At 32.3% G+C, this 72089-nt stretch overlaps 7 protein-coding genes across 8 annotated transcripts; 2 read left to right on the top strand and 5 right to left on the bottom strand.

Annotated features, from left to right (window-relative positions):
- Positions 1 to 3810: 3810 nt before the first annotated feature.
- On the bottom strand, positions 3811 to 6065 carry LOC139490518 (uncharacterized). Its single transcript, XM_071277305.1, has 2 exons — positions 5849 to 6065; positions 3811 to 5214 (listed from the first exon to the last, which is right to left on the bottom strand). The coding sequence occupies exon 2, from the start codon at positions 5199 to 5201 to the stop codon at positions 3960 to 3962; it is 1242 nt and encodes a 413-aa protein (XP_071133406.1). The 5' UTR covers positions 5202 to 5214; positions 5849 to 6065; the 3' UTR covers positions 3811 to 3959.
- A 10044-nt stretch (positions 6066 to 16109) lies between these two features.
- Positions 16110 to 19529, bottom strand: LOC139490516 (uncharacterized). Of its 2 annotated transcripts, none has more exons than XM_071277302.1 (2): positions 18469 to 19529; positions 16110 to 17573 (listed from the first exon to the last, which is right to left on the bottom strand). In XM_071277302.1, the coding sequence occupies exon 2, from the start codon at positions 17261 to 17263 to the stop codon at positions 16178 to 16180; it is 1086 nt and encodes a 361-aa protein (XP_071133403.1). In that variant the 5' UTR covers positions 17264 to 17573; positions 18469 to 19529; the 3' UTR covers positions 16110 to 16177. The 2 variants fall into 2 exon arrangements, with proteins under 2 accessions (XP_071133403.1, XP_071133402.1); XM_071277301.1 differs by having other exon boundaries at positions 16110 to 17414; positions 19135 to 19223.
- Positions 19530 to 19863: 334 nt separating this feature from the next.
- On the bottom strand, positions 19864 to 24433 carry LOC139490515 (uncharacterized). The gene is made up of 2 exons (XM_071277300.1): positions 24258 to 24433; positions 19864 to 21398 (listed from the first exon to the last, which is right to left on the bottom strand). The coding sequence occupies exon 2, from the start codon at positions 21389 to 21391 to the stop codon at positions 20063 to 20065; it is 1329 nt and encodes a 442-aa protein (XP_071133401.1). The 5' UTR covers positions 21392 to 21398; positions 24258 to 24433; the 3' UTR covers positions 19864 to 20062.
- Positions 24434 to 25408: 975 nt separating this feature from the next.
- Positions 25409 to 33195, bottom strand: LOC139490514 (uncharacterized). The gene is made up of 5 exons (XM_071277299.1): positions 33066 to 33195; positions 30042 to 30323; positions 28795 to 28875; positions 28417 to 28536; positions 25409 to 25800 (listed from the first exon to the last, which is right to left on the bottom strand). Exons 1-5 carry the CDS (start codon positions 33115 to 33117, stop codon positions 25625 to 25627), a joined length of 711 nt encoding a protein of 236 aa, XP_071133400.1. The 5' UTR covers positions 33118 to 33195; the 3' UTR covers positions 25409 to 25624.
- Positions 33196 to 33905: 710 nt separating this feature from the next.
- On the bottom strand, positions 33906 to 44076 carry LOC139492621 (uncharacterized). The gene is made up of 5 exons (XM_071280770.1): positions 44031 to 44076; positions 36736 to 37041; positions 36223 to 36297; positions 35786 to 35860; positions 33906 to 35100 (listed from the first exon to the last, which is right to left on the bottom strand). Exons 1-5 carry the CDS (start codon positions 44074 to 44076, stop codon positions 34967 to 34969), a joined length of 636 nt encoding a protein of 211 aa, XP_071136871.1. The 3' UTR covers positions 33906 to 34966.
- Positions 44077 to 45869: 1793 nt separating this feature from the next.
- Positions 45870 to 54128, top strand: LOC139490513 (uncharacterized). Its single transcript, XM_071277297.1, has 5 exons — positions 45870 to 46464; positions 48659 to 48787; positions 50505 to 50646; positions 51129 to 51347; positions 53458 to 54128. Exons 1-5 carry the CDS (start codon positions 45971 to 45973, stop codon positions 53635 to 53637), a joined length of 1164 nt encoding a protein of 387 aa, XP_071133398.1. The 5' UTR covers positions 45870 to 45970; the 3' UTR covers positions 53638 to 54128.
- A 9340-nt stretch (positions 54129 to 63468) lies between these two features.
- LOC139493539 (protein toll-like) lies at positions 63469 to 67550 on the top strand. The gene is made up of 2 exons (XM_071282031.1): positions 63469 to 63587; positions 65061 to 67550. The coding sequence occupies exons 1-2, from the start codon at positions 63570 to 63572 to the stop codon at positions 67350 to 67352; spliced, it is 2310 nt and encodes a 769-aa protein (XP_071138132.1). The 5' UTR covers positions 63469 to 63569; the 3' UTR covers positions 67353 to 67550.
- Positions 67551 to 72089: the final 4539 nt, after the last annotated feature.

The following is a 72089-nucleotide window of genomic DNA, read 5'->3' as shown; positions in this document are numbered from 1 at the left end:
TGTATCTCTTGTCCTATATTGTTTCCCTGGTAAATGTTACATGTTGTTACATACTCTTATTTATGGACACTGCTTTATGAATGTATAATTTGTTTTTTATAACATCTGATACAAATGAAATGAATAATAATGTTGTTCTGAATGTCATACGTATATGGTTTGAGTTGGAAATAAGAGTAGTGTTTTTTTCTTAGCTTTTGGGGGCATCGGTGGCTAGTAGTCTTAGGTAGACAAACAGCTGTATAACAAGCCTATCAAAACGACGGTTGTGAGATCGAATTCCACAAGTGGCAGGTTACTCGACTCCAATCTGAATTGACTAGGACTATCAGTATTCCTACCGAAGATCGGTGGTTCTTCCAGACACTCAGGGTCCCTCCAGCAATAAAAAAAAAGACCGCCATAAAAAGGCTTTTCATCACTAAAAGTGCTGATGAACAACAATAAATCAATTCACTAATATTATCTTTAATAACATTGCAATATCTTTCTCTATCACCTTATATTGGATTACAAGAAAATATTATGCCGTGAATTCTCGGTATTCATTTTTTAACAATCTAAAATTGTTCCCTTTGAATTTTCACAACTTTATTTAAAAAGATAATAACAAATGTTTTTTTACGGTTTTATCAACGCAGGAAAACATATGAAATTATATTACATTGTACTTCCTATATAACCATGTTTCTTCCCGTCCTTAAGCTATCCAGGATATTCACCCTTTCCTGTGCGAAATGTAATGTTAATTTCTTCAAGTTAATTACACGTCATGTCAAATCACAAGGTTGTTTTATATGTTAGACATATGTCACACAATAGAGCGTTTTCGTATGCTAGTATACAAAAAGTAAGAAGCAATCAACAAACACAATTTTGTTTTGAATTTTAACAAACATTTTACTTTGAAAAGAACTAAAATTATTCGTCCAAAATTTGTTGTAATCAACACCATTAAATCACTGTCAAAAGTTATATAACGGACATATTTAAAAATAGTGGCCACATCGGAGGGTAACTTGAAACGTTGACAACCGATTTCACAACCATTTTCGTCTATTGTAACGATAAAGATTTAATCTTCGGTTTTGAAATTATTTATAAAAAATAAGTATTTTTATCTATTGTGTTTGTCTGTTTCGTTACCATGATAATATTGTCTTTCAAGAAATCTGCACTTGATAATGGACGAAAAATATGCGTCGATGATATTCTATCGTATGAAAACCGGAAATTAAATTCTGCTTCCAACACGATTATTAGGTAGACACCAGTCAAAACTTTGTCCTGCAATACACATGTCACCATTGCTACAAACTACCATACAATATGGGTTATTGGTAAAGTCTCTGTATTTACTGTAAACACGACTTTCTTGTCGACAATCATTTTGTCACCATTATGCTTTATGAAAATTTGCATTTTGCGATTTCCAAAAAAGTCCATTTTGTGAGACAAACATGAAATTCTACATTCTGAATTGTGAAAAAAAATTCAGTGCCCAGCATATTTCACCATCTTTACAATATCCCCTATTAATTTTGGTTTGTTCTTTTTTATATGATTTTATTTTACATCAACCATTGTTTTGAATTGATTTTTTCGATCCATTTCGATTAGGTTATTAACAATAATATCTTTATACGAGAAGACAAAAGATGTCATGTCTTATTTGGGAGAATATCTAAATCATTATTTTTCTTAATTCGGTACGGTTGAAAAGGCTCATTGGCATTTCGTTGATATCTATGTATATTGTTTGAAATCGTTATTTGGCGTCTAAACATTTATTTATGGTTTTGTGTTGTGTCCTTCAAAAATTAAAAAAACAAAAATACCGAACTCCGAGGAAAAATTTAAAACGGAAAGTCCGTAGTTAAATGACCAAATCTAAAGCTCAAACACCTCAGACGAAAGAATGTAAGTGAAAACTTAAGAAATAAGAAAATGAAATTCGAACAAGGAAATAAGATATTATAAAGGCAACCGTTAGCGCTATCATATTACTTTATGAACAGCTTACTTTTTAAGTGAAGGAAATTATAGATACCAGGATTGAAATTATTTACGCCATTTGTGCGTTTTGTCTACAAAAGACTCATCGATGACGCTCGAATATAAAAATGTTAAAAAGGTCAAATAAAGTACGAAGTAGAAGAGCATTTAGGACAACAAATTCCTAAACGGTTGGCCAAATATAGTTAAGATAATCTATTCCTGAGGTAGAAAAGCCTTAGTAGCTCAAAATTCAAAAGTTTTGTTGATTTATAATTATGAACAAATCAATGATAACTCAAGTCAACACAGAAGTACTGACTACTGAGCTGGTGATACCCTCTGGGAATTAAAACTCCACCAGAAGTGGCATCGACTTAGTGGTTGTAAATAAACTCACAAGGTCAATGTTGTCGAGCGATAACAAATATAAATTGATATCTAGCATGTGAAGTATCTGTCTTTTCCACTGACCTTCCTTAAAACAAGACTAAGTGGTTAGATTCTTAATACACTTATTAATTTAATATATAAGTGACAGACAAGTTTAACCTTGGTATTATTAAACTTATATGTACAAAAGTATCCACTCCTGGTACATTTCTTTCCTGAGAACTTGTTAAACATGATCTTCACAACATCTTTTTCTTTGCATATTAATAAACTATGATCATATTTAGAATAATGGTAATTTTAATGAGTTAAGATAATAATTATAATTTTGGATCTCAGTTTTAAAAATAATAAGTATACAGTGCAGAAGTAGAAAAAGTAACAGGAAATAACAAATTATCCACAAATCACCTCATAAAACGCATTAGGTAGGCGAAAATGTTTGTTGTGTTTTAGTCTGCATGCCATTTCTCCAGATGATACGATAAGTGACACTTGATTTTGATGAGTTGTATGTAGACAAAACGCCCGTCTGATGTACGAGTTGCTTACGGTGTCTGTTTTTCTTGGATTAATAGTTGTTAATTGTCCCCTTGATATTGATCTTATCTAAATCTTCTTTGAAGTTTTATTCGACTTTCAGTTAATTTGCTTTTCATATTGAAATAAGTAGTTTGTGTTTTTCGTGTATTGTGTATTTCTCGTTTGATGACATATATGGTCGAGTTTGAAAGTCGGTATCATTCGTGTTTAATGTAAATACGTAATACACAAAGCTTAAGACAAAATCCCCGTTGGTCGTTACTAAATTTTATTTTTTATTTGAATGAACTCATATTTGCATATCCCAATCGGTACCCACTATAAGTATGGAAGGGATCATTTGCGTGATACAAATAATAAGATTGTGGAGTTTCACTCCGGAAACTCTTGCCTGCAATAATTATGGTGTAGTTAAGTATCAATGACCTTGACCTTTTAGGTACGGAATTTAAAATCAATTTAGATCTGTAATGCATTATATATGGCCTTAGATCAAGTATGGTTGCATGTTATCCCATTTAAGGTTCAGGGGCTCTTTGCACAAAAAAATCGAACGACATAAATTGATTATAAGTTATACTTAAATAACCATGACTTACGAGAACTTTTTCATAGGATTGTTTCGAACATGAGTCGCTGGAATTGTCATTTTGAAACATCTTATCTGCACACTCCTACCGTTTTTACTAACTGATCTTTAACTTATATATAATGATCACACAACATGGAGTATAATCATGACAGCCTCTGAATGTCTTATATCTCACAAATAACCAGGTATATTACTTAAAACAGTGAATTTCTACTGTTTACAAGCTGTAGCAATTTTTTTATATTGAAAGGCAGACAACCTAACAATGAAAATAAATTAAAAACCAATAATATTGAGGAGGCCTTGAGAAATCAAGATACTATTTTATTACAAAAGATACAGGAAAAACAAGCACATTTTTCAAATTTTAGTTACTAGTAAATAGAATGCCCTGTTACTGATTGTGATGTCGAAAACGATGGTTAGTATTCAAATTTCATTTTTCATCGTGACTTGGTTCAACCCTTTTCGATAAATCCTTAAAAGTGGCAACAATTATTTGTCCTGCATCCGTTATCATCCAAGCCTTACTCTTATTATCAATTGTGATGAATCTTACTGGTCCATCCGAATGAAATGCATCAGTTGGTAAATGAAGTCGGAATATACCATTCTCATCAATGATCGCGACATATGTCAGTTCTTTCTTCTTTTTAGCCATTTCAACTGTTACCTTTCTCTTTGTCCTATCTCTAAAGGTGTTCACAATCAGAACATTATTTTTCAAATCTGTAGCTAGCGATGATGGATTATGTATCTGAGAAGTTGTATTTCTGTCGTAAAAATACCGAAAGTGGAAATTTGAATCAAGAACAACAACCCAGTATTCCCCTTTTTGCTGGGCTTTCTCTCCTGCAATACAAATGTTACCATTGCTATTTACTATTAAAGAGTAGGCATCACAAATTAATTTCTTTCCCTTATTTTGAATTTTGCCTGATTGAACTAGTTTTGCCTCATTGTCATATCTTTCAATAAGGGAAGCTATTGAAGAAAAGCAGGCACATGTCCATTTCTGGGTAATGCAAACGATCAAATCCCCGGATGGTGAAAGTGTAAATACATCTAATCTGCGCTGTACTGATTTCTTGCCACCAGCGGAAAAGTCAAGGAATGTTTCTAGTTTGCTTGTATTGTCGTTAGCAATGCTTAGTTTAGAAATTTCATTGCCTGATGAAAAAAGAAAACTAGTTTCATTCAAAGCATTCAGGAAACAGACAGGAACGTCTGATTTATATGACCTTAGTACTTGACCATTTTCAATATCGACCAGCCTTATTTTACTGCTACTACTAATCCAAGCTTTTGTCGGACTAACGCAGGAAATTCTTGAAACGTCACTAAAGTCTAATCTGAAGGACGCAACACATTCGATTTCGGAATCATTATCGGTTTTCAGATCCTTTCTCATTTCTATAAAGTCCGTATCATCCGATTTCAAGGACAGTCCTAAACTGGAGGTTAATTGTAATGCGTCCGCTTCAGCAGTTGGAGTTTGAAGAATAGAAGAGGTTTCTGTAGATACCGTGATTATTTCATCATTTTGCATGTCTTCGGTAAATACTTCATCCTTTAAATCTTCTTTGTCTTCAATTTTTGTTGTCTTGTCTTGTTCATTAAGATCTTTTGATTGTTTTGCAGTGAAATCTGCCTCGCAAAGATTCTCTTTAGATGACATAGTTTTTTTATATCTGTAATACAATAACAAACATTTAAAAGTCATGTAATTATTTACAATACAAGAATATAAGCTGTAAAACTGATAAAAGGAATAAAAAGATGTGGAAAACAAACAATTCCAGGTCATGGTATGGCCTTCAGCAGTGAACACACCCATACGAAGAAAGCTATGAGATCCATCCGCTTGACAAAAATGAAACAATTTAGTTCGGATATCGAACTCACTTATCAAAACTTAAAACAATAAAAGAAAGCAATTATGAAAGACATCCCCCAACAAAAAGTATCAAAATAACAACTGAAAATGCTCACACATCATTAAGAATATTTTAAACAATATCATATTTTTAATATATGGACTTGTTACATTCATTCGAAGGAATACATGCTGTAAATAAAGGCAACAGTAGTATACCGATGTTCAAACTCATAAATCCATGGACAAAAAACAAAATCGGGGTAACAAACTAAAAATGAAAGCTGTAAACCTTCTCCTTTCTGAAATTCTTTAAATATAAAATATGTCTTCCAAAACTATTTTGTACAAATGAGAAATATCAGCAGAACTAGAAACGGATGTATATACGACTCATGCATTCATTTTGCAAATTTTGCATACCTTACTCAAAATAGCAGAAAAATTACCTTCTAAATGTACTCAAAGTTCCAATAAAAATAACCGTAATGCTTTTAACACTCCTCACAAGATAAATATATACAAATTTTGATATTTTAATTAAGACGTAAAAACAAGATGTGCTTAAAAAAAGAAAGGAAACGGAAGTTGTTAAGGAGCGATCATTTTACAACTTGTGATAAGGATCACGAGTTACATATACTTTCTTCTATTCACCACATTATAAAAGAAAACACGTAAAACTATTCAATTATAATTACATATACGTAGCAATGCAATTTAATCAGCAAAATGTTTTTACTTTGTTTGCATTGTGTTTAAATGCAATATCAGTATTTAATTCTATTTTAATCTTTAATCAATCCTAATTCTATCTTACTTTTGAGATATAGTTTTTCATATGTGACGTAATTTTTCTGCTGTTTCAGAAATTTCATATATTCAAATTGACGTAATTTGTAATGCCTTTCACCATCGTATGTGACGTAATTTTTAATGCCTTTTCACCATCGTATGTGACGTCATTTTCATAATTTACTGCGTTGAGGCCTGGACTGAGTCGGGTGTGTCTATTCTGTGTTGGTCATTCATAATGTATTCGTGTTTGTTTTATGTAATGAGTTAATACTTCAGTTTCATTATGTATATCTGTTATATTCATTTGATAAAATTTACTGTTTGCAATAGAATTAATTGTTCTAAATGATAAGGATGTTCTTATTCCAAGCATAAAAACTTAGCCGTATTTGACACAACCTTTTTCAACTTTTGATCTTCAGTGCTGTACAACTTTGTACTTTATTTTCGCTTTCGATATTTTATATCTGGGCGTCACTGGTGAGTCTTGTGTGGACGAGGCGCGTTTTTGGCGTATTAAATTTTAAACCTGATGCTTTTTGTTATTCATTAATCATGTGTTTCTTTGTCTAATACGTTTTCCTATTTATTTGTATTGTAGTCCTGTAATATTAATGTTTCTGTGTGTGTTACAATTCAACGTTACGTCGTTTGTTTTCTCTTATTTTTTAGTGTAAATTGACATTGCGATAAGACGTGTCATAGTACTTGTCTATCCCAAATTCATGTATTCGGTTTTGATGTTATATTTGTTATTCTCGTGGGATTTTGTCTGATGCTTGGTCTGTTTCTGTGTGTGTTTTTTACAGTGTTGTGTCGTTGTTCTCCTCTTATATTTATGCGTTTCCGTCAGTTTTAGTTTGTTACCCCGATTTTGTTTTTTGTCCATGGATTTATGAGTTTGAAAAGCGGTATACTACTGTTGCCTTTATTTAGCAGATATTGATTAAATGTTTTTACTTTTGTCCATCCAGTGGCAAATATTTCATACTGTAATCAGGAAGTGAAATTTATAATAAGTAGATCCAATAGGAAAAATATTATTTAAAAAGAAGGAAAGGGAAGTTGTGCAGATAGATCAACTTACAACTTATGATAACGATCACGACTAAAAATAATATCTATATAAGGTTATGTAGTAAAGTAAATACAATAATAAGGGAAAAAAAACATATAGCTTTGTAGGACAGAGTCAAAGTATTAAGATCTAATTTTACAAGGTACCAGTGTCATTCCCGCTAATTTTACTGTCTATTATTGGTAGTATTTATTCTTTAACATTTGAATACAATGTATATGTAATTTTTAACATTTAGTTTCGACTACCACTGACGAGATAGGCAATCAAAATGACTTTGGTTTTTCATATAAATAAACTCATCATAGATACCAGGACTAAATTTTGTATATACGCCAGACGCGCGTTTCGTCTACAAAAGACTCATCAGTGACGCTCGAATCCAAAAAAGTTAAAAGGGCCAAATAAAGTACGAAGTTGAAGAGCATTAAGGACCAAAATTCCTAAAAGTTATGCCAAATACAGCTAAGGTAATCTATGCCTGAGGTAGAAAAGCCTTAGTTTTTCAAAAATTCAAAATTTTGTAAACAGTATATTGACATCTTTCTACTTTCGTCTTTGAAATGTGACATTCATACAGTATTTCACTATTTTTATATAAGATATGTTTTACTATCCCATGTCTGTTATCATTAAGAATGAGAGGGGGTGTAATTTTAGGATTTTTTAATGTAGGAAAGTCTATATAATTATCTCTATTTATAAAAAGTGATCTTTTTGTGTCATTATTTGCCGTTTTCTAAGTTTTAACAGTAAATATACTTATAGTTTTGAGACGGCAAATTTGTTTATGTGTATGTTTGATATTCTTGTTTTGTAGAGAAAACCTTTAAAAGTAAGGAAATATCGTCCATTCTAATATGACGTGCTTCTTTCGCTTTGTAAACAACACCGTGCTAAAATTCTCGATATATCTATACTTAGCGCAGACTCCAAGATGTACACAAATCGCTGTTTAAATATGCCTCCCACGTAAATTCATATGTATCGTAACCTATGTGTAAACGGTTGTGGATTTCGCTGTGTTAACAATTACAATTGAATAAAACCCTAGAGAACATTTATTCTGATTCTGATGCATAACAAAAAGAATTTACACATTAGAGAACGGAAAAATGGACAAAAACCAAAATAAATTAAAATTCCGCGAAATTCCAGTAATGATTTTTGCGCATTAACGTCGTTTCAAAACATGACGTCATACGAATGAAAACGTCAAAGCTGAAAGTTTTTCTATTGCGTTTACCTTCTAAACTCGGATACAATTGTTTTAAAATAAAGTATTGAGGTAGGTGTTGCTTGTTTTCTGTTCTATTGCAATATTCGCACATTTACTGATTTCAGCAAGTCAACATGGCGGCTCCTTGGTTACAACATGTCAACAGTGAATTTGACGGTAGCTTACGATAAAAAAATCTAAAATTGCAAATGTTGGGTTTACTGAGAAGTAAAAAAAGTAATCACATTTTATTTCTAGCGGTTAGTTAAGAAATCATTCATGCAGGTTTATTAGATTTGTTTTACAATTATCGAACAGTGGGTAAAATAGAACAGCCACACACACGGTATACCCATCATCGCTTCATGATCGTATTTGTCCTATTAGAATCGAAATAATTCATGGAAGCCATAGATTTGTTGTAAATTTACACATGGCCTGGGCCGTGATATTCGTTAATTTTATCCCTCGCTAACGCTCAGGATAAAATTCGAATATCACGGCCCAGGCCATGTGTAAATTTCCAACAAATCTATGGCTTCCATGAATTATTTCTTAAATATACATTTTGTTATGTATGTAAATAACATGACACCCATTGCTGTGTTTTGGCAAAATATTATATTTATTGGAATTTTTAGATAATAAATAAATAAAATAAATAATTATTTTATTATAGTGTCACATATTTGATCAGACAATATATATATACAACAATTCATAATACAAACAGAAATCAAATATCCAGCCTTAGAATAGACTTATGAGACACTTTAAAACACATCAGACAACTGTACATTTATATAAAAAAATAAAATGAGCATTTCTTTATACAATTCAAAAATAATTACTGGTTTATCACATTAAGTAAACTGCTTTTAAAATATTTACTAGTAAAAGTATCAATTAATATTAGATAGACTATATTAATAAAGAAATTACAGATTAAAAACATAAGCAATGTTTAAAAGGTTTTGCCAAAAACCGGATACACTTCTTGAATAAAAACTAACAAAAAGAAAAAGAACAAAAAAAAAAATATTTTTAGGGAGACAAAAATAATTTAAATGTGATGATATAAAATAAATGATCTAGCTAAAAATATCCGTACTTAAAAGTAACAATAATAACAACGATAGTAAAAAGACTTTAAAAATATAACTATGAAAAACATATGTTAACATTCAAATAAATTTCTTTCTTCTCTGATAAAAATTGAAAAGTGCGTATGATAATGAGGATTGTATTTCTTTACATTTCATAAGACTGATAAATTGACTGTCAATATCAAGAGTATCAAAGTTTTCTATAAAGTTTTTGGCTCGAGAAATAAATTATATCTTAAGTCATCATACATAGTGCAGTTCATTAAAAAATGTTTCTCGTTTTCTAAGACGTCATCCGGACAGAATTTACAACTTCTTTCATTAACTGGTATTTGCGGTCGTGCGTATCGGCCTGTCTCGATTGCCAACGGAAGCGATCCACTTCGGAACAGGGCAACAACTCGTTGGACCGATCTCGGCAACTGAAGTTTCAAATATTTTTCTGTTTCTACTTTTTCTTTGTATTGTCTATATGTACGTAGTTTATTGCCGTTTGGATTATTCTTGTCATTAAAAAGTTCGCTAACAAATTCGTCGTTGTCTACAATAATTACGCGCTCATAAATTGTTCTCATCGCAGTTTTTGTCGTAATGTTATTATCGTTCACTATGTCCGTAGCATTACACTTTTGTATCATTTTGCTAACTTGGTAGTACCATCCCTTACGCCTATTTGCAATCCATGCTGATATCTTACGGGTAATACGGACATCATCAGATCTAGTAATTCGACACATCAGACGAATACAAGCAATACGCTGTTTGGTAAAACACGAGGACCATCCAATGTCACCTCTGACGGCGGTATTTGATGTATATTTACCAGCTGACAAGAATAACTTTGATGCTTTATTTTGAATCGAATTAATCACTGAAAATGTTTTAGTTCCCCAAATGCCTGCTCCGTAGAATAAAACAGGTTCTACCATAGTGGAATATAATTTTGTGTACACACTGTGAGTCATTCCACCAGCACTAATGAACTTTCCATATAGCGCGCCTAGTGCCCTGCTAGCTGACTTCGAAAGTTCCTTAACTGCTTTGTCCATAGTCAAATGCTCGTCGAACCATATGCCCAAGTATTTGTATGAAGAAGTGTACTCAATATCCAAGTCGGAACATTTGAATGGGGAGTCCGATCGACTGACAGGTTTATTCCTGAAATGGATAACGTTGCTTTTGATTGGATTTATATCAATTTTCCATTCACGGCACCACTCCGAAACAGTATCTAACATCTTCTGAAGACTTTCCTCGTCCGGAGCAATCAGTGCAATGTCATCTGCATATAAAAGTATACTCAGCATAGTATCATCGATGTGAACACCACAATTTAGATTATTGATACGTTCAGCAAGGTCGTTGATGTAGGCGGCAAATAACGTGGGAGACAATAAACAGCCTTGCTTAACTCCGCAGTTCACATTAAACCATGGTGTATGTCTGTCATTGACACGAACTGTACATCTAACATTCTCATATAAGGACTGTAGAGCAGACAGAAATTTGCCACTTATTCCAACTTTTCGAAGTTTAAACCACAACAAATTTCTTGGTACAGAGTCAAAAGCTTTCCGCATATCAATAAAACTAACAAAAGTTGAATGTTTTGAAATTTTCCTATTTGAAATAACGCTAAATAAACTCCAAATATGCTCTTCACAACTACGTTTGCTGCGGAATCCATTCTGCTCCTCACAAAGAATATTGTTTTCTTCAAAAAAAGCGTTCAGGCGGTTGTTTAGTACACTGCAATATATCTTACTGGGTACGGACACAAGCGTTATTCCCCGGTAATTTGATGGTAGTCGGTTGTCTTGTGTTCCTGGTTTGAGTATTTAATTAACTATCCCTTGGGTCCATTGCTCAGGTACTTTACCCAGTTCAAAGCAGCCGTTACATATAACATATAACAGTTCTATTGCGATTTCATTTTAAATGTGTACTGGATTTCTGTTTCAAAGATGTGCTCTCATTTACTGTTATGTAAAAACACAAACATAACATTTTATTAATTAGCTGCGTCCGAATCGCTTGTTAAGAGTTGCCACCATCTTGAAGACAGGCTTATGACTTGTTCGAATAATTCTATCATTGCGTTTTGTAATTGTCTGATCTCTAATGAAAACCAGATCTTTATTTTTCGTAAATTTAGCGATTAATCTTAAGAGATCAAATTTAGATTAGTATAACAAATGAAATAAATAAAACAAAATCACCATCGAACATGCCGAAATTCCTTGATATAGATAAATTTTTTGTAATTTGTAATACAGATTACGAAAAATTAATGCGACAATCATACAAGTGAGAGGTTTAGGTAGCTATGAAACCAGGTTCAATCCATTATTCTCTACATCAGAAAATGCCTGTACAAAGTCAGGAATATGACAGATGGTGTCCATTCGTATGATGTGTTTAAGCTTTTTTTTATAATGCATTTCTTTTTTATTTGCACATGAACATAATACACACTTTAATGCACAAATGTGTTTGAGCGTTTGATTTTGCCATTGGATGAGGGACTTTCCCAGAAAATCCTAGCAGTATTGGGCACAACCTTTTGAAACTTTTGGTTCTCAGAGCTCTTCAACTTTGTACTTGTTTTGGCTTTCGAATGTTTTTCATCTGAGCGTCACTGCTTAGTCATGTGTGAACGATAGGCACGTCTGGCTTATTAAATTTTGAACCTGGTACCTTTTGTTAGGTAGTATTCGTGTGTTTCTTAGTCCTATATGTTCTCCCATTTATTTGTATTGTAGTCCTGTCATGTAATGTTGTCATTTTAATGTCATATTTAACATTGTCATAAAAGCGAAAGGTTTGGCATGCCACAAAACCAGATTCAACCCACCATTTTATTTCTTAAAATGTCCTGTACCAAGTCAAGAAAATGGCCATTGTGATATTATAGTTCGTTTCTGTGTGTGTTACATTTTAATGTTGAGTTTCTGTTGTGTCGTTGTTCTCCTGTTATATTTGATGCGTTTCCCTCAGTTTTAGTTTGTAACCCGGATTTGTTTTTTCTTAATCGATTTATGAGTTTCGAACAGCGGCATACTACTGTTGCCGTTATTTTTCTTTTTGAATTTTCCTCAGAGCTTAGTATTTTTGTGATTTTTCCTCTTACAAAGTTTTCAAATAAAAACCAATCCATAAGGAATAAAACGGTCCTATAAACATGATAAAGTAATGGTTCTACTTAAACATCAGAAAACAATTTAGTCTTAGATGCATGATTTTTTTTATAAGTTGTTAGTGGCTTTGAACTAGCTGTCAGTTAACTGCGAGTATTGTCAGATCTGTTCCTAGTGTCGTTTTGTTGTTGTGATGTACAAGTACCCGGCCACGTCCATTTGTATTTTGTCCATCTGATGAGTTAAGCCTTCTTCAACTGATTTTTATAGTTTGTTCTTATGTTGTACTGTTATACCACTGTCCCAGGTTAGGGGGAGGGTTGGAATCCCGCTAACATGTTAACCCCGCCACATTAGGTATGTATGTGTCTGTCTCAAGTCAGGAGTCTGTAATTCAGTGGTTGCCGTTTGTTTATGTTTTACATAATTGTTTTTCGTTCATTTTTAATATAAATAAGGCCGTTTGTTTTCTAGTTTGAATAGTTTTACATTGTCATTTCGGGTTTTTATAGCTGACTATGCGGTATAGGCTTTGCTCATTGTTTCTGGCCGTATGGTGACCTATAGTTGTTAATTTCTGTGTCATTTTGGTCTTGTGGAGAGTTGTCTCATTGACAATCATACCACATATTCTTTTTTATTTAACAACATGTACAAGTATCTCGTTTAATGAATAGAATAACAAATATTGATACTTTGAGATGCACGTCTCAGAATTTGGATTATATTTCGATTGAGCTTTTATCATCAAGACGATTTATTATTTTATTCATATCATAATTGTTATGTTAGAATTGCGATTGTTTAAAAAAAAAATGAAAAAATATTCAGCAATAGTATGAGAACAGCTCTTATCACCGCTTTGTTTCTTTATTCGTATGTGGCAGGATTAATACAGGAGCCTCTTAAGAAGTCTAAAAATTAGCTAAGATAATGTTCCTCTGTTTAGAGAAAACGAATCGATATACGGTAAAGATTTTAGATTTATAGTGTTTCAAAGCATCGTTGAAAATTCAAAAAACAGGTATATATTGTGTGCAATGTGTCTTTTAAGCCAAAATAATATTACTTGGTATTGATTGTTTTGTGTTTTTTTTAATGCTACTGTATTATATGTATGTCAATCAATATGTGACACAATAATAAAATGAATTATTATTATCATTATTTTGGTAAAAGTTTAACCCTGGAGTCTCGATTAAGGTTCTATGTTGGGTTTGTATTGTGAGAATTTTTCACGCATCATATTAACATCTTCCAGTCTACGATATTGAAATGAATAATCACTTCAAAATCTATGTGTGAAGTGGTATTCAGGATTTTACTTCAACGGGAACGACCAAATACAGGCAGCAGTAGTATACCGCTGTTCGAAACTCATAAATCGATAGAAAAATGAAGAAAAAAAATCCGGGTTACAAGCTAAAACTGAGGGAAACGCATTAAATATAAGAGGAGAACAACGACACAACATTAAAATGTAACACAAAAAAACGAACTATGCATTAGACATAAACCGATGAGAATAACAAATATAACATCAAAACTAAATACATAAATTTGGGATAGAAAAGTATCGTGACACGACTTATAGTAATCTGAATTCTCACTCAAATATAAGAGGAAACAACCGACACAACATAAACAGCGTTAAAATGTAACACACACAGAAACGAACTATAGTATAACAATGGCCATATTCCTGACTTGGAACAGGACATTTTTTTTTTAAAGAGAACCTGGTTTTGCCACAAAACATCCCGCTTTTATAGCAAAGTTAAACATAACATTAAAATGACGACATAACATTACTGGACTACAATACAAATAAATAGGAGAACATATTGGACAAAGAAACACACAAATAACAGCTAACAAAAGGCATCAGGTTTAAAATTTAATACGCCAGAAGTGCGTTTCGTCCACACAAGACTAACGAGTGACGCCCAGATAAAAAAGTTCGAAAGCCAAAACATGTACAAAGTTGAACAGCACTGAGGACTGAAAGGTCAAAAATAATGTGCCCAATACGGCTAGGGGTTTCTGCTTGGGATAAGAACATCCTTATTATTTAGAATAATTTATACTTTTGTAAACAGTAAATTTTATAAAATTACTACTAGTATATAATAGATATACATGATAAAACTGAAGTATTAACTAATTAAATAAAAGAAAAAAACCCGGATACATTACATACACCAATATATTCCAACACAAAAAAATACACACCCGAGTTAGTCAAAGCCTCATCGCAAAAAGTGACATCACATTTGAAATTGTAAAAAAAAGCACAAAAATACGTCACATTTGAAACCCGTGATTGAAAACGTAGAAATGTATGAATCTATATAATCAAACAGGATTCTAAAAATTCCACATTTAAATAAGGTCAACTTCGCCTTAGAGAATTTGAGCCATCGTTTCTAAGAAGCAACATTCCAGCAGCACCTGCATACGGGGTATCTATCTCCTAATTGATGCGATATTCCCGTGCTTTCATGATTTTCTTGATATAGGGCTGCTGCTCACAAGGAAGCTATTAAACCAAGAGTAAATTTTACGGACGCCATCACGAGTTGGTTGACCGTTATGGGATAACCGTTTCACAGATGATATAGGATGTTTCTTACGTCGTAGCTACAATCCCCTTCCCTTTCATGAATGCCACATGTTCAGCAGGATCTACTTACCCTTCCGTAGTACCTGAGATCACCCCTAGTTTTTGGTGGGGTTCATGTTGCTTATTCTTTAGTTGTCTATGTTGTGTCATGTGTACTATTGTTTGTCTGTTTGTCTTTTTCATTTTTAGCCATGGCGCTGTCAGTTTATTTTCGATTTATGAGTTTGACTGTCCCTCTGGTATATTTCGTCCCTCTTTTATGGTGGCAATGTATTGTGAGTTGTCTTGACTGGATTGTACAACGCCGGTTTTCTAGGTTGAAGTCCATATATGAGACCTATATTGTTAAATTTGTAATTCTACATTACTAACATTCTTGTTATCAGTTACATGTATTTGAAAGGTGGTCTATCCTTAACTGGTTTTTTTCAAACTGTTAACATTGGAGCTTTTTTATAATTGTTTACAAATATGTATTTCTTATTGTCTAGACGACAACCTCGTCATATGAACAATCTTCTATAACATAAGTTACGTGAGGATAAATTAAAATGGTTAAAATTGAATACAACCATTCTTTTAAGTATATTGTATTTTAATGAACTATTCTTGAATTAGTATTTACGAGGTTCCGTACTTCAAAAAAAGGACATGGTTATAGAATGCAAAGGATAAAATTGTGCCAGGTAAGTACATAGTTTATGAAAAAGCAGATAGGACATTTAGGAAAACATTAACAAAACTCAAACTAGAAAACATATATTCTTCAATGATATAAACTTATAATCCATGTCCTCCATAAGACGGCAAACTTTTGTTATTCTTCTTCTTCAACTCTTTTTGCCAAGCGCTCAAACACAGAAATAATGATTTCACCTGTGTCACTTATCATCCATGTTTTACCACTTGTGTCTAACGTACAAATCTTTACGATACCGTTCATTGGAACCTCTTCTATCGGTGGGTGAAATAAGAATTGACCATTTTCATCAATTACGGACACAAAAGTTATATCTTGTCTTTTCTTAGCTCTCCAGTGGGGGTCATCCCATGGTCTAACCCTGTCCTTAAATGTGTGTACAACTAGGAAATTATCATTCATATCTGTGGCAAGTGTTGACGGAATATGTTCTTGAATAAAAGTATTGATATCGTAAAAAGAGTGGAAACGAAATTGCGAATCAAGAATTACCACGCAAACTTCACCATCTCTTTCAAATTTTTCTCCGGCAATACAAATATAGCCGTGACTGTTCACTACTATAGCATACGCATTACATATTACATTGTTTCTTTTATTTCTAATTTTACCTTTTTGGAGAAGCTTTGCGTCCATGCTAAATCGTTCAATGCTAGAAAATTCTCCGGAAAAACATGCGCATGCCCACTGGTTAGTAAGGCAAACATATAATTCGCCTGATGGTGAGACCGTGAAAACATTTAGTTTTTTCTGAGTTCTTTCATTATCACCTTCGGAAACATCCAATAGCGTTCGAAAATTACATGTTTGGTCATCATTTATGTTTAACCTCAAAATTTCATTGCTCGACAAAAACAGTATGGCAGTATCACTCAAGGCATTTACATAGCGAAGTATAATGTCTGTTTTAAAAGATCGAATGATTCGACCAGTCTCAATGTCAATTAGTCTCAATCTTTGAGGATTATGAATCCATGCTTTTGTTGGACTTACAATTGAAATTCCAGAAATATCGTGAAAATCTAATTTGCATGAAATAGTTGTTTTGATTTCTACATCATTATCCAGAGAGGACTCTTGTCTTATCCGAACAGACCCAGTGTCATCAGTTTTAAGAATAACTCCTGATCTGGAAGAGAATTCAAGAGATGTTTTGTGTTGATCATCTATTGACGGAGATGAGGTGACGAATGGCTTATCCATGTTGGGTTAATGTGTTGTTTTTTTCGTGATATATTAGCACTTTCCGTCACTTGACTGTTTATTCTTCAAATTTGCCTGTTTGGAATAATATCACTGTAACCTTTTGTGAGAAGTGATCTGAACCAAGCCATTTGAATTAAAAGTCATGAGCCTACAAGGTAATGATATGGAATATGTTAGTACAATTCAATTTGTTTTAAATTATTTGGCCTCCCCATTGTTTAATTAATGACAATATCACTGAAGATATGATCCCAAAACTCCCAAAATTGAGTGTTGAGTGCAGTGACATAGTATAATAAATATACATGTATATAAGGAAATAATTCGTAAATATAACTCAACATGCAGACATCTTATACGTTCAGGTATTTCACATCCAAAATTTTATGGAAATATTCTTTATAAAGCACAAAAATGTCAGTATTCTCCTCAGAAACTAACAAAACCTTTAAATAGACTTATTAAAAGGGGATATAGTTACGATACTGTTGTCAGGTCATTAAAGATTGCATATTTTGGCTTTAACATTGATTCACTGATAGGGTCTTTGCATCGGAACTAAACACATTTATTTCTAAAAATACAGTTGATGGCATGACACGGGTTATGTTCTTCTCATATATTTTATGATAGTATGATACTAAACCCCTAACGGGAGGGATTGTACCTGATATTCATATGATGAAGACATAATCTTTCAGTCAGTTTAATTGAGGTCTGGAGCTGGCATGTCAGTTAACTGCTAGTAGTCTGTTGTTATTTATGTATTATTGTCATTTTATTTATTTTCTTTTGTTACATCTTTTGACATCGGACTCGGACTTCTCTTGAACTGAATTTTAATGTGCGTATTGTTATTCTTTTACTTTTCTACATTGGCTAGAGGTATAGGGGGAGGGTTGAGATCTCATAAACATGTTTAACCCCGCCGCAATTTTGCGCCTGTCCCAAGTCAGGAGCCTCTGGCCTTTGTTAGTCTTGTATGATTTTAAATTTTAGTTTCTTGTGTATAATTCGGAGTTTAGTATGACGTCCATTATCACTGTACTATTATGCATATTTTAGGGGCCAGCTGAAGGACACCTACGGGTGCGGGAATTCTCGCTACATTGAAGACCCATTGGTTGTCTTCGGCTGTTGTTTGCTCTATGGTCGGGTGGTTGTCGCTTTGACATATTCACCATTTCCTTTCTCAATTTTATGTATATACTACTAAAGGATTTGTGCTTTTGTTGACGGATTGGCTCCAGTATTCGAAAGTACCATCTGCAAGATGTCTAAACTTCGATTCTAATATCATAGTTTAAATGACTCTTTTGTATTGTTTTGTAGTTTACAAATGAGTGTACTAGAAATGTATTTGTACTCTAGATTTTGGCGATGGCTCAGATCTTTTTTTAATATCAGTGGAATTAATTTGTTGTCATGTCGAGTGATTAATTTAACAGTTACGTGTCAACTGTTGGGAATACAGCTTAATGTCTTTGTTTTTTTGGCTTCTTTTGTTTTAAGTTTTTGAATTTGTTGCTCTGAAATTTTGTCTTTCATTTCATGGCTCCAATATATATATTATGGTTATTTAAAAACATGCATCCGAGCGAACTATAATATGTGCCAAACATTGTTGCCGTGTTGATCTTTTGTTTTTGTTTTTGTTGGTCTGATTTACTCTTAACTTTAATAAGGATGTTAAATTTTTCCAACAATCTAAAATTCTATCAATTAAAGCGTTTCCTCTATGTCAATAACCAAAAATTAAACGAAGAAGTGAAACAATATAAAGCACAAATATACGTCATGTTTATATGTGAAGATACATAGCCATTGTGTTACATGTAAATTATCACAATATTTCGGTATCTATTTACCTGTTCAACGTAGGCCCTGTTCATCTATACAAATACATTTATCAAAATGTAAAAAATGAAAATGAGGCAGATTTGTTTTTGCAATTTACAAGTTTTTCAAACGACAAATTAATAGGAAGGACATATTTCCGACAATGTGTCATAATCTGTAAGTAAATGTAGCTTGTTTTTATTGTTTAAAAAAAATAACATTGTAATTTTGAAGAGCCTGTATTGATTCCAGATTTACATGTTGTTCAAATTATTAAACAAATTTAATACAAACTTAATCGTGCCACTTTGCACCACAACAAACAAAAATTTATATGATGAATTAGTAATAAATAATACATCGATATGAATATGTGCATAAAAATCAGATAAGTGAAAAAAAATATAACTACAAGTTGAAAAAAGAATACTACATGTTTTTTTTTCTTTCAGCTAAATAGAAAATATTCTAAGTGTGTTATTGAAAGATTGGCATCATCGTGTTTTATTACTACAACTCGTTGAAAAGAAAAACAAAAACATGTGCGCTTTAACATAAGAAAATACCTGTACCAAGTCAGGAACTTGACAGCTGTTATCCATTCGTTTGATGTATTTGATGTATTTGAGCTTTTGATTTTGCCATTTTATTAGGGAATTTCCTTTTTGAACTTTCATCAGAGTTCAGTATTTTTGTGATTTACTTGTTACAGTACAAAAAATAAAGAATATCCATATTGTGAAAAACACAATAACATATGCATGGTTAAACTATTTTAATAAATATAGGATAAACTCTCTTCTGTTGTCTTGATCGGTGAATTGACGACGGGTATATAAGGACACTTCATATACATTCGCGAATCATTATATTATTGCTAAGACAAACAAACAAAAAAATCCAGTAACAAGGTAATTATACTTTAACGAAGAAATTGTTAAAATAACGTTAAATCGCTTATTTTTTCATTTCAGTAATTTCCCATGTAGCATATTCTATAACAACTACCCGGCCAGTCTCAGTGCATATCCATGCCTTGCCTTCGTGGTCTACTGAAAGTAGCCGCGATTCTCCATCAATTCCAAAACTTGCTTTCAGAGAACAAAGAAAAACACCGTTACAATCTATTATGTCAATTTCACTGCAGTATCCAAGAAGAATGTTGCAATTAGGATCTGTTGCAATATCATACAATCCAGTTTTAGCGCTAGTACGCAATCCTTTCGGATAAAAAAATCGGAACTTTATTTGTTCAGTAAAAACTGCTAGAAAATTATATCCCTTTGTTGAATCTTCACTGCTGTTTGATCCAGCTACGCAGACATCCCCGTTCCCATTTATCTTCATGGAGTCAACCGAATATTCAAATATGTTTTTACCGTCTTTTTGTAGCTTTCTTTGCATTATTAATTGCCCGTTTGCATCATGACGCTTTATCATCAAAACTCGTTTGGGAAAACAACAAAAACAACAAAAACAACAACAAGTTCGCTTTTGCATGATACAGGTTAAAGAATATCCCGATTTAGAGATAGAATGTTTAAGTATTTCTTCCGTATTGCTATCTGCATTGCCTCGTTTTGAAACTGAGGTTTTAATTAAAGGTTCCACATCCATGCTTCCGTCTTCTTTGATATGTATTTTCATTAAACTTTTTCCCATCAGCTCCTCAACAATAACATTATTTTCATCGACAGAAAATAGATCAGAAAATATTACAGAAGGAGTATAACTATTTATTATTTCACCCTTTTCTATGTCTACTAAATTAAACTTTTTACAGCCATATATCCAAGCTTTTGTTCCGTTTATTGGAGAGACACCGACATGCAACACGTTAAAACCAGGGTATACAATTGTTCCTATTACCTTGACGCCTTCTACAAATTTCGGATTCTTCACTCGTTTAAACACAACATCTTTCGGTGACTCAGGTGGATTGCTCTGACTATCCGATGAAGGTAACGTTAAGTTTGCAATCGGAGCATTATCAACAGAAGCGGACTGGGGTAACGACATTCCTAGAGTTGGACCTGTCTCAATAGTTGAAGAATAGGATTTCGTCAGTCCCAAAGCCGGACTGGGCTCTATAGTGACAGTCTTCGTCAGACCCACAGATGGACCCAGTTCAATTGTTGCTGCATGCGGTAACTGAACGGTTACTTGTTGTTTGATTGGCATTTCCATGGTAATCACATCCTGTACTTTTATCGTTCTAGATACATTATCTGCAGTGGTAATTGCGTCTTCCGGGTCACCAAGCTGTTCTGATTCATCCCAATTCATTTTTAACCTGTTAAGACATTATAGAAACACATATCTCATCAATTTGAAAGCAAAAGGTATCTTTTGAAAGATAAAAACAAATAAAATACAAACATTTGAATTTAAATTTTTCAACTGTCCTTTCTTACAGGATAGATGTCTTTGGAGAAGGTCTTTGAATGTTTTGGCAATGATCAAATTAAGGTAGATTCATGGTATACCTCCATCTTGGATTGTACAATCACAGTACGAAATCCGTCTAGTTATTTGCCCAAATCTTCAAATTTGGAGACAGATTTGAGATTTAATGGTTAGACTGTTTATTTGTATAAAGAAAACTTGGAGATTTATTGTATAATGCAAACATATTTAAACAAATATCTTTTCTTTTCTTTTTTTAGAATCATTTTTCCCCAAATGAGTCATTTAAGGGGAGATAACTCTTTTAGTAAAAAAATTATACAGGACTAATAGGGAATTGTTTTAATATTTTTACAAGAAAACAAGTACGGTGACACCCTTTTTTTATTTTTGTAAACGTTTAATAAAACCTTGCTTCTCAATTTATTTCAAAATTCTATCTCATAGAATTTTTTTTTTGCACACAAACGTGTTTCTTTTTCATGAACGAACTAACCAAATTCAGGCAATTTTCAACGACTCATAGCTTGAAAAATAACACGGTGACCCATACTTTAAAACATATTTTTGAAAAAAGCATAGTAAAATCTTCTTTTCTTGCAAATAATAAGAAAATTCTGTCTCAAAAAGTCTATACTTATGATCTACATTAAACACATTAATAAAATGTTTATTTATCAAAAGGCGCGGCCAATCTGATTTTCTGGGTGGGTGGGGTCCTATTTGGTTAAAAAAAATGGACTATGCAGTATATTCCTCATCTTGTCAAGTGTGACATGTATGACGTTGTCAACAAATACTCTTGCTTGGTTTGCGTGGTAAAAAATCTGGCTTGAAATAAAAACCAAGCAATCCTCTCCCAAATACAAATTAAGAAAATTAAATGGTCCAGGCTTAACGGTCACTGTTACAATGAAAATCCTATCGAACAGTCTCTTCAATTGCAAATAAGAACTTATTCACTTGCACATAAAGTGTTAGTTTTTTCATTTGCAAGCATATTACAGATTTTTAAGATATAGCAAGGATACTCTGTTATGGCAATCAACGTTAAAGCAAAAATAATACTGAACTCCGAGGAAAATTCAAACTGGAAAGTCCTTTATCAAATGGCAAAATCAAAAGCTCAAACACATGGAACGAATAGATAACAACTGTCATTTTCCTGATTTAGAACAGGCATTTTCTTTTGTAGAAAATGGTGGATTAAACGTGGTATTATAGCTATCTAAACCTCTCACTTGTATGACAGTCGTTTCAAATTTCAGAACATTGACAACTATGTGTGAACCAATCAAACAAAGATAATAGGTAAAAATGTAAAAAATAGTGGTACAGTAGTCAACATAGTGTTATAATCTTAATCAATATAAAAACAAATTAAAATGCTACAAATAAGAACACAGTCACGTCTAATGGATATCACAAAAAAACACACTAAACAGTAAAAGTAATATTATAAAAACAAATAAAAGAATAATATAACACGTTGTTCAGACGATAAACAACGTCAAAACCCGGAGTCTATACATCAAGACCATCGTGTATTATTTGTGAAATTGATAGGTCTTGGTAATTTCCGATGAATTGTTTTTAGAAAAAGGACGAGCCGCTCATTGACATATCCCCGGACCGTGGTTCGTCAATTTTCTGCTCAGACACTGTTGAAGTTTTACTATGTCTAAGTACGAGCTACAAGCTCTTGTATGCCGAACCAATTTGGAAATGTATATCCAATGTTCCAATGAAGTTAGTATATTGCTACAAAGGTGGGGGAACTTGATAATTTCATAATCAAAATCGTCTCGTTTGTCATAGACTCTGGTACTGAGTTGATGGTGTATGTCAAAGACTTGTCTGCTGTTTCTTTAATTTCTAGTTCTTGGGGATGTATTAATGGAACCCAATCAGAAAAAACTGGTTGTGTTGGATGTACGCGGTCACGTTTAGTAAAGTTGAGGAGGTGAAATCCAAGACATATGTTTGAAATTATTTCCCCTTTTAATACACAATTAAAATAAACAACACAGTTGCCAATCTTTTTTTTTTGTCTTTTGTTTTGTTTTTTGGGGGCGGATAAGGGGGGATTCGTATGTTATGTGTTTTAAAATGTGTTTTAAAGTTTGTATGAATAAAATATTTGGCCTTCAACATATGTTTAACACCAGAAGATACAATTTTAATTTTACAGTATTTCGGTATAGAAATTATGGTGTGAGGGTCATGGTAGGGGGTCCTTTATTTCTGTATTCTTAAATGTTTAAGGCCATTCATCTCAAACATTTTAACTTTTATTCATTATTTCCTTTTTATATTTCATCTCCTCACTATTCTCTACTCTTCAATTTGTTGGTTTATTTTTCCTTATTTTTTATATTTTTAACCCTATATTTTCTATCATTTCAACCTGAATTTACACCCTCAGGTATGGGTCATGTGATCAGATGTTTCTTTCAAATACATCAGTCAAGTAATAAAATATGCATATTCTTGAATTGTTATCGACACGATTCCTCGCCGGTCCAGTTACCATTGCTTTAGCGGGAACGTTATTGATGAAGGTGTCTAGAAAAGCTTTTTTCTTACGTCAGCATCAAAGGTTTATTATCAACTAACTTGTTGTTTTAATTGTGTTCAAGCTTGCTTTAAATAACAAAACGTGACTACAATGTATGTAAAGCTGAGCAAGTGAGCCACATGAAATGCAAAAACGCATTAAACAAGTTTCTCAACTTAAAACACTTACCTCTAGCAACGATTAAAGGAAGCTGTTTGTGACTAGTTTTCTTATCAAAAACTAAATTTCGATACAAATTTTCTTAAACGGAAATTACAAACTTACTGAGGTCATGTTTTATGTATATACATGTTTGTACATTACATGTATAAAGTAAATGACATTTCTTAAGAGCTCATTTGTTTTCCTATTTTTAAAAGTAGAATCGAGATAAACGTCAATGAAAAAGCAACAACGTGTAGATTTTGTAGAATTCCATTGACATTTCTGCATTTACTCTTGTCTACATTTGAATATTTACAAATACATTGGTTTTAAAAAAGAAATGGGGAATCATTTTCAATGTATTATATGGTCATTTTATAAATTTCCTGTTTACAAAGTATGAATTTGACAAAATACTAAGGAATTTCTTATCCCAGGCATTGCTTACCTTAGCCGTATTTGGCACATTTTTATGTTCTTCGACTTTGTACTTGTTTGATCTGAGCGTCACAGATGAGTCTTAAGAAGACGAAACGCGCGTCTAGCTTATTAGATTAGAAGCTTTGTAACTTTGATAACTATTAAACATGATATTAATTGGGAGACAGCAGCCAAAATTATACAACAAACATGACACGAATTTCAATTAAAAAAAAACGTATTCAGAAAGAAAATGTCTATTTAAGGAAAGACAACTTGAGTTTTCATATTATCTTTTTCAATGTAAAGCCACTATGAATATGTAAAGTAATAACGTAAAACATTAAAAAGCTTACAAGAAATATTCAATTATTGGAAGAGAAAAAAAATCAAATTGATATGTAATTTAACCAAAAGCTACAAAAGACATGTAGTCTTTAAACCATGTGGTCCATCTCATATTAATGTTTTGTCATGGCCAAATGCTTTGTTTTGGTTTTTATCTTTATGGAATGTCACGCATTGTTACTATCGACTCAAATGTAAAAAAAAATTGTTACACATAACAAAATTAAAGCATTTTAAAATTTATATTCATCCGTTAACAAAAATCCGTAAACAATCTTCTTCGAGCTTGTCTAAGGGATCATATAATATATGAACCATTATACTTTGATGTGTTTAAAAGAGATATCAACATTTAAGCAGGTGTTGTCTTTCCTTAGACATTGCACATATATCAGGTAGAGAACAACTAGTGGTACAGTATTTATTCAAGCATAGGTGTTATAAATATAATATACATGTTATTCATATTCGGTTAAAAGCTCTCAAGACCTTATGTATGTATTGTTATGTATGTAAACCGAATCAAAACAATTTTCGTATTTGTATGAGTAAATTGAACTCTTATACTCATGTCGTCTAAAGTACATGGAATATAAGGTTTTCTAAGAAATTGTTCAGTTGTTTCATATCCATAAATCTTTTTCTGCCATCTTCGATTCTTTCTTTTTTGCTTGTTTCCTTTTACGACATGGTGCAAAGAGGAAGACGGCAATTGCAATCAGAATTATGAAAACAGCTCCACAACTCACCATGGATATTTTGAAATATATGGATATACTATTTGTTTCCGATGTTTCACCTGCGAAAATAAATTGAAATAAAAAATTGTTCAACGAACCAAGATAAATTACCAAAAAAAGGTTAAACATTAATGCAAGTAATTAATGTTATCGAACCGGGTACACAAACTTGATTTAGATGCATGATTTTATTTTCTTAGTTTATATTGGCTTTGAACACGCTTTCAGTTACTGCGAGTACTCCCAGATGTGCAATTGTTGTCTTTTTGTTGTTGGGATGTACCCGGCTACGTCCATTCTGTGTTTTTATTAGATGTATTCCTATGTGTATACATCTGATGAGTTAAGCCTTTTTCAACTAATTTTTATAGTGTGCTCTTACTGCTACACCACTGTCCTGGCTTATTAGAGGATTGAGCGCCCGCTAACATGTTTAACCCGCCACATTCTGTATCTGCCTGTCCCAAGTCAGGATCTTGTTATTGAGTGGTTGTTGTTCGTTGCTGTTGACCATATGCGTTGTTTGTTCATTGTTTTGTACAGTTCTTGCATTGGTCTGTTACCCAATTGTCCCAGGATTAAGGAAGGATTTGGCGCCCACTTATATGTTTTACCCTTCCACATTCGGTATGTATGTGCATGTCCCATGTCAGGAGCCTATAAATTCAGTGATTGTTGTTTGTGGCTGTGTTACATATTTGTTTTTGTTCATTATTTTGTACGGAAATTAGTCCGTTAGTTTTCTCGTTTTAACTGTTTTACATTGATCAAAACTGACTTTGCGGTCGGGGCTTTGTTCGTTGTTGAAAGCCGTTCAGTGGCTTTAAGTTATTGATTTCTGTGTATTATGGTCTCTTGTGAAGTCGTATCATTGATAATTAAATGATTCTTCTGTTTTAAATCTGATCTTAGATTTACCCAATGTAAATTGTTCCCAAAGTAAGATAAGTAATATACATTTTGTATTTCATTCTTATTTGTCCAATTGTGCAAGCGAAAACATATCATAGTACCCAATAGTAGAATAAGAGCAAATTCAAAATTACGAATGGAAATGGGGAATATCTCAACGGAACAACAACCCGACCAAAGATCAGATAAACAGCTGAAGCCCACCAAAACGTAATCAACGAGGAGAGAAATTCCCGCACCGGAGTTGGGCCTCAGCTGGCCCCTATATCATAATGTGTACAGGTTCAGTGTAAACGGACGTCATACAAAAATCCGAAACATATAAATGCACTCAAATTAAAAAGCATACAGGACTAACGAAGGCCACGGACAGGAGCCAAAATGCGGCGGGATTAAACAGGATTTGTGAGATCTTAACCCTTCCCCTATACCTTTTATCAATGTAGAATAACAAATCACACAGAAATATGCACAGTAAAACACAGTTAAAAAGGTCCGAGTCTGATGTCAGAATAGGTAACAAAAGAAACTAAACAAATGACAATGATAAATGAATAATCAAAGGACTACGAGCAGTTACTGACATGCCAGCTCCAGACCTCAATTAAACTAACTGAAAGATTATGTCTTTATCAAACGAAAAACAAGCACCGTCCCTCCCGTTAGGAGTTTTGTAGCATATTTGAGAGAAAATAAAGTGTAGCATGTCAACAACTGGTTTTAGGACAAAAGTGTTTATTTTCGATGCAGAGACCCAATGAGTGAATTTGTATTGATACCAAAATATGCCATTCTTAATGACCTGACATCGAAACTATATCGCTTTTGAATAAGTCTGTATAAAGGTTTGGTTAGCTTTTGAAATGAATGCCAACATATTTGTGTTTTGTAAAGAATATTACCATAAAAATTGGATGTGAAATACCTGAAAGTATAAGATGTCTGCTTGTTGATTTATATTTACGAATGACGTTCCCATACCGATGATTAAATTCAGTAAATGTTTTGTCTAGTTTATTTTTAATTGTTTATCATATCACATAATTTTTCTTATTTTCATGATGAATGGCTTTATGCACGAGAAAAATTAAACTACGTCACGTTGAAGATCAAAAGTTTTGTACCATCTATTAGTTTGTCCATTTTATTTCCATGGGTTATCCATTTAAACGTAAAAAGTGAACAAATACAAAATGAGAAATCCTTGTTTTTTTGTTAATTCTATTTGAATACTAACTTAAGGATTTTCTCATCCTATTCATAGATTATTCACCCGTATTTTGCACAACTTTTTGGAATTCGGTGTCCGCAATGCTCTTCAACTTTGTTTTTGTTCGACTTTATCACTATTTTGATCCGAGCGTCACTGATGAGTCTTATGTAGACATAACGATCGTCTGGTGTATCAAATTATAAGACTGGTACCTTTAATAACTATTATTGTACATATGTTACATCGATAGTATTGCTGGAACAAACAACTGCAATGTTTTATCTTGATGTACACAACCGGTCTTTAATATATTATGTGACGGCTGGGTTAACTGAAAGTCTGGACAGGCAGTAAAACAACGTCTGGTTCGTTTGATCGTATAATCTCAACTCAATATAGTAACATGATACATTACAATAGAAAAACGTTAACAGAAGATATGATGACGTTACCAATGTGAATGGAAACGGCGTTAAAAGTAGTGTTAACGTTTGACGCGTAAGTTAAACTGTCTCTAAATTACCGACATAGTAAGCTTCAATCTACTGACCTTTTATACCTTGCATAGTCATCCCATCTACCATCCCATCTACCATCCCATCTACCACCCCATCTACTATTCCATCTACCATCCCATCTACCATCCCATCTCCTGTTGTGTTTATGTGACCTATTGGTTTAAGAAGAAAGCAAGCTAAAGGTAGTGTTCAGACTTTTCAAAATGTTCTGTATGAAACATTCATGATGAATAAAACAATTCATCAATATAAAAGCATGAACTAAATCTAAAATTTCATTATAAAAATAATACAAAAACCATCAACTTATATATAAGCCAAACTAAGTTTAACTCACAATTCAAAAACAGTATGTCAAATGTATATGTAATAGAATGTAAATATGTACATGTATATGCATAATTATGTACCTGTGACTGCAACATTAATTGAGGTGGCATCTGTTTTACTCGTGTTACCATCTGAAGCAGATGAAGTAGTAACAAAAACCTCTACAAAGAAACATAGGATGTTTAGTCTATAAAAAATTGAAAAACTTGCGAAAGTGTTATATTCTATCTTTATCTCATTTAAATGTTCTTATTCGGACGCATAGAATTATTAAACGTGTTGTTTTAAATTTTTAACGTCACTTCCACTTCTCTAACAACTTTTCAGTAAAACATACTGTTGTGATATAAAAGTATACCTTATCATATTAGATTCTGCCAATGATACATTGCAGGGGTCTTAAAAGTTGTAATGTTTTGCGTAGCTTTTTAAATAAGATACATCGCATTTTTAGATAACGAGCAATGGATGATAACATTTATAATGGTTAAGGCTTCATCCCCGAGAATATCACCTGCATCCCAGTAGTCAGCAGGTCTATGATGATACAAATTATTAATGACATGACCATTATTATACATTAACTGTTTACCAAACTAAGAATTTTTCAAACGATAAAGAACATTCTACCCCCGGAACAGATATCTTAGCAGTATTTGACAAAAACGTTTTAGAATTTTGGGTCCTGGATACTCATTTTGTTCTTTGTTTCTTCTTTAACTTTTTTTTATTAGAACGTCACTGATGATATTTTTGTAGACAAAACGCGCGTCAGAAATATAAAATTGTAATCCTGGTCTATATGCTGAGTTCTTAACAGCCAATGGTGTTAGAGTTGTCCTCCTGGATGGTGTCATGAACCAAGTAGTCTGCACTTTTGTTTGTTTCTGTTGTTATTTCTATTGTTTTGTTTTGTTTCTTTTTTTGTTTTGGTTTAAGGCATGATAATTTAATTTTGGATGTAACGCATCTTCTGATTGGTTGACGTTATTTTGTTATGAGCCCATAGACATAATTTAGTCATGTGACCGTGACGTCATCAACGTTTTTTTTCATGGTTTTCTACGGTTTAAAATGGAATTTAGAATTAAATTATAAGAAATGACTGTAATATTTTTTCTGTCTATTCGAAATAACATAAAACAAATGTGGTGTACACTGTTAAATAACCCGCTACGCGTGTTATTCAGTGTGCATCAAATTTTTTATGTTATTTCTTCATAGACAGAAAAGATATTACAGTCATTCCTTAATTAAATCATATCTATCTTTATTTTACATCGAAAAATAACAAAGTTACAACAGCAGTATAAAACATGTTACTTACCAGACTTTCCACATTTATAATGTATTCGAAGATAAGGATTAGCGTATCTACAATTACTGCCTTGTAGAACTCCAGGGTAAACAGAGACGTAACACACAGATTTTCCATCACATTTTTGTCGTATAATATTTTCTGTTTTGTTAGATGAACAATATGAATGACTTCCTGGCTGACATATTAAACTGGTGTCTCGTCCATAGAAAACATCAGTTATGTAGATAAAATTTGGCTCACATCCCAAAGTTTCATATCGTCCATTACATAATGTCCGTATGTGTTGAGCTGTAAAACATTATAGTTTGGTTCACTTTGTAAATGTTTCTATTCAATGTCTTTTCTTCTTTACAGAAATTTGGTTTTGATGAATATTTTGGGTTAGGTTTTGTTAATTATTTTACAATTATATTTAAAAAAAAAAAAAGTAAACTACAAATAATTCAAAACTTGACTTTCAACACCATCATTGTCATGAAAGTGTTCGGACGAGTATTATAAAATAATTGTATAAAGTTCCAGAGCGTTCCTGATTAAGGTAGATCCAGAAAAGCGCTTCGGACGCAAGAAATTATTAAACGTGTTGTTTTCAATTTTTTACATCACTGGGTCGATACCTCTGCTGGTGGACTATCAGTCCCTGAGGGTATCATCAGCTCAGTAGTCAGTACCTCGGTACTGTCATAATTTAACAAACTTTACTAAAATTGTCCGTTTATAAATTTTGAAATTATTAAGAGACTAAGGTTTCAACTCCCTGAGGCAAAGTTGGCTTTAGATGAATTTGGCTATTATTTTTAGGTATGTTAGACATATAGCTCTTCAACGGTTTCGGTACTTATTAGACTATTTTATTTATTATGTCTGTTTAGTTTACGCATCATTGTAAATATAACGGAATTTGATGAGACTGTCGTACAAAATGAGAGGTTTAGCGCTATAAAACCAGGTTTTATTCCACCTTTTTCTACATTTGAAAATGCCTGTACCAAGTCAGGAATATGACAGATCTTGTCCATTCGTTTTTGATGTGTTTTGTCATTTGATTTTGCCCTGTGATTAAGGACTTTCCGATTTGATTTTCCTCTGAGCTCAGTATTTTTGTGATTATACTTATACATCTTCGGATTTCACATGTTTGGCTTTGAGCGTTCCTGATGAAGGTAAATCCAGAGAAGCCTTTCGGACGCAAGCAATTATTAAACGTGTTGTTTTCAATTTTTTCCAGATTGCATGTTAGTAACGTAAGCGCGTCACTGTTTTGATATCCTGTGGTGTCTATCGTTGATGGAATATGTTCGTTGTCATTCGGCTGTTTGCATGTTGTATAGACTATTATATTATTTGTGTGCGAGTTGCTCTGTGATGAATGTTTTTGCATGTGTTTGTGGTTTTTCTCCCGTACTAAGTGTTGTTATTTTAGCAATATATAACATTGTCATGAAGCAGGAGGTCTGGCTAGGAATTAAACCAGATCCAACCCACCATTGTTTCTTACAATGTCATGTACCAAGTTAGGAATATGGCATTTGTAATAAAATAATTCGTTTATATGTATGTTGGCGTTTTTTGTTTTGTTTCAGTTGAGTGTTCCGGTTGTTCTTTTGTTCGCCTCCTATATTCGATGTGTTTAGTTTGTAATCCGGATTTGTTTTCTCCCAATTGAACACCGGTTTACTACTGTTGCCTTTATTTTGACAATAAAATATATAGTGAGGTATCTCATACGAACAAATTCAAATACATAAAAAACTAAGAAGATTTTGTATGATTGTCGATGAGACAACTCTCTACAAGAGACCAAAATACATAGAAATATATAACTATAGGTCACTATATCGCGTTCAGCAATGAGCAAAAGACATACTCCATAATCAGATTTAAAAGGCCTCGCAATGACAAATGAAAAGCAATTCATTCGAGACATCTTAAAATGTCAGTTAACTGCTATGTATTATTGTCATTTTGTTTATTTTCTTTGGTTACATCTTCTGACATCAGACTCGGACTTCTCTTGAACTGAATTTTAATGTGCGTATTGTTATGCGTTTACTTTTCTACATTGGTTAGAGGTATAGGGGGAGGATTGGGATCTCACAAACATGTTTAACCCCGCCGCATGTTTGCGCCTGTCCCAAGTCAGGAGCCTCTGGTCTTTGTTAAACTTGTATTATTTTAATTTTAGTTTCTTGTGTACAATTTGGAAATTAGTATGGCGTTCATTATCACGGGACTAGTATATATTTGTTTAGGGGCCAGCTGAAGGACGCCTCTGGGTGCGGGAATTTCTCGCTACATTGAAGACCTGTTGGTGACCCTCTACTGTTGTTTTTTATTTGGTCGGGTTGTTGTCTCTTTGACACATTCCGCATTTCCATTCTCAATTTTATCTAACTGTCTGCTTTATGTAAAAAATAATTAAGGAAAAAACAAATATGATATACATCAACAAACCACAACCACTCAATTAAAAGCTCCTGACATGGGACAGGCACATACAGAATGTGGCGGGGTTTAATTAGTTTTGAACGCACAAACCCTTGCATGATCTAGGGCTGTGGTTTAACAGTACAGCTCAAGATATAGAATCAACAATAAAAATCAGTTGAAAAGGGCTTACCTCATCCTATCGATATAAAGCAGAAATACATTAAACAAAACACAGACATGACGTGCCAGGATATTTATTCAGTCCAGCAACAACAACAAAAAACTTCTGAGAGTACTTGCAGTAACTTATATCTAGTTCAAATCCAATTACAAATTATAAAATGCATGCATCAAAGACTAAAATATCAATCAGCACACAAAACATCCGATGGATTTAGCATAAAGATGCCTTTAACAGTAAAAGAAAAGCATGACATTGTACAATGCCAAGATACAGACATGTACGTCTTCCAAAACATGGTACAAAATGTAATTAAAATCAATTCAACCGTATTATCAAAATATATGGTATTCTGAACAGCCGTATGAATTCATTCAACCTAATATGTCTTAAATTTTAACTTATATTAGAATACTTACTCCCAAAAGATATATGCCATGTAAGAAATGCAAAGATAATATTATTCAACATTTTACTTTTTAAACTTATAGTTTCAATCCAATATATTAGAAAATATTTATTTCCTTACGGAAATTCTAATTATATTTCAATTAAATTGATATGACCAAATACTTATGTATGAAAATGGTACACATTCAAATATAGACATATAGTTGACAATATTCAAGTATCGGTTTCATCTTAATTTTCGCAATTGATAAGACTTAACCATACATTTTGAACATCTATACACGGAAACATTTAATCTTCAACTTTGTACTTGTTTGGCTGTATAACTAATTTGATGTGAGCGTCATTGATGAGTCTTATGTAGAAGAAACGCGCGTATGGCGTACTAAATTATAATCCTTGTACCTTTGATAACTATATTAGTAACAATTTAATCATATACTATAATTAATAAACATTTAACCTAATATGTATGTATTACAAAACAGAGGTAAAGTGGAATATCAAACACAAAATAATTATACGTTTTTATTTCATTAGGCAAATGTTTTTCTGTGTATATAATGTAATTAATTAATGTAAAAGCAACTATTAATCTTACCAGGACTAATAATCTAAAAGTGATCCTCAAACTAAAATTATGACGACTATCCTAAATATATAATCACCTCCTTAAGAAAAATAGATTTAACCACACCAGTTGAATGAAAATTAAAAAGAGAAAATGAAAACGGTTACAGTACAAAGTCAAAACCAAACAATACACTTCTATGAAACAATTTTTGTTTTAAAGACATGAGTCAGACATATAAATATATATATCTGCAAGACATATAAATATATATATCTGCACAGCATTCGAGCAGAACGCTTAGTGAAAGGATTTTAAAAAAAAACACGATAAAAAAAGTAGAATATAAAAACAGATTGTCTTCAGTAATAATGACGTTATCATAGTCAGCACCCAATACTTAATGATTTACAATCAACCACATATATTAAATGTTTGTTACAACATTAGCTACATAATATGAACATTTCTTATATTGTAAACTGCACCTAATTACCATTTTTCGTCTCACGTTTTGACGATAATGATAATGATACATATATACAAATACAGAAAACATGATATCGATTAGAAGTGCAATATATATATATAATAGACAAATATGAAGACACCGATTGTATTTTTATTACTGGTGACCTAAACGGAACACTAATATCAACGACAAAATCACCCCATAGTCAACTTCAGTAAATGTTTTGTAGATAACACAAACTTACAAATACAATCAAAACGATCAACAAGTTCTACTCTACCTTCTACCACCATAATAGAACAGCAAGTTTACAAACAGATTTTATAATGCCTTTCGTTTTCACCATTAAATAATTTCACATAATATTATTTCAGATCTTACTACACGCTATGAAATTTGCTCATTGTTGAAAATACTTATATCTAAAAAATGTGGGCCTCATTCTGTCTCGTTCTTGTCAGTGGCTGTATTACATCAAAACTTTCAAAAAGGTCACAATTAAAGATCGTGTCATAAATAGTAAGATATGAGCAAGAGCGTCACCCAAAAATATGAATTGTTTGCATTCCAATTTTCATAAAATGGCCATAATCATTCGCTATTTACATCAAACACATACAAATCGTTTAAAAGTAGAAACAATCTTCAATATGAATATCTATTAAATTTTAATTATGTGTCAACGTACAGAGTGTAGGATTGTGTAAAATTATATTAACTAATCCTTTTTATTTCTAAATGTCATCATAGAATTGCAAGCATATACTCGAAACTTCTGCATATTTTGTAAAATAAAAAGTTTTTTTAAATCTTGAGTTGTTTATTACGTTTCATACATCTGTTGCTGCCGTCTTCGATTCTGTTATTTATGCTGGTTTCTTTTTACGACATGGTTTCAAACGAAATATGGCAATTGAAATCAGAACTAGGAGAACTGCTCCACAACTGAGCATGTATATTTTCCAATATATGGATATAATGTTTTTTTCAGAAGTTTTACCTGTTAAAACAAAAATTGAAATCAGAAAATTCTATACCGAACCGAAGAGAAAACAGTCAGAATTAGTTTGACATTACTTCAAAAGTATTTAAAAAAAAAAGTAGAAAAGACTAAATTAAATGTAGTTAACATTATTAATGTCTGGTTCGAGTTGATTTGTCAATGAAATTGACGAGTTCATTTTTTTACGAGTTGATATTATAGTCATTTTATAATTTTAATAATACGTAGTGCGCATGCATTTCATAATCCATGTATTTAGTTAAGAAATAAATCTTAATAACACAGATTTTTTTATGACACGACAAAGATTTCAATCCTGGTATCTATAAGAAGTTAATCGATAAAAATATGAGTTTCCACTCGTTCCGTTAGTTGATAACGAATGATTTTATGGACTTTTATTTTTTTTAATTAACCTTGGGAATCTGATATTTTTGTTAATCTGTTTGTCTTGACATTCTGTCTTTAATATATTGGGTTTCAATCTACTTACATTTTATTCCTTCCATCGTCAACCAATCATCTATTGTGCTTATGTAACCTATTTCATTGTACACAAGAAAATATTGCAAAAAAAATCAATAATGATGTACAATATATAAAAACTTATAAGCAAACATAGTTAGTACTCAAAAGTGGTTACTAAAATACATGAATATCGAATTAAAATAATTGTATGTACCTGTTACTGTAATTGAGCTGGTATCTGTTTTACTTATGGTACCAGCGGAAGTGGTAGCAGTGGTGATATATAGCTCTAATAAAGAAAGAAAAACAAAGGAGGTTGAGACGATCTTTTAATGATAACATAACAAAAGTGTTATACTATTGGTCTATTTTCTATCTCCCGAACATTCCTGAAACTTCTACAAATGTTTTGTCAGAAGAACCACATTGATGCAAGGTTAATAGTGAAAATGCTACATTAAAGGTCTTATTGATTGCACTGTAATGCATAGCTTGTTTACAGTATATAAGTATATTTGATCATTGGAATAACAAAACCATCTTAAAATAACTTATAAGTCAAAATAGTTATTACGTACATTTCAAAAATAATAACTTAAGGTGGTACCTAACACTACAGGGAGATAATTCTGTAAATTCAGCTAAACGTACCTGTGACTGTTATTGAGCTGGAATCTGTTTTTCGTAAGTTAACAGAGGAAGGATTAGCAGTGGTGACAGATAGCTCTACGAAAAAACAACGAAGATTGAATCGATCTTTAAGTGTACACTAACATAAGCGTTATACTTCTTCTTTATTTTCTATCTGCTGAAAATCCCTAAATCTTCCCAAAATGTTTTTTTCTTCAGTAGAACCATATTGATGCGATGTTAACAGTATCATAACAATACCACCTTGAAATGGTCTTATTGATTGTACTATGATGCATAGCTTTTTAAAAATATATAAGTTTTTAAATAACTCATGCAGTCTATCCCATTCCGGGCAAAGTTTTTTTAAATTGTTTTTTTGTTATGTTTTAGTTTGAAAAGAGATGACTGTGTTCATTTTGTTGTTACATTCTTGTTTCTCTTTATTTGCATTTTAGGAGTGCTGGTAAAAAGCATAATAGTTTTATACATGTTACTTAATCTCGCATGATCCGTCTGGTCTTTCATACTTACCAGACTTTCTACATTTATAACGTAATCGGAGATAAGGATTAGCATATCCACAATTACTTCCTTGTAGAACTACAGGGTAAACAGAGACGTCACATACAGATTTTCCATCACATTTTTGTCGTATTATATTTTCTGTTTTGTTAGACGAACAATAAGAATGACTTCCTGGCTGACATATTAAGTTGTTGTCCCGTCCATAGAAAACATCAATTATGTAGATATAATTCGGCTCACATCCAAAAGTTTTATATCGTTCATTGCATAATGTAAGATTGTGCTCACCTGAAAAAAATGTTGATACAGTACCTGTATAATATTTTGATTAGTTGCATATTGATGAGCTGCCATTGTTAATTATATCTATGTTACTTTAGGACTTTGACACTGATGAAAGATGTTTTGTTTTGTCTGTAAAATTATTTCTTATGTATTCTGCTTTACAAAAAAAAACATTTTTGAAATGCGTTTTGTGTGTTTAAGAGAGCAGACAAAATCGATAGTTCTATAAGAGAGGCAAAATATTCCTAATCATAATCGTAAGTCAAAAATAAACTGAAAAGCCGTGGTAAAAAAAGAAAATACCAACAGACTGACAATAGTACACAAACCAAAACATAACAATCTAAAGGCTGAGCAGCATGAACCCAACAAAACATGGGGGTGATATTTGGTGCTCTAGAAGGGTATGCAGATCCTGCTCCAGATGTGGCATACGTCGTGTTACTCGTGAATTAGTACAAACCTGTTCATTAGTCTCATTCGGTATTACATTAGTTTATGTACGACTTCTATAGCTGACTTTCAATTCAAGTCGGTTCTAGTCTCCAGAAGCATTTGCATGATTGTAAATAAATTCATCATAGATACCAGGACTAAATTTTGTATATACGCCAGACGTGCGTTTCGTCTACAAAAGACTCATCAGTGACGCTCGAATCCAAAAAAGTTAAAAAGGCCAAATAAAGTACGAAGTTGAAGAGCATTGAGGACCAAAATTCCTAAAAGTTTTGCCAAATCCAGCTAAGGTAATCTATGCTTGAGGTAGAAAAGCCTTAGTATTTCAAAAATTCTAACTTTTGTAAACAGTAAATTTATGAATATAACCATATCAATGATAATTCATGTCAGCACAAACGTGCTGACTACTGGGCTGGTGATACCCTCGGGGAAATAAATCTCCACCAGCAGTGGCATCGACCCAGTGGTTGTAAATAAATTCATCATAGATACCAGGACTAAATTTTGTATATACGCCAGACGTGCGTTTCGTCTACAAAAGACTCATCAGTGACGCTCGAATCCAAAAAAGTTAAAAAGGCCAAATAAAGTACGAAGTTGAAGAGCATTGGGGACCAAAATTCCTAAAAGTTTTGCCAAATCCAGCTAAGGTAATCTATGCCTGAGGTAGAAAAGCCTTAGTATTTCAAAAATTCTAACTTTTGTAAATGGTCTGCTATATAAAGGGATTGAGACCATTTTGCATCTCCATCTGATGCATATGCACTCATATACAATTCAAAATCAATTCACTCTACTATCAAAAACACTATAAAACCCATTCAATCTAATATTTCTTAAAAACATATAAATATTATGTGATACTTACTTCCAGAGGATATCTGCCATGTAAGAAGATTCAACATTTCACTTTCCTAGTACTGTTATATGTCAGTTTGGTATGTCAAGTCGTTTGGTAAAGTTGACATACTTTTATGAGAGTTATCTCTCCTTAACCAGTCTTTGGTGTATTGATATGCGGATTGCATTCCGTATTTGTATGATATGTTAGTTTATCTTGTTCTCTTGTTTTATTGTAACGATTGGATATGGATGTGTTTTGAAGAATAGAACATCATTAATTTGAACTGTTGTTTAATTATTTATGCCAAGTTAAGCATAAAATGGTGGAGGAACCCGGATTTAAGTAAGAACATTCATATACAATACTTAAAACAAAACAACATCCATAAACAACACGATCCTGTGAAGTAGTTTGTAAAACGTATAGCCAGCATGTAGACGACCACGCGGTCGAGCACGTGGAAAGCCTTGCCATGTGCTCGATTAAAGAGAATTTGTAAATGACAGGCTGACAAAATTGTTGTATTTATAGAGAGAAATTTCAAGAACATGATCAACGATAAGCTAGGAGAATTGATGATGAATCATTCATGCAGCAAAAAGAAAATTACGTTGGAAACTACACTTAAACTTTTTTTTATGTTTAAAGACCCGAGCGTGCCAGGACGCAAGTTTCAACCCAAATATAATGAACTTCAGATTGTATATATTCGTTCGACTATTTCTCAAAAAAACATACCGCCGAAATTTACCGTAAATCAGATGATCCTACTACAGACTGATACAGAAGCTATCCCACCGTTAAATAAATCTCAGACTCGACTCGTTCACGAACTCGCAAACGTCCTGTTCGTTTTCAAATCTCAAATTTCGATATAAACTCTTCCGATGAATTTACTACCCAAGCAGACGCCATGTGCAGTTTTTTTTATCATGAACATTAATTATGTTTTATGACGTTATTATTATGACAATGTTGAATTGTTTACCAACAAAGATGTTAATTTTGTGACAAGAAATGAAGGACCAAGTTCTTTAAAAGAACAATGCGTTTAATTTTAATTTCATTTAACAGTAATAATATGTGTATAAATTGATATTGAAATTTTTGTGAGAAAAAGAAAAAAATATTGACAATGTAATCAATGGGTGTCAGTTGATCGGAAAAAGTATTTTGTAAATAGATTTGTTGAAGTATTACTCTAATAAGAATTTGTTTTATACAAAATATCGAGAGAATATTTTCGTAAATATTGCTATGGTAGCAGTTTTAAAAGATTTTCACTTCAGAGTTACTGTTTTTGATTTTTTGTTGAAGTTTTACTCTTAATTGTATATCTTTTAGTTACGGATCAGTTACGATTTGAGAAGAGAAGTTAATTTAGTAGAGAAAGTTTTGAATTTAAGTAATTCATTTTGTTGAAGAAAAATATATTTTAACGTTTGCTTTCAAATGAATAGTCATTTTTGAAGTTTGATTAATAGCAAATATTGCATTTATGCAATTAAAAGGAAAATACTGCGTTTTAAGGAGCATTTATATTGTTGTCATTTGTAATGACGGATTTGGTGTACAATACCAGAAATAACCTATTTTTTATGGTTGTATTTTTTGAGGCAGCGTATATGGCCATTGTGTTGCTTTAATTGTATTTCCATTTAATAAGAGCCAAAGTCTCTGCTGGTGTCATCATTTATTAAAGTTTGCTCTGTATAACCAATTGTATTGTGGAATATGCAGTAGGAAGTGATTTTTATTTTGAGTATAGTAAAAGATTTGATATTGATTGAATGAATAATAGCTTGGAAAACATAAATTAGCCATCTTTATTTTTTATGAAAATAATAGATTTTTGAACTATTTTAAATGACCAAACGCCTTGACCATTGAAAACAAACGCGGTTTGTTTATTTGTTCGGGGGGATGTTATATGTCAGTTTGGTATGTCAAGTCGTTTGGTAAAGTTGACATACTTTTATGAGAGTTATCTCTCCTTAACCAGTCTTTGGTGTATTGATATGCGGATTGCATTCCGTATTTGTATGATATGTTAGTTTATCTTGTTCTCTTGTTTTATTGTAACGATTGGATATGGATGTGTTTTGAAGAATAGAACATCATTAATTTGAACTGTTGTTTAATTATTTATGCCAAGTTAAGCATAAAAGTACATGGTTCAATACATTAGATTAAATCTATTTGTTAACGGAAATTTCAATTCAGTTCCCACGAAATTGATATTACATTTTCCTAATAGAAATACTTATATGGGGACGGAGTCCCCAATAACAGTAGAAAATTCAATAAAAAAAAAATACGGGAAAATTTCCCGAATTTTTCATTGTACTAATGAACTCAAAATCGTTCAAATTTTTTTTGTCGTGTTTTGAAATCCCGGACCTGCGCAGAAATGTACAATGTACTTCCTTTTTCCGGTCTCGTTTGTATGAAACTTTGAGTAAAATATATATTTATCAGTCTAGTATAAAATAGGAAGGAACGCGCAATACCAATTTCATTTTTAATAATTCCTTGATATGAAAAAACGTTACCTGATACAGTTGGAAAGCAGGTCACGGTTTGACCCCAAGTTTATCAGCAACAATAGAGTCACGTGACCGTGAAAATTCAGTAAAAAAACGGATGAGACAAACCTCATTTTAACTCACTGAATACTATTGTCGTAATAAAAACTTATTGACCTAACTAATCTTGAGTATCCATAGTTTATTCTCGTCAACGCTCACACATCAAATCAAAGTCCTTTATTCTTTATTTTATCTGCAAACTTGGAGTTTGGGTGAAAATTGTCAAGTCTCCTGAACGAAAAATCTAAATATTTACGAGGAAACTAAAAATGATGGGCTGAATTTAAATTTAATAAAGCATCTCACTAAGACAAACACTCGATATGAATATCTCGGCAATAGAATGTTGGATACGCAAACGTCAAATTGATTTCAAACCGAAGCGGTGGTTTTTATGCCGATTTGTGCCAGTGGTTATCTCCCCTTAATATCACCAGTCAAAAATAAAAACCCAGCAAAATGCATAAAAATTAAAAAAGGAGTTTTCTTTACAAAAATTAGAAAGAAAATAAACGAAACTCGATTGATAACTATGTTATGATAATATAAAGAAGAGATACTTCCCCCTATTTTCAGAGAAGGACTATAAAATGTAAATATTAAAAGACAAAATATTACTGCAGTAAAAAAAAAAACAATTCAGAAATGTGGATAATGACACCTACATGTAAAATTAAAAACCTAGCTATATTGAAAGAAATTAGATCTGGCGGATGAAATATACTACATGCAGAATTTTTTTAAACACTTCTGATTATATTTAATGCAATAAAACATAGTTTATACAATTTCAATAATCTTTCTGAAAATTGATATAATTAAATAAATAGTACTGATCATATATATTTTATATTCTAGTATAAAGTATGACAAGGAGTCTCAACAAATTTCTTCAAATTAAGAGAGCCTTTAAACTCAAGCCTATGTTTCTTAGTTGAACAGTAAAATACAAAAAAGGGATTTATAAGTTTTATACCAAAAATATTGACAGAAAGTCTGTAAAAAAAATATATGATTTAAATTATAAGTGAAAGTGACACAATTTTGAATTTCAGAATCATTATTATTGTAAAATTAAACTATTAGATTAGCTTGCACAGTAGCCCTTTGTCTTATTTGATCTTATTTCTCAGGGTATTTTATAGATTATGAAAGTAAACTTTTTGAAAAAAAAATGGGGCTTCTTCTCTTGAACAGGTTGCTGTATCAGCTTCTTTAAATAATTACATATTTATAAACAAAGCATTGTATATATACATTACCTGAATACTAGTAATAGGAAATGAAATGAAACTGGTGGGACAAATTTTGTGCAATTTACTTCAATAATGATCAAAGATGCTTAAATTTGACAAGAATTTGCCATTTGAATAAATTCAATTTTGTAAGAACACATCTCTATGAATAAACTTCTTGTTTGGCTGACTTGGCTTGATAAGCTAGTTTTTGCTCTTATTACTATAAAATTGAGAATGGAAATATAGCTTACTAAGTAAAGAGATAATAATATAAGCAAGATTTTATTAACTGACCTTCATTTTCTTTTTTCATATGTTTTTTCCTACAGAATTTTCTTTGCAATGCATTTTCTATTCAAGTATTGCTATTTTTGTGCTTTTGTCCATCCATACAGTAGGCTATCAATAGCTTGTCAGATCTGTCAGAATTTTCCAAGACGTTTAGCTTTAAACGCAATAAAAAAGATCTTTGTTTGTTGTTTCACTTTTCCAATGTGTAAATTTTTACTATGCACATGACCCTGACACATATTTTGTTATAAACGTTACATGACGTATGTTGAAAAAAGAAAACAATGTCACCGTCAATTTGTGTAGGGGATCAAAAGGGGTTTTAGTAAATACAAGTATCGTATGGAATTGTGAAAATCCACAACTTTTAATCAAAATTTAATTCATGTCTTTAATAAAATCAGTATTTTAGAGCACTTTGAAACAGGTACAATGAAAAGAAGCTAAACTTTACTGTTTTGAAGTAGAAACGTAGCTAAAACCAGATAAAAGTTGACATGGCTGGTGGTCACTAAAATTGATGTATAAAAGTAAAAAATGATGGCTTCAAAACAGTGTATAAATTTGAAATAGGTTTCCCGGTTTCATTTAAGATTATAACCGTTCTTTTCTGTATTTGGATACGCAAACGTCAAATTAGGAAAAATCGATTTTTTTGGCGAACAAAAAAGATGGCTAATTTTTTTTAGAACTGACAGGATAAAGGAATAGCAATAACAAGCTATTTTTTGTAATGTTTGTATGTCGTAAAGAAATTATATTGGTCACAAAACCTACAAATTTTAAAATTTAATTGTAATAAAAGCATGACAAGTTGCAAAAAATACTTTAAACGTCAATCTTTTAGCCGATTGATTTGGCGGACTTTTTGACGTTACGGACGACTGTAGCGCCACCTAATTAATTCCCCCTGCTATTGTTGCTGATAAAGCTTGACGACAACGGACGTTTCCAAGGACTTGCTTTCCAACTGGATAATAGCGTTTCTTTGTTTACATTGCATATGACGTCATAATTTAGATAACGTCACAACTAAATCCCTAACAACAGAACCAAAATCGGAAACGTTACGGTATTTCCGTTTCTTTTTTTTTTAAACAAATATTTAAGTTACAAAAAAATTATTCATACAGACTTCGTCCCCATTTACAGGTAATGCCTGCCTCATATTAAGAAAATTTTGCAGCTTTTGGTTATTAAATTCAATATTAATATAGATAGAGATAAACTGTTAACAACAATAATGTACAGCAAAGTAAGAACTAGAAATAAGTCTCAAGTTTAAAATTGTCAGTTGACCCCTAAAGGAGTTATTGCCCTTTATAGTCAATTTTTAACAATTTTCCTAAATTTTGTAATTTTTTTTAATTTACAAAATATTTTCAACTGTAACGATTTCACCAAGTTCATTATAGATAACGTGACGGTACCCAAATTGCACCTATTTTGACAGTTTTTTCAACTAAGTTTTTTTATGATCAAGACAAAAATTTCCATTTTGTGTTTATTTTGTAGCCGTATCCTTCTTTATTATAAAGGTACAACAATTTGATTTTCAATCCATAAGGAATCATAGAAAAATTGGTCTGAACTTACCTCCAAACCATCCCAGATTCTGTAATGAGGAGTGCCCAAATTGCATCCATGCTTAAATTCCCATCGTCAAAAGTCGAATAACAGAGCTTTTGTTTATTTTTTTCAAATATTTTGAACAATTGGATATTTGTCCATGCTTACTCTTCATTTTTTAAGAAATGGATACTTCAAACGTATTGTATTTGTTAATTTTAAAAAGATGACGTTTTGATGACGTCGCATGGCGACGTTTCAGTACATTTTGCTTTTTCAGTAAACACTTCATCTGTTGATAAATATTGTGAACGTTTTGTGTATATCTAAATATTTTTACCTATGTTGAAAGACGTGCATAGTATCAAATCATAAAAATACCATTTTTTTAGTCTCTAGGAAATCTTATTAGATTTTCGCTGCTATTTTTGATAAATAGGTGCAATTTGGGTACACGGTGCAATTTGGGTACCGTTACGTTAGAGATAATTGTAAGCAGCAAGAAAGTTCAATAAAGTCAGATCTAAAAACACATCACTTTCACCAAAACACAATTTTGTCAGGAATTCATCAGTATCCGTGACCAAGGTGAGCGACACAGGATCTTTAGTTTATTTTTTTTACTGAAAACTTTCTTGTGTTCACTGATGTTTGAAAAATGATGGTTTTAAACATTGGATTTATAGATGTATATCGACCATGCGACGGGTACAAGTCAAATCGGCACCTGGTCAAATCGGCACCCATAGAAAAAGTCAAATCGGCACCTGGTTAAATCAGCATCTAGTCAAATCGGCACCTATTTAAAGTCAATTCGGCATCCAATAATATTTGATATAATATATGGGACTGGGACTATTATGCTAAGTTAGTAATTTAAGTATACTAGCATAATAGTCCCAAATATATATAGATATTTCTAAAAATGTATAAATTCGATCATGATTTATTTTGTTAAAAAGCATCAAGCTGTAAAAATACAAAAGTTGATCATTTGAAGTTTTCTCAACATTATGTGACTGATGTTTTCATGGTTTTGATAAATTTTCTTTTCAATTAATAAATAATTTTAATCAAGTACATAGTGAAAACACAATGTAACACCAGCTTTTGTTTCGCATATTTCTGTCATATTTTCACAACTATATGATATAATCTAATAGCGAGAATTAATAGATTCTTAATACACAAACATGATTAGACCACAAAAAGACTTTTTATGGATATATGTGGTATCAGGAGAAATTAAAATTCGAATGTAAACTATTCAGGTATCCTCATTTCCATTGTGAGGACAAGGATAATAGCACGAAATGTTAGGTTAAAGTATATGAATTTGAATTTAAAGATTGAACTAGAACATTTTTAAAGATAAACTTGTATCATCTGGTGTAAGAAAATGTGTGTCAAAATACTTATAACTTGTACAAAAACCCTGTACAAATTATAAATTGTACAAAGTTATATTTTGTGCACATCATATATTAAACAAATTTAACATGGGTGCCGAATTGACTACATCAAGTGCCGATTTAACAGGTGCCAATTTGACTAGGTGCCGATTTGACTATACTGGGTGCCGATTTGACCAAGTGCCGATTTAACCAGGTGCCGATTTGACTAGATGCATGGCAAGTCACGGCAATGTCTTCATAGTAATACCCCTTTTTGTAGTAGCCAGGTAATTAATTGTTTTACACTATTTTATGCCCAGGGATGAGTACAAGATCAGCTGCTTTGTTAATATTCATATTGTTAGGTTGTGTATGCACGATTTTATATAATTTAATTTCTGTTTTCTATGTATTTGGTGGTGTTCCGTAATATAGGAAATTAATACAAATAAAACCACATCAACACGATTACAGTGCTTTCATTCCCCAGTACTTTACTGTTCCCGCTTCTTTCAATCATTGAAAATATTTTGCTTTTCACAAACATTGTGTGTAGCTTTAGAATTCATAATCATGATCCGAACATCCAAGAATATAAAAACAGGAGACAAAAGAATCCATTCCGATATGGAAGGTGATAATGTTCCTCCTAATAGTAATACAAATGATTGTAATGTGGATGTTTTCAGCAGTGATTTACAATTAAGTTTCAGATATGAGGAAGACCCGAGATCGTTGTTTATTATAGGATATCATAGATTTCTTGGTAGGAATGTTCATCACAAAGAGTTCATGAGAAAACATTACTTAAATCCAGATGAAGATTATTTAGCAAAGGAGAGTTGTCTTCAGTTTGCATTGGCTGAATGGGAAAACATGATAAACACTGAAGTCATCAATGATGTTCAAGCGGTAGATGTGTTTCAAATGAATCAAGAATTAGAAAAACCCTTCTTACACTCTGCTTTTAATGAATATTTATTGGAAGAAGGTAAAAAGTTTGAAGGCTCAGAACTTTTAGAACATGTAAAAGAGAAGAAAAAACTACTGCAAGAAACATGTCAAAAGTATGTAAAGCTTTTAATTTTGCATGTACATGTAACTAAGGCGATAACTGTATTGTAATTTAAACTCGTACAGTATCAATTGCTGATTTGATGATTGAATAAACATGATTAAAGGTATTTGTTATCTCCATTCTAACATTGTCTAATGAAACTGATCATGCTGATAGAAACAAGATTAAAACTCTGTCATATGTTCATATGTTGTCTGCGCTTGCATATGTGTTTATGTTTTCATAGTGAATTGATGCCATGCAAATTACTAATAAAAATGAATGTTACAAATGTTGGTGGATATATCAAGTTTCTGCAGACAGTTTCAAGAATTCCCAAGTGCCCACTAAAATTAAAGAATTTATATCATGTTCAATACAGATACAGATGGAACAAAGAGTAGACAACTCATAAGTTTTTGTAATAACAGTAAAGAGGGGGGGCTAGAGGGGGTCTCATCCCGATTTCTCGGTTTTAATATCAGAAAATCCCGAAATCCCGGACATATTTTGTTAAAAATCCTGATCCCGATAAATTTGTTCCAAAATTTAAAAGTTTAAAGTTTCAATGCTTACGATTTAAACGTCTCGGATATGATTGATGTTCAAAGTCTTTCAGCAGTAACCAATCCAAATATGTATCATGTGTATTATCAATATTTATGTGACATCAAGCTGCATATAAGCATTTTTGTTCACATAAATCTTCAGTAGCCAGTCAGAAAATTGGCCAAATTCCAGTTCAAGTCAATACAAGAATTTGGCTTGATAAGAAACTGGATGCACACGTTTAGGGGAAAAAAAGGTGGGTAAGGTTTTGTATATATACAACTTTTATAAAAAATCAAACGATATTTTCAAGTTGATTGAATGAATACTTATTAGTACTATAACAGAGAGAGATAATTTTCTACATGCACCTATCAAATTTGATCTTTCAGTTTGAAGGAATGTTTTCTCTTGATCCCATTGATGCTGTGTATAAATGGAAAAGTTTATTACTTTTCCCTTGTCATCTTTGTATTGCAGTCCTATCTTTGTATTAACAGTCTCCCCATCCCTTTTTCACAGGCCGATTCATTAATTCCCAAATAATTGATACATGTAACACATTATTTAAATTTGTTTACGTCAGTGACCGAAGCTTTTGCTGTCCTTTAGCACAATGTTTGTTTTTTTCCTTACATCCTTAAGGAAGGGCAAAGAATGTTCGTCTTTGTGGAACAACAAAAGGGTTCTAATTGATATAACTTGAGAATCTTCTGCAAAATGCATCGTCTGCTACAAGAAGTTTATATATGTAATTAAATCAAAATCGTTTAGTAAACGGTATAATTAAAGACCTGATCCGAGCTCAAAGCTTATCTCTAAATTTACTGTTACATGTACATGTACTCTTATTGATTTGATTGATTGTTGGTTGCTTAACGTCCAGTGGTAAATACTTCATGCATATTCAGGACGAGAACAAGTTCACAATAAATACAATATGTAGGTCTTGTCATAATAGAGGCTCTTTCAGGGAATGATGGTCGGAGATATTTGGACTGCCACTGGAAAATGAGGGTAGATTAGATAGGGACAGAAATTTTGCCTTGCAACAGGCCTCAAAGAGTTGTTAAAAGGGTTCTTAACGTGCAAAGAGCATGGCACTCTCATTACACGAGGCATCCGATTTAAGTCCCCATTCTGACCGACGTGACTGCAAACATGATACATCCCGCACAGCCTAACCGACGCCCAACTTCAGCAAGCGTGTAATTGCCGGTTGGGAGAAGACTAAGTCAACTCAGTCACCCTTAGGGTTTACATGTACTCTGATCTGGATCTACTCTGTTTCTAGATGCGATTCTAATTGAAGTATAATGAAAATGGCACTTTTATCTGTCAAAGGTACAGTTGTTTGTCAATCCCGTTATATTTCAACATAATAATCCCAATTTCCCGTGGCTAAAAACTTGGCTTTCCAGTATCCCAATGTTTTTCTATCACGAATTCCCGATCTTTAAACAAGGCAATCCCGATTCCGTTGCTAAAATCGGCCGATCCCGGCGTCCCGAAAATGGTCAAGCCCCCCGTCAGTAAACACATGCATGCAGCTATGTTTAACATTTTCTCTAATAGCCCTTTAGCCAATGTTAGAGTTAAATCTGTGACTGATGACTTGCTTTAGAAATATTTATTCGTTTTCTTCTTTTTTTCAGAATATATACAAAGATGAAATTGTTTTCAGATCAATTATTAAGTGTAGTCAGTCATAAGAAAAGTGCTTCTGAGAGAATGATGCAGGATTTATTCCTGTCCTTTGTAAAGATATTTGATCTAACAATTTTGTAAGTACATGTAGTTATTTTCAATGAGTTGTAAAAACCTAAAAGGAAAGTTTTCTTAATTTTTTTTTGGTTTATTTTTTGTATATATACCTCCACTTAAATAATTACATAAAGAATACTATAAGAGGTGGGAGATACCAAAGGGACATTTAATAATCATGATAATCATAAGTGAAAAAAAAACACACCTGAAAAATCCACGTCAAAAAAGAATACAACAACGTGAACAAAAATTTGACTTTTAGTTCACAAAACTGTACATAGAAAGCTTAAGACTGGGCAACATGAACACAACAAAAAACTGGGGATGAATTTAGCAGGTTCACTGGAAGGGTTGACAATTTCTGCTCCACATCATGCACATGTGCCTCCCTTCATGCTTATGTAGCTGATGGAATTGCAAATTCTGGTGATTAGTCTCATTCTGTGATGCAACAATCAAGAACAAAAGGACAGGATTGTGGTTACGATAATTGACACATACATCATTTGTACATTTTACATGTACGGGTGTGGGAATTCTCGCTTCATTGAAGACCCATAAGGCATTGATGGCCTTTGGCTATTGTCTGTTCTATGGTCGGGTTGTTGTCGCTTTGACACATTCCCCATTTCCTTTCTCAGTTTTATGTCCATCTCGTCTTTAAAACAGATATTACTACATGTAGATTACATTGCATGAACTGTTTTATACATATGATATACCATGTATACATTGTACATTAAAAATGTAAATGTTTTTCAACTGATTGTTCTACGCGTACATATATTCACACATAATTTAAAACTAATAAATGATAATGTAGATTTGTGCAATCTTTTTGTAATAACTTGTTCATTGACTCAAATTTACCACCAAATCTAAAATTGGTATGCTTTTCACCACCATTTTAAATGGTTGGAGTCTTAAAATGACCATTAAATACAAATGTTATAAAAATTAAACATAACCTACCTCAAAAATACTACATTGTATTTCAATGAGATTTTATTACAATCTAAATAGTACTAGTATTAAACCAAATGACTTTTGGTTTAAGAGTATTTATTTGTATGACACTATTTTTTAAGTGTGCCAGAATCATTCATGAAGTTTTGCAGTTTATTTTATCTTAAATTGATACATTTTACTAGCTTTAATCTACTAATTTTTTTTTGGTGATGCATTTATATAATAGGAATATCAGTACTGTACTTGAAGAGTTAGAGCTGTCAATTAGAATTTGAAAATGCTTGTTCCTGCTGATGCGATGTCAGTAAAACTGCATTTGAGACTTTCAAAAAAACTATAGACAGTGGCAACTACAGACTAAAGTAGTGTTATTTCTTAAATCTATGGAAGTGTGATGTCCAGCATACAATTGCTATGAAATGTCCCCTGTAAAATTACCTTTTTATTACTGTCTCAAACATAACACATAATGACATGTACATAAAAAATTGAGAATGGAAATGGGGAATGTGTCGAAGAGACAATGTCAAACCAACCAAACAGAAAGTAAACAGTCGAAGGCCGCCAACCAATCTTCCAAACTATGACAGCCAGAAAAGTCAAGCACCCAGAGGCAAGCTTCAGCTGGTCCCAAACAAAAATTTGTACTTGTTCAGTGAAATTGTTTATTTAGCACTGAAACCCTTCTGTATGTGTACCATGTTATTTATACCTCCTATACATGTACATATATTTAACCTAAATAAATTTTTATTTTCTGTACAGTGATACAACAAATGCAACAAATCTTGGCTATCATTTTCATAATGGAAGAAATGTAATACAATCAGAGCCAGATGCAGTAATTTTAAGCAATAAACTAACGCCTGAGATGGAAATAGAATCCAAAGTTATAGCAGTAGTAAAGGTTAGTTGCTGTAAATGTATCATTTTCTTGCTGCTTATAGTTTGCTATGAGTTTTGGGTTTTGCTCATTGTTGAAGGCCGCACTATGGTCAACTGTTTTTTATCTTTTACATCATTTCAATTGGTCCCTGGTGGAGAGTTATTTCATTGGCTATCATACCACATCTTATTTTAATATCATACAAAAGAGAAAAAGACGCTTTACCAATAAAATTTGGTTATTTATGTAGAATACAGGTTAGTTAAGATAACTGTAAGTCATTCATGGTTCTGTGAACTTATAAGTTAATGAGCTTACATTTACATGTAGAGGTCTGTTTTCCAATTACCAGTTCTGATTTTATATATTTGATATGGAATAAACATGCACAGATATTATCATGATTATACAAAACATTTTAAATTATGCCTGTACTAAATTTAGTGTTACATTCTGCATACATCAACTACTAAACTCGTTTATTCTATTATTAATAATTTTAGGTAAGAAAAAACTACAGTAACGACAGAAGAGAAGAACCACCAGATAAGAAATTGAAGGTCAGATCTGTTGCTAGGGATAAAATGACTGGTCATATTGCTGCTGAACACATAGATCCTTTATTAAAAGGTCAACATATTGGGGAAATGTTAGCAGTTGCTGAATCCTCATCTGTTTTTGGACAAAATGGAGTTTTTGGTTTCATTGTTCAAGGAACAAAGGTTAGTTCTATCATTGAACAGTACATTCTATTTTGAACTCTTTAATTATGGAGTGTTTAGACTGTTATAACCTGCCTAATTTTATCTCTGATAAAAAAGTGTTTTAACCCCATAATGACTACTCAAAGGATCCAGAAATTTGCATAAGGAGGGTTTGGAATTGTCTGCCATCAGTGGGCCCAATCAAGTCAGACTTCATTGATTCCCTAAATAATCAACTTAATTTTCCCCATAAAATGGAAAGGGGGAGGGGGGATGGGGATATGTCAATCTCTTCACGAAACCGTTAAAAAACATCAAGATCAAGAAATTGCATCTGAAGTAAACAAATTAGAATCTTTTTTACTTTTTGTAAGTTTCTAAGTAAAAATTTCTAACATGTCTAATAAATGGACTCAGTCAACATTACACTTTTACAATGACAGCAGCATTTTCAGTCAAAACACAAGGTTCTGCAAGACCCATTTACATTTGTATGCCCCATTTGTGGGCATTATGTTTTTTCGGTCTGTTCTACCGTTTGTCAGTCAGGTCAACAATACTCAAGTGTCATCAATATATGTCAAGCTCTTAACCATTTTCAATCAGAAAAGTGGTAGAATAATTAATTTAAAGGAAAAAAACAGATCATCAAATAGCGAATTTATTGTATCTTAAGAAATCCTTGATAAGAATTTTGTATGTTGACAAGTGTTTCATCTTCATCACTATTGAATACTTTCTATTTTAAGAACAAAATGATTGTTTATGGTTTCCATTAAAAATTGTACTTTTGATTCAACTATTTAAAGCAAATTAGGGAACCAGAGTATCAATAATTGTTAGCTTATACTACGGATAGTTTTTATACGCCCGTTGTCCGTCCGTCCGTCAGTCCGTCCGTCCGTCGTCCACACTTTGGACAATAATTCAAAAACACTTTCACCAATTTCCATGAAACTTTGGTGAATTGTTTCTATCTATTGATGTAAGCTCCCTCTCAATTTTTCTAAATTTCAGATTTTAAGTTTTGGATTTATGGGGCTTTATTCATAAAAAAAGGGGGATTTTCAACACTTCGGACAATAACTCAAAAAGGCTTTCACCAATGTCCATGAAACTTTGGTGAATTGTTAATCTCTTTTAAGTTTTGGATTTATGGCGCTTTATTCATAAAAAAAAGGGGGATTTTCAACACTTCGGACAACAACTCAAAAAGGCTTTCACCAATGTCCATGAAACTTTGGTGAATTGTTAATATCTATTGATGTAAGCTCCCTTTCCATTTTTATAAATTTTAGATTTTACGTTTTCTTAAGTAATGAATTTTTATACTTAAAAAAGGGGGATTTTATGAAACTTTGGTGAATATATTAATGTAACATCCCTTTTGATTTGTATATATATTTCTAGTTGATCATATAAATTCATTTAAAGCATAAAAGACAAGTTAAAAGAGCAACGGGCGTATCATGCACTAAAGCGCAGCCCTTTATTCTAGTTTTGATATTATTAGTTACATAATGTGCTAGTGACCTAATACGGTATATATGGGGTCAGTAAATTCCATATGGGGTGAGAGTGAAGCTTGAATCCCCATAGGGAATTTACTGACCCCATATATACTGTATTACGTCACTAGCACACTATATAACGAATTTATCTTACTGACTATCTTAACGTGTAAAATTTAGACTAGTGACCTATCAAAATGAGAAAGTCTTCAATACAGTTAGCATTAACATGATTAAGAAACTAATTCCTTTGATCCTACAAAAACAGATGCCAACAATGACAACTTGTTAGATTTAAATGTGTTTTATGAATTTATTTTACTTCATCATCACTTTCTTCGTCTGTTGAAACCTTTAAGATTTTTCTCAGTACTGTTTTGTTTTTCTGAAGGGACGTAACACCACTACTAACCGTGTATGAAATAAGCCCCGCCTCCTTATTACCTTATATGGAATATAAAGGGACGTAACTCTACTACTAACTATTTATGAAATAAGCCCCGCCTCCCAACTAACCTAATATTAAATATACACAGTTTTCACGAGGATGCTTTTAACCAATCATATTCCTAGAAATGTATAGGAGGTATGATAAATGTGCTTATATTGTTTTACAGGTTACCTTAGTATCTCTAGAAACTAAAAAGGAATACTTTGAATATCTAAAGACAAAAGATGAATCCAAATTGTTTGAAGTGGAAGTCACTTACAGTAAAGAATGTAACTTTTTATCAAAGAATGGGCGAAAAGAGTTAATTCCAATACTTTTGGGAATGGAAAAGTTAGTGAATCTCTAAATGAAAATAAGAGGATAAAATCAAATCTCTAGGAGTTGTTGTTGAATGACTGACAACATTCTTTTTGCACACCATCCAAGGTACAGTTAGTATGGTTAGACTTGATACTAATATAAAGGACAAAATATAGCAAAAAGTTTGTTTGTTTACAACATGATTATTTAGCTGTGTAAAGAAAGACAGTGGATAGTGACATGGAATAACAGAAAATTAACTTAAAATAAATAACTTAAATGGAAATATGAACATGAGTATATGAAGAAAAAATTATGAATAATGAAAACAAAAATATTTTACAACTTTTATTCATATTCTTTAAAGGACACAATGAAAAAGAGGAAAATCAGAGAATATGTTGCATCACAATAAAAATATATGTTTAACAATTGTTTTTATGTATTGCTGAATGTTGCATTTTGATTAGGCTCTGACTGAATTTTTCTTTTGTAAATTATACATTATAAATTTGTAATAAATGTGAGCAAAATGCACAGAGCACTTAGTTGATTATATTTGTGTAGAGAGAACATTATATAGCAAAATTGATCAACAAGACGAGATCTACAAATAAGTCAACACACAGAAATCATCAGAAGACTCTTTACTAGAGTTTTTGCCCTTAAATGATGACTCATTATGTTTTAGTTTTTGCCATCCATTTGAAAATCTAAAAAAAAATAGTGAAAAATGTTATCAGTGTTCTAGTCAGGATTTGGTAAGGGCAGGGTGCTAGTCAGAAAAAGGGCAATTTAACAGGTAAATGTCATTAAAAAAGAGCAATTATCAAAGCCTCATAATTAATTAGCATATAACTCCTGCACTATGGTATAATCAAGTTTCAGTTAAAATTGAGTAATAAAATTCAATACTTATGATAATATGTTCTCTGTTGAACTTTAAATTCTCAGGTTATTACATGTATATATATGATATACAGTCTTTCCTATTGGAGAATATTAGGGGGCACTGTTTTACATATAAGCAGTAAACAGTGTATACTGCCAATATAACGTGTGTATGATAATAGAGAAAATTATTCTCAAATTATTACTTGAATGCACTTGATAACTCAATCAATGGAAATAAACTCATAATAGATACCAGAATTAAATTTTATATTTACGCCAGACGCATGTTTCATCTACAAAAGACTCATCAGTGACACTAGAATCCAAAAAAGTTTGAAAATGCCAAATAAGGTACGCAGTTGAAGAGCATTAAGACCTAAATTCCTAAAAGTTTTGCCAAATACAGCTAATGTCATCTATTCCTGAGGTAGAAAAGCCTTAGTATTTTAAAAATTTAAAAGTTTTATAAACAGTTAATTTATAAATATGACCATATCAATGATAATTCATGTCAGCACAGAAGTGCTGCTTACTGGGCTGGTTAAACCCTCTGGGAATTAAAACTCCACCAGCAGTGCGACCCAGTGGTTGTAAATAAACTTATCATAGATACCAGGATAAAATTTTGTATTTACGCCAGACTGAAGTGAAGATGAAAAAATAGTTTTCAAAATATTTACTATTTAGATGTTTTAAGGTAAAAATAATTATAAATAATAATTTGATATGCATTTGCATACAGAAAAAAGGCAAGGCGTCAATAAAAAAGGGCGGTCTAGAACTCTGGTTATGTTGCATAAATGAACAGCACCCAAGGTCTACAAAGAAGTAATATTTTGCTGAAATCTTAAACAAACCCTTAGAGGAGTGATTATAAGAAGATTTTATTTAATCTGTTGTGTGTTTTAAGTAAAAATCAAGGAAGATATATAGAAACTGATAACAGAAAATTATCAGCAATACAAGATATGATCAGCATAAAAGAAACTTTTGTGTTGAATTCTATTCCAATCTTCATTGTCGTAGAGTTCATTGTTGAAGATGCACATACTAGTATTACACATTAGCATTAGAGCATCTGGTTTTTATTTGACTTTAATATCATGTCAGAAATAAAACATGACATTTTTTGGAAATAATAAATATGTGTCCTGACAGCCTTATTTAACCTTGATCTCTATTTCATAGATCCATTTTGATTGATTAGTATTCTAAAATGTAGGGAGTCTTGAAAATTCTGTCTGCAGATCTGAGATTCGTGTATCTGAACAAAAATAAACAGGAATAAAAGGAATTGCTAGAAACATAGCTCAGTACAACATCAACTACCAGCTATTTAACAAGACAAATAACAAAGAATAATACATGGTCCAAATATACAGACTTCAAGTTGATTAATGGATAATGTCTTTTAAAATAAGTGGTTCATGTTGATTGGTTTATTTTCTCAATTTTTAAAATAGTTCATCTTGTCTGCAGTTTCAAAAATAATCTTTTTTGAAATAATTGAGTCAAATATTTTGAAACTTAGCGGTAAGATGTATGGCATCTTCTACATAAAATTTCATTGTTTTCTCCCTATCGAATGAAACAATAGTTTGTGTCATCTGATGGTATAAACTTTTTAAAAATATCTCATTTAAAACCACTGGACCAATTTCTACCAAATGTTTGGCTTAAAGATCTTTAAGGTGTTAAGTTTGATATTTTCAGGTTCAAAAGTAAGATCACAACAAAATACGAACACTGAGAAAATTTTAAAACGGAGGTCCCTAATCAAATGGCAAATTCAAAAGATCTAATACATCAAACGAATGGATAGCAACTATCATATTCCTGACTTGGAACAAGCATTTTCTTATGTAGAAAATGGTGGATTAAACCTGGTTTTATAGATAGCTTAACAGCTCATTTGTATGACAGTATGGCATAAACTTCCATCCAAGCTCATCAACCAACATGGAAATCAAGGCTAAAAATAGAACTAATGCAAGATATTCTCTAGTATTTGTATGCATGTATAATGAAACCATAATGGATCTGATCAAGCAAAAATATTTTCATAACTTTAATGACACATATTTTTACAAGTTGAGTGATGTTGAGTGACTCCTTCGATACTCTAGTGCTATAAATGTTATCACTTCTGGTCAATGAGACAGCATTGGTTGTCTCACAGTAGACTGTTCTCAACACTTATGTGGAATTTTGTGGGTTCATACACTTGGAAATTGGTTTTTGCTATTTGGCCACTTAACACAAACTATTAATATGAAAATCATAGATTAAATTCTATCATAGCATTGTTATGTTCTGCAAAGTATCCTAAGTCATAGATAAGACAAATTTTAGGATGGACTTAAGATCAATTTAGGACACTCTTAAGTTGTGTCTCGAAGCTATCTCAGACGTAGACATCCTTAGAAACATATCTTAAGTCGAAATTGTAAATCGTTAGAGTAATTTTTTGATAAAACATTTATTAATAACGAAACCAATTAATAAAAATAGTTTACGAATTTTATAATTACATGTATAGAATTAAATCCATGATTTTAAATGTAATACTGAAATTATATCAAAAAGGATTGAAATTTATAGTACGGTGACCAGACCCAATATTTTGAAAATTTAATCGTCAAATATACTATATGGCTATATCATATATCATTGGATTCGGAAAAATGAGTACTTTTGGAATATCGATGTCGTCAAAAAGAAATGTGGTAACAGTTTTGCATAAATTAAGGTCAAAGATCAACATACTGTTTTCTTTTTTTCCTTCTTTATCTTCAAAATTGAAAGATATCAGCAGCATTTTGTGTTAAATTTTAAATCAATTGAAAATGAATTATCTCGAAAATGTAAAAAAAAAAAAAGGAACATATTACTTAGTAATCGATTAATTCTGAAAATTGGCGTTTTTCAACACTTGTTCTATTATACAAGATCAATACAAATTCCGTTAAAGTTTCAGTAGTCACCTTGCCGCGCGGGTGACATTCAACCTCAGTAATAAAAGATAAATGTTGTTTTCAAGTAAAGCCTTCTATCCTGAATGTTTATTTTGAAAAAGCTCATGCATGTAATTCATTGCAACCAAAAACCACTAATTAGCTCGAAGAACATTAAAAAATCCAATCAAAATGATCAGAAAACACATTTCATCCAGGAGTATCTTCTGATTCATCTGTCAAGAAATTTCTACACAATTCTTACCCTTGAAAGAGGCAAAGCTCCGTACATGTAAAGTTTTGTTGTGAACAAACACTTTTCCCATGGAGATTTTCCCTAACATGAACACAAAAGATCCTGCAAGAATTCTGCTGACATATGCCCTTTACAATAAACGGGGTGTAATGAAATAATTAATTTTCGCCAACCGTATTCTAAACGTGACGGAACAGGGGGTTTAGCAATGTTTTATGCGGTCTAAACATACTTTTTTACTGGTGGCAAGCTTGACGCGAATTTCATTCATATCGTGATGGAATGATTTAAAGAGATCATTCCTCAGATCATACATCTTCGAAACTAAATTCTTACACAAACAAGGGTTTCATCTTCGTCAGTACTCCCAAAGCTCTGTAACTACAATAGTCGTGTGTGTCCTTTCAAGTCTTTTGTAAAAACAATTCAAATGAGAAAACTAACGACCTCATTTATATAAAAAAAAATGAACGAAAAACAAATATGTAACACATAAACAAACGACAACCTCTGAATTACAGGCGCCTGACTTGGGACAGGCACATACATAAATAATGTGGTGGGGTTAAACATATTAGCGGGATCCCAACCCTTCCCCCTAACCTTAGACAGTGGTATAACAGTACAATATAAGAACGAACTATAAAAATCAGTTGAAAAAGGCTTAACTCATCAGATGGATAAAAATACAATTGGACGTAGCCGGGTACTTGTACATCCAAACAACAAAAAGACACTAGGAACAGATCTGAGAGTACTCGCAGTTATCTGACAGCTAGTTCAAAGCCACCAACAACTAATAAATCATTCATGTAAGACTAAACTATATAGCAATCCGTACACATTCAACTGCACCTACAACTTGCATGCATGTGTCATTTGTTTGCAGTAGTGAACACACAGAACAATCACACCCGTATCAGAGGTCCTTATGATTATTGTGTCGCTCTTTCCCTTTTCTGTTAACTTCATGTCAAAGTATAAGGCATTAATTATCATACGAGTATTGGCCCTTAGTGAGAGCTAAGCAAGTTACAACAGTCATTAACATTATTGTCTGAAATAACTTCGACAATTTCGGATTTACAAACGTTCCAGCTGAGTAAAGCTCACTATAAGGTGGAATCATAGGGGAATTGTCATAGTTTTAAACAAGAAAAACTACCAAAGAAATTAGGGAGAGCCTGTTGGTTTTCTTTAACAGAAAGAAACTTCTTCTAGTCAGTATCCTTCTCCCTTCAATAATCTGATACACTTTGGTTGAAGGTGAACTCTTTGTGCGGCTTTCCTTTTCAACAGACAACTTTATTGAGCTTTTCATGTCGTAGCGGTAAAAATATGTCTGCTACTGTGTGCGCTAGCGAAAAGCATTGGGTCATACTTTTATAATAGTCACCTGTAAGGTCACCATTTTGTTTGCTTTTTTGTTATCATCAATACATTTAAGCAATGCCATACCACCTCTCAGACTGGTGTAAGTTGTGAGTGATGGGCCAAAGGAAGGTAGGGAAAGTGCACACGAGGCATCAGAATTGAATTGGTTCACCAAATCAGGTTCAACAAACGACCCATACTATACAACACATTGTTGGCAGATTCCATCATTTAGTCTTTCAACAGAACTTAAGAAGCAACGTTTACTCTTTACAGTAAAGGAGGGGACTGATTCAGTACTTTTTCTCTGTCATACGATACAGTTTTCAAAATTAAAAGCCATGTGTTGTCTTTTTTAACTACTAGAACCTTATCGTAAAGGACTTCCTAGTTCAAACATTTTCCAGATAACAACATGTCCAAATTCAGACTTGGTTCTTAATTTTTGAAATATATAAAAAGAAAAAAACCCATATCAAATAAACATACGAAAATATGAAATATTTTAAAAAGACACAAAAAAAAAACCAACACGATAACCAACACGAAATGGGACCATAAACTATCCAAAAAAAAAAATCGAATTGAACAAATGTTAGCAATGAAAAATCGTTGTGATACAAAATATCATTTATAGATTAAAATAATAGTATCGGTCCGGTTCAATTTTTTTTACAAGGCGAATTTCAAGTGGAAAACCTGTATCTTCAATTTGTAGTGAATATTTTGTTTCAATGCACAAGTTGAAATAATGCTTCTGAGATAAATGATTTTGAAATTGTTGTTCAATAAAGGTTTGAAATATCATATAAATGTTGTGTATTTTACATTTTGCGTAAAAATAAATGATGAAAATGAATTGAAACGTACTCTATTAAATGCAAAAAATTCGTAGTATTCAATTTTTACAAAAACTCCTCAATAACGGATTAATTTTGCTAAACTTTGTTTGAAATTGTTAAAATAATGTGTTACAACAATGTATATAATAACAAAAAGCATATCCCGAATGTTCTTTTAGAATGTAGGCCAAAAATCTTTTGAAAGTATTTTTTTCTTTAAAGTAAGGGAACGAACTTCAAAGCCCATTTTACAAAAATTGCACCGTACGATTTTTTGACGACAAGTCAAAATGTGAAGTGTAACCTTTGAACTACCAATACTGTGATTTACAGCCGTATAGTCCGAATGACAATTAAACTCTTTAAATATGCGACTTTTCCTTACTTGGTCACCGTACTATTAAACTGGAAAACAATTTGTTTTGAAATGAGAATTGCATTGGTAGTGTTATCGTAAAAACAAAGTTCAAAGTTTAAAATAATGCATTATTTCTATATATATAACCGGGAGTTTTCCGTGTTATAGTGATGCAAAGACGGAATACCAATACTTTAAACTTTATTAGCAAGGTCCGGACAGTACCAGACCTAAGACCTAAACTGCCTACAAAATATCATACAAAAGCATATATAAAAAACAGTTACTATAGAAAAGGATTAGTGTCCAACGGATTAACTTGTCATGGTCAGAGTGATTTCCATCACGACAAACATATATTTAACAATAGAATTAATTAGACACAAAGAAATGTAAAAGGTTTGATAAAAGGATTAATAAATTGTCACTATAGCACTTAAAATATATTGTCTGATCTTAATTTATATCTAAGTCCTAATTGTCCAAATCTTCCTGGTTATATTCGCCACTACTCCACCTAAACTCGGTCTCCGAGTTGGCCGAATGAATTTTGTTATCGTCGTGGGTATCCTCCTCCACGCCGATGATGTTGCTGCGAATTGCCACGCGAGCAAATTGCAAGGGTCGAACGCACACCTCGGTTTGAATGTTTTATATCTAGATGTTGAATCTCGTGTCTACTGTTTACGTTCTCTTCCCTCAGTCTCTGAATTTCGGCTTCCATATCATTTAAGATGCGATTGTAGTGCATGTCAGTATTTTTAAACTCCATTGTTAAGCGCTGTCTGGCGTTGGTTAAATTACGGTTTTCTTCTTTCAAACGCATTATTTCTATTTCAAAATTTTGAGTTCCACTTGCATGTTCAGCTAACTCCAGCTCGATCTTTTGAATTATCCGGCCATGTTCTAAACGTTCCAAATTTACGTTGTCCAAATTGTTCCTTAATATCACATTATCTTTCACTACGGTATCCAATTTTGAATTTTCACTTTTGAGTACAGCTATTTCTTTCAACGAGTTACTGTGAGAAACTTTTAACTTCTTTAGGTTCTGTTTAGCGGATTCGTCTTGTATGGAGCACGTAAAAACGGAGAGTTCCTTGTCCACGAGTCCTTGAAACGGAAATTGAGACATTTGTTTCTTCTCGATAAACGTTCTCATACGGTCACTGTCTCTCTGAATTTTGGATTTCGACTTTGATTTCTTCTTCGGTTTTGGGTTTTCATATGACTTCACGTGAAAACTACACATACGGGCAAAATGTCCAGGATGTCTGCACTTGTAACAATAAGCGTTAACTGCATAACACTGATGGTAGGTGAAAACGTTCAATGTCTTACCGCAATATTTGCATAGAAAGTCCAAACAGGTATCGGCTTTTCTCAACGGAAACGGATGTCCATTTCTGCAAGGCTGGTAATTCCAGAATCCTTCCATATTGTTGCTTCTGAAAGTATCCATTTACTAGTTTGGGGGAACTAGCTCGGATCGTGCCGCAGGTACCTCCACCAATATATAACCGGGCGTTTTCCGTGTTATAGTGATGCAAAGACGGAATACCAATACTTTAAACTTTATTAGCAAGGTCCGGACAGTACCAGACCTAAGACCTAAACTGCCTACAAAATATCATACAAAAGCATATATAAAAAACAGTTACTATAGAAAAGGATTAGTGTCCAACGGATTAACTTGTCATGGTCAGAGTGATTTCCATCACGACAAACATATATTTAACAATAGAATTAATTAGACACAAAGAAATGTAAAAGGTTTGATAAAAGGATTAATAAATTGTCACTATAGCACTTAAAATATATTGTCTGATCTTAATTTATATCTAAGTCCTAATTGTCCAAATCTTCCTGGTTATATATATTCAAGTTAAAACCGATGGTGTGTTTCATTTCATGGTCATCTTCAGGGTAAAAAAAAAAGGATAAAAAAGTGAAATCCAAACTTTATTATGTTAGGATGAAGATATGATGATCCTAAGACACCTAATTAGGTGTCCTAAAGTTAGAACGAAAACTGCGATGTATCATAAGTTACGAGAGCTTCGAGAACACGACTTAGGACAAATACATGTGATATGATGGACTTAGGTCACGTCCTAGTCCTAAGAGTTTCGAGAACACCACCCTAGGTTTCTTGAGTAACAATTATAAGCTGACATGACAGTTTTTACATATACGATTACGATCATGGTAAACGGGCAGAAAGTCACAGGACAAAAAGTCACAGGACACTAAGTCACAAATTTGGTAGGACAAAAAGTCACAGGACAAAAAGTCACAAATAATTTGTTGACAATTGTTTGAATATATAATAGAAATATCTTGAAATATTTACTTTTTAATACATATATTCAAATTAAAGTTTAGGAATTGTGTCATTATACTTGAAAAATCAAGATTTATTTAATTTTAATCATGCAAAAAATATATTTCTTGGCACCATGAAGCCATTTAAGTGCTAAGTCACTTTGACATTTTGTTTTTTTAACAATTATTTGATTATCTTTGATATATTTTTGATTAATTTTGTTCACAAAGATGGTATATATACAACAGTTTAAGAAAAATACAAAAATATTTTTGTAGAAATAAGTTTTTTTCCTTTAAAGAAAATAATCAGAAAAAAATGAATTGTGACTTTTTGTCCTGTGACTTTTTGTCCGTGACTTTTTGTCTGTGACTTTTTGTCCTGTGACTTTTTGTCTGTGACTTTTTGTCCTGTGACTTTCTGTCCTACATTCTACGATCATATACATATAATATGTAATTTATCTGAACGAAAATGTTAAGTGAGCGAACTTATCAGTTTTGGCGAATAGGGCAGTTGTAGCAATAAACCAAAGATGTATATTTAATAAGTAAAATTTTCATAGATTTTGTACGCCATACGTGCGTTTTATCTTCAAAAGACTCGGCATTGACTTTCGAATAAACATGGATAAAAGTTATAAATTGTCTTTATATCAACACTTCCGGGTTGTATATAACAAGTAGCAGTATCTATTATTCAAGTGTTCAATAACTTTCTTGTTTTAGACATGTTCAGATTAAGATTTATATTTTAAAAAACAATTTCAATTGCACTGCACAAGTAGTATATTGGTGAAATAAAGTAAATCGATACATTAAACAAACACTTTCTTACACATTCTTATACTGAAAAAATACCCGTTATCTCTAGCAAACTACGACTCGTTACGTGTAAAGCAAAACGTGACATCCTTGTTTAAAAGAATTAGACAAAAGCCTGGTGACATTTTTCTACAGATAAAAATTATCGCAATGAGGATATTTTATCAGGTATACTATGTTTTTATGATATATTTTTTTCATTTTTATTTTTTTCTTCAATCGGAGTAATAAGAACTTTAACATAATCGTATTATTATACTATATGAAGTTTATTGGTTAGTACTATAACGAATAGGCTTGTAAAATAATGATGCAATAATGTGTACAGGTACTTCTATGTACATTAAAGGTTGATGGGCCGTAAATATACTATTTACATGTACATGGCATACCTGAGTATGCAGATTTCCAGTGCTGATTTTGAAAAGAAGGAGTCCTTGAAGGCAAACGTTGCCTGGGAGTGAAACTTACAAAACATCAATGCATTTATCACATATAAAACTCTATAAGGGGGAAGAGGGAGGCTGGACCTCCATACAACCGCCTCTCAATTTACATTCGACATATAAAGTCTTTTTCCCAATGTCGTAATGAACCCTAAATTAAGAGATAAATTTGTAGGAGTTTTTTTTTTGTATCGATTTCTTAAATTCATAAGTTATAAACTAAATAGGCGATCTGGTGTATGAATAAATTGCAACACTTAAATTCTGAAAACCCATGCTATTGTTGATTATATTTAAGTCATTTGTTATCAGCAAGACAATTGTCTTAATGGTAATTATACTACATCATATTTTTATACCGAGGGAATAGGAAGTTAATTTGCCGCTTTACATGATACAAACAACGGGGTGCATTATGTAAGGGGCCGGTAATCTCCTGTAGTAATCAAAATCCCCGGTCTCCACCCTAATCGACACATGTTGCTGATTGATTTGATGTTTGATTTTTTGTTGTCCTGTATATATAAACTATTTGTCACTGGACGGTTTTCAATTAAGTTTTCTAATAATAATATTTTGTAATAGTTAATCTTTTCAGTATACCTGATGTTATAACCATTTTGAAGCCACTTTTTTTGTTTTTATTATAATTTCTAACACAAAGGCCTTTTTTTTTTACATTTTTCTGCCTTCTTTAGCCAATACCAGATCACTATGCACAATCTACATCTCAAAACTCGACAGTCATCTCCTCTGCTTTCACTGAACCGAATGCATGTAGCCATGTATTTAACTGAATTTTTCTCAAAATAAATGCACGAATAAATGTCGTCTTGGCTAAAGAATAGAATACAAATTGATTTCAAGTAAACGAAATATATAAACAGCATTTTTTCATTCAAATTAGATAAAAGGTTAGTTTTAGAATAACCAATTTTATTTGCTAATTGAAAAGCGGAATCAAATAATTTGAGACAACAGGAAAGATAAATTGTGTAGTTTGATATCAAGAGTGAGAAATCTATACTGTACTTGTTACGATGTCTCTGTCATCAGTGTCATGGGCCAGTGGGTCAGATTTGTCTAATCTTATTATTTGATTGTCTAAATTATATAACACTGTGTAATAGTTATCAAATCAGGTTTTTTGCAATAATGCTATGAAGAGTAATTAATGATGTTATTTTGTTTACAGATGTGTATTTGCATTGTTCTTATACTTTTACCTGATGAAAGTAAAGCAATATTGGAGAGTACACAAAACACTGGCTGGCAAAACTGGACACACGAAAGTGTCGTTTCAACCCAGTGGATTTGTCCCAAATTTTGTAATGATACTTTCAAAATGAGAACAAACAAGGATATCGAGGAATTTTATAACAGATGTTGTTTTCATTATTCAAAACCCATCTGGGATTTACCATTGGGGCATCATGTTGTTGGAAAGCTACATGTAGAATATTTAAGTCGAACTGGAAAAGCAGTCCTATATAATACCAACACCAACACAACTTCATTGTTGTTTTATGAGGTCGTACATCCAAACGGATTTCTTTCAAAAATGCCAATAAATATTTGCACATTCAAAACAATAGTAAACCTGTATTTTTCCAACAATAGTATTAGGCAAATAACAAACTTACGATGTCTATCTAAATTAGACAAACTTATCTTAAAGGGAAACAAGATCACATCAGTAAATAATTCAACTTTTACAGAAATGAAATATTTGAGGTTTGTTGATCTCTCTGACAACAGAATAGGCCATATAGACCCACTGTCATTTTCTATCAAACCAGGTAGTTTAATGCATGTCTATTTGTCCTATAACCAATTGAAATCTGTTGATATTACAATTGCGATTTTGGAGAAGTTTTTTGCTTTGATAGATTATTCCCATAACCAAATCAAGCATTTAAGTAACGAACTTAATTGGAAGTGTTGTAAAGAAGAAATGGTCGATGGCGGAATAATTAAATGGCAATATAATAGCTTCAGATGGTTTCCAAATTTAACAGAGATTGGTTTTCCGGATGTGCTTTCTACTGCTAAACTTACAAAGAATTATGGGATGGATGTTACGAATAATCTATGGAATTGCGACTGTAAGTTCTATCCTTTTTTAGTCAAAGCCTTAGAACATATGGATCGCTATCCGACGATGACTGATCAATATGATGCTAAGTGCAACGAGCCTTCACATTTGACAAATTATTCGATAATTGATTTCAAACACAAGTACGACTTACTAATATGCAATCTAAACATGTCAGACAAATGTCCAATTCAATTTGGTTGTAATTGTTTTTATCAGCCTTCACAAAAAAGAACGGTAGTTAATTGTTCTGGACTTAACCTGTCCACATTTCCAGAGTTGCCCGACTTTGACAATCTTGAGATTGACTTATCGAATAATAATTTCAAACCCATATCAAATTGGAGCACAATTAATTATCTCAAACGTGTGAAGAAACTAGATTTATCAAATAACACTTTTTCGGATATAGATTTCACAGCTTTCGATGCAGAGAAACTTACGTCGCTGATTTTGCTGAACAACCCCATTGTGTCAATAAACAGATCAATTGAAAACCTAGCACCATGTGTCACTCAGATTGGAAACATTTCTATCGATTGTGACTGTAATTCCTGGTGGATGAAAAGATGGATAGAAAAACAAAAACAAATAAATCATGGTTGTTATTTTGGAAAGGAAATTCTTTGCAAGATAGGCTCTAAATATATAGCACCTAGCAATTTGACCAGGGACCAAGTGTGCCCTGAAGATGATAATGGTTTCAAATCTACATTTTACAGTTTTATCTTGGCATTAATGTCAACTCACGCAGTTGTCATTTCACTTTTGTGTTTCAAATTCCGATATGAAATTTTCTTAATTTATCGTAAAAAATGGTTGAAATTTAACAAAAGTTATGAAAAATGTTCAGATGATCTTATATATGATGCTTACTTTTCTTTTGACGGAGAAATATACGAATTGAGAGTGTGGATGAGTAAAGTTTTACTTCGATATCTAGAGAAAAGGGGCTATAAGGTATTCTATCCATTGAGAGATTGTATTCTAGGTTACCCAAGAGAAGAAGACATTTGTCGGAAAATTTCCCAGAGTGCAACATTCATAGTGTTTTTAAGCCAGAGCTTTTTAGATTCCCCAAATTTAAGATCAGAGTGGAAATACATTTGGCATTCCTATAAGGAAAATAAATATAAACAACTTATAGTTATCAACTTCGATGATATGGAACCGATACACGTTGAGGACGATAGAATGAGGGCATTTGTTAGACTCAGTTATTATTTCGAATTTTTCAACACAAATAGTAAGCTGTTATCAGATATCGAAAAACAGCTTTTTTGTCGAAAACTTAAAACCAAAAGAAATCGAATCCATCCTGGACCATATAAGGGATTGTATAAAATATGCAGTGAAATTAAGAATCCACAGCAGATAATAAGATCGAAATAAAATGTTTGCTATTAGTGTTCAACGTATAACAATCAGATAGTGGAAAACAGTTTTAGCGTCGACGAAGCCTTACTTATAGACAGATAAAATAGAAATCACCAAGAGGCATAGAAAGTTATAAACGTATTTGAATGCAGTAGCTAACTTTGAAATTCACAATATAATGATAAATTTGAAATAAAAATGTTAATTTGGATGTTAATAGCATGAACCTATATATAATAAAACTGAGAATGAAAAGGGGAATGTGTCGAAAAGACAACAACCCGAGCAATGAACAACCGTAGGCCACCAGTTGGTCTTCAACACAGCGTGAAAATCCTGCAACCAGAGGCGGGATCCAGCGTACCCGTTAAAAAGTATACTAGTTCAGCAAAAATGGACGTCACACTTAACTCCGAAACATACAAATGAACCCAAATTATAAAAAAAAAAACCTACCAGACTATCAAAGGTAACTAGGTCCTGACTTGTGATAGGCACAAATAAAATGTATGTTTATAGCATTGGAAAAGAAAGGATATTCATATTACATAAATCTCAGCCATGATCACACAAAATCACTACATGCCATTCAAAAACGCAAAATCATATGCCTATTGAGTTTATTGCTGTCATTTCAATAAGCCTTTATACAATAATGCAGCACCAGATGGAACAAACAGTACAATGTAGAAGTCATAATACAAGCATACAGAATTGAAACATTCACAAAATAGATTTGATATGCCATTAGACCTTTATTTTGTATTGTAACCGGGAGACTGGTTACTGAAATGACAATGACAACGAGATGCAACACGACTGGTTGCAGAAATTGGCGAGGCAAACCTTTGACAATGACTTAGAGATAGTCACTTGCCTGAAAATACTTTAACTCCACATGTAAACAAGTCATATGCAATAGTAACCATTTAATGATTTCAGGGTGCAATTCGTGTAATTTAACAAATAGGTGGACGTTGTCAGTCGATTGTCTGATTCTCACTGAAGTTACTACTTCAGAATACATATGTCTTCTGCTTGACTGTATATTTTTTTGTATATTGTAGCTGTGTTAATTGCGTAGTCAAAATGCATTGACTGTATAATCATTTCTGTCATTTCTGATGTACAGTCACTGACCGCATATATGGCTCTCCTTATTTATGACGTTGACATTATTTTTTTCCGTTGATTTTATTTATCATAGCAAGGATGTCAGTGAAAATGGCAGGAATTTTAAATAGCTGAAAAATACTGAGAAAAATATGGATTACTGTTAGTTTCCTGTGTGAAAAATGAACTCAATTTGTGACAAAAACAGTGTAAGTGATGCCCGGGAGAAAGCGAAATCGTCCACGGTCATCAACAGCTCAAAAACACAAATACAAATCTGAAAATTCTTCCTCATCGGACCTATCTGGTTTAGTGAACAAAAGACAGTGTACGGACGTAAACAAAGAAAACAACAACAAAAACAAGGTACGTTCAGACACACTTAGTGAAGACAACTCAAGTTCCGATCAATATACAAGTATGGCAATGAATAACTCACTAAATCAAGGAAGTTACACACAAATGACAAGTACACCTATGGGATTTCAAAGTATGCCCCAATACATGTCGTACCCTCCGCCGATGATGACAACACCAATGCCCCATACCACCCGCAATTGAAAATTATTTCAAAGAGCTCTGCCATCGTATGACAAGAGTCGAGAAAAAACTAAGCACTCTAGATAAAATTGAAGAACGTTTAGAAAAGATGGACACAAAACACAATAAACTTGATAACGAAGTGATCCAATGCAAAGACAGAATAAGCAAGTTGGAAGAACGTGCACAATTTTTATCAGATATAAAAGATGAACACATAGCCCTTATAAAGAGGGTTGATTGTATCAACAATGGTATTGAGACGACAAAAACGGACACAATATTTGTCCGAGACAAACTGATAGACATCGAAACAGATAATCTGAAACAAAACCTTCTGTTCTTTGCGCTGGAAGAAAAATATGACAATGTTGAAACAAATGATGAAAATAAGGGGGTGCAACGGGAACAGTGGATAAGAAGAGTGACGCGGTACAAGTGAGTGAAAACTGTATCGACACAGTGCTTAATTTTTGTGAACAATTTCTCAACATTGAAAATGCTAGGCACAACATTAAAATTGAAAAGGCATACCGATTAGGAACACCCAACACTAACGCGTCAAAGCCTAGACCAATCGTGGCTAAATTCTGCGATATGTCCGACAGGGAGTATGTCCGCAGTGTATCGAATCGCCTAAAGGACACAAATTTTGGTATAAGCCCCCATTATCCAAAGGTTGTACTTGAAAAACGGAAAAAGCTTAGTCCAATAATGAAACAACAGCGGAAAAATCATAAGAAGGCATATATTTTCGGCGATAAGCTATTTGTTATAAATAAATAATAAATAAGCTTTATTTAGAGTCGGAATGGTATATAAAACACAGACAAACATAAGCTCTAATGAGCTTTTAACCGACACATGAGACATTATTTAACAGTACAACATCCACAACAATACAATACATAATATAGGTACACATGCAATAAATAATCACAGCACAAAAATGAAGCACTAAAAGCAGAATATAAGCATAAGCTAGGTATTAAGGCTAAAAGCATATAAGTGTAAACTAGGCATAAAAGCTGGTAAAAATGCTTAGCATAAAAAATTGAAAAATTGGGATATGATCTAGATGGTAAATAAATTTTCATAATATATAAACTAAAAGTCTGCACAAACTGTGCACTTACAGTCATTTCCATTCCATGACTTTAAAATATTTTTAAACTGACTAAAATTAGCAATTTTTCTAAAATCATCAGGTAGATCATTCCATAAAACAGCAGCTGTGTATTTAAAAGAGTTCTTACCATAGGTTGTTGTTCGGACCCTAGGTATATCTACAATATTAGAATATCTAAAATTATATTTACAGTCTTTCAAAACAACTAAATCATGTAAGCATGGTGGTGACAATTTATGTAAAATTTTAAAACACTCAATAGCCATGTTACGCATACGTCTTATTTTCAGTGATGGAACCTTGGCTCGTAAAAGTAGTTCATCATATGAACTAACATAGTCTTCATATATAAATCGTAAAGCCCTTTCCTGATTTTTTTCCAATTTGGTGGTGTTATTTTTGTTGCAAAAATGCCATGCCAAAGGACAAAAATTAAAATTAGATAAAATAAATGTGTGGAAAATTGTAAGTTTATTCAATTTAGTAAGGTAGCAGCCAATGCGCTTTAAAACATTCAGTTGTTGGGATGCTTTACGACAAATATTTTTAATGTGGTGATTGAAATTAAGTTGATAGTCAATATCAATACCCAAAAGTTTGACAATCTCATCACAGGATATTTTTGCTGACTGTATATTAAAAACAGGCTTTTTTGCAAATGTTTTATTTCCAACTGCAATGGCTTGGAATTTGTCAGGATTTGCCTGCATACAATTAAATCTGAACCAGTCAATTAAAACAGCACTTTCTCTTTCGAGTGTACATAATAAATTATCAAAATCATTGTCAGCATAAGACAGAGTATTGTCATCTGCATAATTATACAAGGTACCATGTTCAATAAAATAAAATATGTCGTTTATAAAAATATTAAATAATAGGGGCCCCAGGATTGAGCCTTGGGGTACCCCTTTCTGGATGTCAGCCCAACTGCTGAGTACTCCCTGAAGTTTGATTTGTTGCCTACGATCTGTAAGATAATTTTGAAGTAATTTCACTGATTTAGAAGAGAGACCGTAGGCAGATAATTTACTTAAAAGAATAGCATGAGGTAAACAGTCAAAAGCTTTCGAAAGATCCATAAGAATAGCTGCCACATACATATTATTATCCAAAGCTGTTTTTCAATCCTCAAGGAGTCTCAGCAAAGTTGTCTGACATCCATGACCTTTTCTGAATGCACATAAAAAAGCATGAAATATGTTCTCAAAAAATTCAGTTAACTGGTCAGACATAACCATTTCATAGACTTTTGAAATTGTTGGTAAAATGCTCACAGGTCTATAGTTCTTTTTATCCAGTGGATCATTCTTTTTATGTAATGGTACAACCTGAGCTTCTTTGAGTCTGTTGGGAAACTCACTGGATTCTATGGTGTTATTTATTAATGTTGTTATGTGTTTGTTGAGTACTGGTGCACCAGCTCGTAGTAGTTTAGATGATATTTGATCTACGCCAGTAGCTTTTTTTATATTGATCTTTTTCACAAGTTTGTTAACTGTGTCAACATGTATAGATTTAAAATCAAAAGGTTTATCATGTTGTATGTGAGATTTAATTTTTAAAATACTCGGATGTGTTTTTTCTTCAAAAATAGTACCTTTGCCTATGTCATTGGCAACATTAACAAAAAAGTATTAAAGTTGTCACAGACATCTTTAGTGTCGTTTAAAATTTTATTATCATTTACAAGTACAATTTTTTGTTGGCTACAGGTAGATTTTTTAGATAAAAATGGTTTGACTGTGCTATAAAAGTGTTTTGATTTTTGTCCTCCAGCACATCTTTCTTGAAAATAAATGTTCACTGATTTTCTTTTTAATTTTGTGACCATATTTCTTTGTCTTCTATATGCTTCCCAAGTTAACGGTCAATTGTGGAAGGAGTAGGGACCAGCGGAGTGTGATGTCAAACAAAACAAATGTAATATTAAAACGGGAAATCATGAGTGTTTAAATGTGTGTTCTTGG

Source organism: Mytilus edulis, chromosome 10 (assembly GCF_963676685.1).
Source record: "Mytilus edulis chromosome 10, xbMytEdul2.2, whole genome shotgun sequence".
Taxonomy (NCBI): Eukaryota; Metazoa; Mollusca; class Bivalvia; order Mytilida; family Mytilidae; genus Mytilus; species Mytilus edulis.
Note: the sequence above shows the minus strand (reverse complement) of the source record. Positions and strands in the feature narration are given on the sequence as shown.

Bases quoted from the DNA above. Each gene is read 5' to 3' on its own strand.
- LOC139490513 (XM_071277297.1), top strand. From the start codon at position 45,971: ATGATCCGAACATCCAAGAATATAAAAACAGGAGACAAAAGAATCCAT. The intron at 48,788-50,504 runs GTAAGTACATGT...TTTTCTGTACAG, and splicing joins ATATTTGATCTAACAATTTT to TGATACAACAAATGCAACAA. The intron at 51,348-53,457 runs GTTAGTTCTATC...ATTGTTTTACAG, and splicing joins TCATTGTTCAAGGAACAAAG to GTTACCTTAGTATCTCTAGA.
- LOC139490515 (XM_071277300.1), bottom strand. From the start codon at position 21,391: ATGAATTGGGATGAATCAGAACAGCTTGGTGACCCGGAAGACGCAATT.
- LOC139492621 (XM_071280770.1), bottom strand. From the start codon at position 44,076: ATGCAATTTGGGCACTCCTCATTACAGAATCTGGGATGGTTTGGAG. The intron at 35,861-36,222 runs GTACGTTTAGCT...TTTCTTTATTAG, and splicing joins CAGCTCAATAACAGTCACAG to AGCTATATATCACCACTGCT. The intron at 35,101-35,785 runs GTACATACAATT...TTGTTTTAACAG, and splicing joins CAGCTCAATTACAGTAACAG to GTAAAACTTCTGAAAAAAAC.
- LOC139490518 (XM_071277305.1), bottom strand. From the start codon at position 5,201: ATGTCATCTAAAGAGAATCTTTGCGAGGCAGATTTCACTGCAAAACAA.
- LOC139490514 (XM_071277299.1), bottom strand. From the start codon at position 33,117: ATGTTGAATAATATTATCTTTGCATTTCTTACATGGCATATATCTTTT. The intron at 30,324-33,065 runs GTAAGTATTCTA...AATGTTTTACAG, and splicing joins ATGGCATATATCTTTTGGGA to CTCAACACATACGGACATTA. The intron at 28,876-30,041 runs GTAAGTAACATG...GTTTCTTTGTAG, and splicing joins TTATAAATGTGGAAAGTCTG to AGGTTTTTGTTACTACTTCA.
- LOC139490516 (XM_071277302.1), bottom strand. From the start codon at position 17,263: ATGGATAAGCCATTCGTCACCTCATCTCCGTCAATAGATGATCAACAC.